The sequence below is a fragment of the Papaver somniferum genome, chromosome 2 (assembly GCF_003573695.1).
Source record: "Papaver somniferum cultivar HN1 chromosome 2, ASM357369v1, whole genome shotgun sequence".
Taxonomy (NCBI): Eukaryota; Viridiplantae; Streptophyta; class Magnoliopsida; order Ranunculales; family Papaveraceae; genus Papaver; species Papaver somniferum.
In genome coordinates, this window is record NC_039359.1 from 62,325,629 (window position 1) to 62,397,717 (window position 72,089).

General features: G+C 37.9%; 3 protein-coding genes and 2 long non-coding RNA genes across 19 annotated transcripts; 4 read left to right on the plus strand and 1 right to left on the minus strand.

Annotated features, from left to right (window-relative positions):
• Positions 1-22,030: 22,030 nt before the first annotated feature.
• Positions 22,031-27,753, plus strand: LOC113347827. 6 transcript variants are annotated; one of them, XM_026591498.1, is made up of 8 exons: positions 22,031-22,142; positions 22,406-22,524; positions 22,600-22,682; positions 22,872-22,987; positions 25,788-25,952; positions 26,440-26,533; positions 26,697-26,874; positions 27,445-27,753. In XM_026591498.1, the coding sequence occupies exons 1-8, from the start codon at positions 22,112-22,114 to the stop codon at positions 27,535-27,537; spliced, it is 879 nt and encodes a 292-aa protein (XP_026447283.1). In that variant the 5' UTR covers positions 22,031-22,111; the 3' UTR covers positions 27,538-27,753. The 6 variants fall into 6 exon arrangements, with proteins under 6 accessions (XP_026447283.1, XP_026447284.1, XP_026447286.1 ...); XM_026591499.1 differs by having other exon boundaries at positions 22,646-22,682; positions 22,877-22,987; XM_026591501.1 differs by having other exon boundaries at positions 27,075-27,517.
• Positions 25,970-26,417, plus strand: LOC113347830. Its single transcript, XR_003359280.1, has 3 exons — positions 25,970-26,177; positions 26,268-26,313; positions 26,401-26,417. It is a non-coding gene; the product is annotated as an uncharacterized LOC113347830 (long non-coding RNA).
• A 146-nt stretch (positions 27,754-27,899) lies between the features above and the next one.
• Positions 27,900-33,360, minus strand: LOC113347829. Of its 9 annotated transcripts, none has more exons than XM_026591506.1 (5): positions 33,237-33,360; positions 32,634-32,713; positions 29,824-29,896; positions 28,808-28,883; positions 27,900-28,323 (listed from the first exon to the last, which is right to left on the minus strand). In XM_026591506.1, the coding sequence occupies exon 5, from the start codon at positions 28,307-28,309 to the stop codon at positions 28,112-28,114; it is 198 nt and encodes a 65-aa protein (XP_026447291.1). In that variant the 5' UTR covers positions 28,310-28,323; positions 28,808-28,883; positions 29,824-29,896; positions 32,634-32,713; positions 33,237-33,360; the 3' UTR covers positions 27,900-28,111. The 9 variants fall into 9 exon arrangements, 7 of the variants coding, with proteins under 7 accessions (XP_026447291.1, XP_026447290.1, XP_026447293.1 ...); XM_026591505.1 differs by having other exon boundaries at positions 29,824-29,900; XM_026591508.1 differs by having other exon boundaries at positions 28,808-28,886; positions 29,824-29,900.
• A 14,971-nt stretch (positions 33,361-48,331) lies between these two features.
• On the plus strand, positions 48,332-50,104 carry LOC113353411. Its single transcript, XR_003361274.1, has 5 exons — positions 48,332-48,460; positions 48,691-48,938; positions 49,247-49,328; positions 49,795-49,930; positions 50,040-50,104. It is a non-coding gene; the product is annotated as an uncharacterized LOC113353411 (long non-coding RNA).
• Positions 50,105-50,234: 130 nt separating this feature from the next.
• On the plus strand, positions 50,235-52,719 carry LOC113353410 (cyclin-B2-4-like). Of its 2 annotated transcripts, XM_026597015.1 has the most exons (7): positions 50,235-50,379; positions 50,485-50,661; positions 50,753-50,881; positions 51,209-51,298; positions 51,388-51,609; positions 51,969-52,209; positions 52,412-52,719. In XM_026597015.1, the coding sequence occupies exons 2-5, from the start codon at positions 50,521-50,523 to the stop codon at positions 51,475-51,477; spliced, it is 450 nt and encodes a 149-aa protein (XP_026452800.1). In that variant the 5' UTR covers positions 50,235-50,379; positions 50,485-50,520; the 3' UTR covers positions 51,478-51,609; positions 51,969-52,209; positions 52,412-52,719. The 2 variants fall into 2 exon arrangements, 1 of the variants encoding a protein (XP_026452800.1); XR_003361273.1 differs by lacking the exons at positions 50,235-50,379; positions 50,485-50,661; positions 50,753-50,881; positions 51,209-51,298; positions 51,388-51,609 and adding an exon at positions 51,797-51,867.
• The last annotated feature ends 19,370 nt before the right edge of the window (positions 52,720-72,089 follow it).

Below are 72,089 nucleotides of genomic sequence, written 5' to 3' on the forward strand. Positions count from 1 at the left end.
AAAACTTATAAGTTTATCCTTCTATTTGAATCTTTATAAGGTTGAAAGTTTTCAATCCATAAAATGTAATATCTATTTATTTCCCTTCTAATACTTTAGGGTTTTAATATTTTCAAAAAATTAAAAGTTTAAACTTTTAGGTGAAAGATGTTTGGACTGTTGAAGAAATTCAACCCTCTAGATTTGTTGCAACAAAGGTTTGCTCTATTCGTCCTTGCAGGTATATAATATCCTTGAAGAGTTGTAAAATATCTCAAATTTATTTTAACTAAATGAAATTTGGCAAAAAGTTGAAGGATCCTTTGATTTGAACTTCAACATAATCAGATAGACTAAGTTTTAAGCATATAAAATTAGTAGGACTTTCCCCCACCTGCTTATATATAGTTTAATGCTGATAGGTGTCTAATCCTTATGGTTTTGCAAGCATTGGGGAGTCTTTTGAGATGAAAAAGTTAAGAAGGATCCTTGTTTATTATAAAAAGTGACAATTTAAGTATATCATATATATAGGTCCATGTAATAGAGAAGTAGTGCATCCTATACATGGTTATAGAGTTTACATGGTTATATATATGGATCTAGTATTTATAGAGTTTACATGGTTAGTGGTGAAGTAATATGATCACACTGAAGTGGGCATTTTTAGGATAAACATAAGTTTTTAAGACTAAAACTATTAATAATTTTTTATTTTTTTTAAAAAGGTTCAAACTCCAACTATCAAACACAACACTAAACTCTCTAGATACAAAAAAAAATTCTCATCAATTGAGATGGCTGCGAACCCTGTTGACAGGTTGAAGCAAGAACATAACGTGGCATCATGAACTTTCGAAAATATATACCTATATCAAAAGCAATACACAACCAACTGCCATTCTTCAATATAAGTTCCAATGCTTGGTTGATTTCCTTAAGAAGATAACTCGTGATTTTGATTTGACCATCGTAGGGGCCAATGTTGGTGCATTTTTTGCGTTGTTCAAGGAAGCATCAGAATTTCCCTCTGTGAAAAGCAACACGTCAAAACAAATGTTTAAAGAGTTTTCAGAGCTATTTGACATATATGACAAGGCAATGTTTAGAAAGTGACGCGTGCTTGGTGATAAACATGGTGCTGGACCACGTGTCGGAAGGCGTGTTGCACGTCGTTAGTTAGCTACAACAACTGTGTTATTGTTAGCTTGAATGTTACCTTGAATATCTTCAAGATTGTTATCTCTTCATTGCTAATTTGTTTTATCCACATAGTTTTCATTTTCAACTTCTAGTTTTTCTTGCAGTAATTTGACTGATATGCTTTAAATCAAACACAACACTTATAGAAGGTGAGAAAAAATAATAATTCATACACTAAGTATTTAAATCGAATATGCAACAATGAAATCGAGAAGGATTATGAGATGATCGAAAAAATCTACTTGTACAATAATACTTCTTTCAATAAATTTTTCTTCTATAACTTTATAGTATGCTATCTTGAACTGAAGGGTTTTAATTACCTCGAAAGAGTTGGTAATTGCCTTCAGATGTGGCGTAAAATTATTGTACAAAAAAATTCTTTTTCTTTTTTTAATGTGAACAATAGTACAAACAAATAATCAAATATCTATGGAGGAAAAAAAATACTTGGGAAAAATAAGAGATGATAATTTCATGCAAATCGATAGTAATTAGTTGATACATTGAAATTATAACTTTCCAAATCACACAAAACAAAAACTAGCAAACCGTCGTGCCAACTTACTTCTTTGATTTTCAAATTTTTATTATATAATTTAAGATCCTTCCTACTATTCTTTCGTTGACCATCAATAAATAAATTGGTTTACATGTAAAAGATGCACACATTTAACCATCCCACCAAATGGGATGCCATTCAACATGAGAATGATTTTGATGTGAATTCAAGCTACAGGAGAAAAAAAATGATAGAAATAAACGAAACTAAAATGATACAGGAAGGAAAAAAATTGGTTGAGTTGGAAGTTTATGACCCAACTAGTAGAAAAAGTATTAGGGCTTGGTATATTTCAGATAACACTACACACCTTATTGTTACTCTTATTCCATGGGTCACACGGAGAGAGTCAATTTAAATTATATTCATTTAATTATCATTCATTTTTGATTGATCATCATATTTGATCTAGATGTGTTAGATGAATGTGGTTAAGACTAAAGTATTCATATGACTAACTTCGGTTAGCTATTATTGAGCCAACTCAATATACACGTTTAGGTACGGTTACCCATATCTAAACGAAGGTATATTTCATTTGTGTGTAACAAGCTAAGACCATATAACGGTGGAGAAATATTGCTTTAGTTTCTTATCTTGAATATTAAATCAGGTTTTCATCTAACGGTGAATATTGATTGCTTGCTTCTAAACAATCAACCCCTGATTTGAAGACTATATAAGGGAGAACTCTAAAAACTAGAAAACCTAATCCCCACACTTCTTTGTGATACTAGTTGTGACTAGAGTCGATTCTACTTTAACGTAGGTTTTCCCAAAACCATTATACATTAATGACTTGAAGACTTCATTGGGATTCGTGAAGCCAGACCCAAGTATTTTCTCTATAGTTGCGTGTTCTGATCTTACTTGTTTTATCGTATTGAGTACTATCTTCTCTAAGATTTTGTCGATATTTATCTCCGATAGGTACGATATAAAAAGTAATCACAAAGCTCTTTGTCTCATTCTTTGTGATTCCACAATAATTTCTGAAAAGGCGAGGGTACCCAAATATACCTCAAGCTAAAACTTTTCTTACCTATAAGTCCTTTCTCCGAAAATGATTGTCTATGGACTGAGTCGAGACAATTCAACTAATCGGTTCACACTTCGTGTGATCGTCTATGGATATGAGATCGAGACAATATAACAACGAAGTATGTTTACTTGATACAAAGGTTCATACTTAACCAAACACAATAGGATTGCTTATCAAGTAAATAGGAATTAACATTTGTGTAATTTACTTTAATTATAATAAAATAATTATAATGCGGAACAACAAGATTTTGTTAATGAGGAAACCGCAAATGCAGAAAAACCCCGGGACCTAGTCTAGAATTGAATACTCTCGGGATTAAGCCGCTACAAAAAATTACACTAACTTCGTATAGTTGAGACCAAGTAACTAAACATATAGTTCACCTAGTTCCTTCTGTATTATCATGCCTCCAACTTATAAATAAGTCACGTACTTGGAACAATTCCTTTGGTTCGTATTCCAAACAGTAAACGAACAACAAATCTGTTTGGTATCAACTCTATTCAACCAAGTGATATGAGTCGGACAAAGGCTTTTTTCCCTTTATCTCAGCACAAACTCCTTCGTCAGGTCCTTAGATCTAACTTGTATTCAATCACCCAAAGGTAATCGATTAAGATTAAGACAACAACGCCTTTAATCCGAAGAATCGTGTTGATGCCGATCTACTCAATTAATCAATCCAATCTACCACAAGGATAAACCGATTATTAATTGGATCCTATTTTACCGAAACAAGTATTGTGCACACCAAAGATTATAAAACCCAAGTCAGATCTTCAATATCTTCTTTTCTTCAAATCTTCTTAAATCTTCAATAAAAACCTGCACACAATCACTTGAATCTCTTGTGATCAATCACGCACAGAACGGAGTCTATTAAAAATGGATTATCACAAGATCGTCTTTAGAACTAACAACAGTCTAAAGATTCCCGTCGAAACTCTGAACTAGTTTGAGTGAATCTTATATCATAAGAGAAGATTCTCGAGAATAAACAAACTAGGTGCAATCATATTTCAACCACCATTAGTCAATCAAATCAATCGAAAACAAAAGATAAACCGCAATTATCTAGTTTCCCACTAAAGGGTCGCGCTAGAGCTTCTCAATCCCAAAGAAGACTTTAAACTGAGCGGCAGTAAGAGATTTCGCCTAATTAGGTTACTCTCCTATCCGAATAGGCGGCTACAGCAGTAACAACAACAAAAGAGTAAATTTGTTGTTACGAAGGATTAGTTTGCTAGAAAGGAAAACTTCGAGTATTTATAGACAATGAAGTCTGGACACCAAGGAATTTCCAAAACCGAAAATATTCTCAAGATATTCATAAAAGCACAGTTTCGGTTTTCATAATTCCTGGAAATGCTTTGTCCAAAAATAACGATCGAAATCTCTCGGAAAATCTAATTAGTAAATGCACATTACTAATTATGTAATTTCCCTATAAAATGAAATTAATAATCTTAATTAATAGATTTTTAACTTACTTACGTTTCGATCCTGGGATTCTCTTCCCTTAGCCGTTAAGGAATATCTTTGAACAATTAAAGAAATAAACATTCACAACACGTGTTCAAAGTTTGTCGATATCTTAAATTTGTAATTTCTCTTTCATACTTACAACCTTGAAACCGATTTGCCACACTTCCAAACAAGTTTAGAATTGGTTCATCTGACTTTCAAGAACTATGTGATTGATCAAACCAACATTCAATCACAATCATGGGTTTACGGTTCTACCAAAACAAGTTTCGGTTATACCTCCATGTGAGTATTGTGCATAGTCACACTATCTTTCCAAAAATTCGGTTGACTAGGTACTAGGATCGGTTCCCCACATATATATGGTATCTAACTCATATGTGTTGCACATGTCCATAGGATCGTTTCCCCTTTTCCTAAAAACGTGTTGCACATGTCCATAGGATCGGTTCCCCTTTCTGCTATAAACCTTGTTGCACCCCATACAAGGATCGGTTCCCTTTGATGTACTGCACCCCTTACAAGGATCGGTTTCCCTTTGTTTTTAATTGGTCAGACATACAAAATCCTATCATACCACAGGTGATTACTTAAGATCGGTTTTACTAATAAAAGTTATACCAAGACATAAGTCAGGCCTTTGTGAATAATTCTACCAAGAACACAACAAGTTGTGAGCGGTTATACTCTATCACACATATTGGTTGTTCATAAGATATGCAATGAATAACAAAACCAATAACACCTGGCAATTTCCTTTTCGGTCCACAAACAAGTTTATGAACTTACTTCCTTAGAACACATGTAAACATTGTTCCCTAGGATGAAATCCTCACCTCATACCCATACATAATCACAATAGCATTATTCAAATGATTATGGCGATGTCTTATCTACAAAGTTTAATGGTTAAGCAATAAACCTCTTATTGTATTCTTTAATACTATGTCTATCTAGAGTTCAAATACGCTTCGCAGTTATGTTTTCAATATGCATGACTTGAAAGATACGTTAGGGAATGAAACAGTTCAAGTCAAATATCACTAACCTCAAGTGGAAGGACGATTGTTGTCGTTGTAGCTCCTTGTTTCTTCACATCTTCAAGACTTCTCAATACTTGTAATGTCTCATATCCTAATACTTTCAAGCTAACCTATACGAAGTTGAATCTATTACATAATCAAGCGACTCTTAACATGAGTTTTGATTCACTAAAATATGACAACCAAACTTGACATACCAACACTTGGTGGGTTCGGCCGGGCAATTCTCTAACAACTTCTTCTACTACCATATAGTTAAGTTATTGTGAGGTGATTGACATTTCTAGGATGTTTTTCGGGAATATAAGACCAGATTATCGATTGGTATATGTGCACCTTGATTTATCAAAAGACGGGAGACAGATTCATCTATCAGAATAGACTTTTCCGTGGGAAACATATTTGTTTATAAGTCTTCGACTTTGGGTCGTAACAACTTTTAGTTATGGGTGAGGTCATCTAAGAGAATCAAGTGCTTAGAGTCCTGCTAGGATTCAGAGGCGTAAGGAACGCGAATGTACCTTAATCGGTGTGAGACTTGGTTAGGGATCAACTACATTCCAGTCCAAAGTTATCTTGTAGTAGGCTAGTGTATGTAGCGGCTTAATACAGTGTGGTGTTCAAAACTGGACTAGGTCCCGGAGTTTTCATGCATTTGTGGTTTCCTCTTTAACAAAACTTCTGGTGTCTGTGTTATTTCTTTTCCGCATTATATTTGTTTATATAATTGAAATATCACAGGTTGTGCGTAGTTCAATCGATTGGTAAATCGACCTCGTTTGTGGGATAGAAATTGATTGACACTTGAACATTGGTTTTTGATACCATTCAAGTTATTCTTTTAACAATCAGTTCACGGATTCCATCCTGTTGATTTGATGATTGATTTGAGAAAGAGATATAACTCTTGGATATCTTTCCTTGATTGAGTCTTACTGTCTAGTTGATTCTCTTGGAATTATATTGGAGTTAGTCCATACCGATTGTCGAACGAAATATTGGGTGTGGCTGTTAGACCCCCGCTTTTTCAATCTTTATATCTTGTAATGATGAATTCATGTTATCTTGTTGAGATGTTTCAAAAGTTTCCACCCTTTTAGGAGGTAAATAGGAATTCTTTCGAATCCATATTTGAGATGGTGTTACCATGTTCTTCTTAAAACGATTTTGAATAGTACCCTTTTTACTTGTTAGAATATTCGTGGACCATGAAGTAATGCCATTTGTAGAAGCATATTTCAATCAATGTGATTTCACCTCAAGAGGTTTAGACATTTGAATATCAATTACACCCTTCAGAATTAAATCCAAGGTGTCTTGAAGACGGTCAAACTGAAAGTTTTTTAACCTCAATTTACACTTTCTTTAAAAATGTCCTTTAGTGTTGCAGTAATAGCACACTTTCCGAGTTTAAATGAAATCAGAATATGTAGTTTTATCATACTCATCTTGTAAGGAACTTTCTTCCTTGGAGACAGTTTAGTCTTGGTCAGAAAATTCTAACTGTTCATCTTTTATCAAAGTAATAGTACTTTGTTTATCAGTTTCTGACTGTGATTTTGTTAGTATGTCATAAACAACGGGTGTTCTTACTTTTTCCAACTCATCACTTAATTTGCACATAAACTGTATTCACGATAGTTTCTTTAGATTCACTATCGCTGTGTGGAGTAGTGTTCTTACTCGAAAAACATTCAATCTCCAAGGCATTATCTTTAAGTTCAGTTTCAAGTGAAAGAATTTTCAATTTCACTTTGGCATGATCTTCAAGAAACATCCTTGCTTTGGAATCATGTTCAGAAATAATAAAGATAAGAGTATTGACTTTATATTTCAGCCGAATGACCTTAGAAGCCTGAAATACGTTTGAAAATCTCAAAACTTTCTCTAGATGATTCCTGTTCTACCTCTGAGGCAGAATCATCAGTACGAATATAGGAACAAGCAATATCTAATTGTTTTATGGAGTCACACTATTCGTCTCTAAGAGAGTTTGAAAAATCAGACTCATCTACAGAATCCATAAAAACAGTTTCTTTAAAACTGGTGCAACTTTTATCAGAGATTTCACTCATGTCTATATAATCAGACTACTTTAAACACAAACTTATTAGGCCTTAGCGTGTTTTCCTTCTGTAATACAAATTGAGAATGCAGGGGTACCAAAATACACCACCACTTTTTTCTTAGGAAATCTGTATGGACAAACTCAATACAACTCTGGGAGTTAAACTTGATTAAGGAATAGTATCTAAAGTTATATATCTCCCAATATCTTGCGATTAGAACGTCTATAGAAACAATTTCATGAACCTAATCACAAAGAGATTACTTGGACGGTACCAAAGACCAATTTCCAAGAATCAATCTAGTCGTATCCAACAAACTAGGTCGGATATATCTACAAATATCGATCAAAGTACAACCTGTGATATTTCAATTATGAAGATAAACAATATAATGCGTAAAAAGAAATAACACAAACACCAGAAATTTTGTTAATGAGGAAACCGCAAATGTAGAAAATCCCCGTGACCTAGTCCAGATTGAACACCAAACTGTATTAAGCCGCTACAGAGACTAGACCACTACAAATTAACTTCGGACTGGAATATAGTTGATCCCTAAAAGGTATGTATACTACCGATTAAGGTACAGTCGCGCTCCTTAAGACTCTTGAATCCCAGCAGGCGTCCACACAATTGATTCCCTTAGATGACGTCACACCAACTAAGAGTTGCTTCAACTCAATTGAACACTTTAAACCCAAATATTGCTCCCAAAGATTAAGCGCACCTATATGTGATTTCCTTTTACAATCAAATAACTTGATCAAAGGTGTGGAAATCAATATTAATAGAAAAAGTCTAGCTAACATCAAAATCTGGACTTATGCAACCCGAAGTGCAGTCTAGATTATTATTCACCTCATAAGTATAAAACCTGTGGAATCAACAAAGTTTGAGACGAAAAGAACTTTGATGATTTCTATCTATCTTGATTGATGGAGCAAGCTCATTAAACAATAAAGATCAGGATACTCTAGTTATCAAGGAAAGAAAATTGGACCTAGATTCACGAATCCCTATGAAAACATTGTAGTCGTTAAATCCTAAAAGGATTGGGTAGAGGTTGACTCTAGATACAACTAGGACATACCAAAAAGTAGTGTCGAGATTCAAAGATCCCAGTTGTTTGAAGTTTTCCTTTTATAGGCATTCAAAGCATAGGTTTCTTTAGGTTTAAGCTAAGATAGCTTTGGAACCAAGCAAACAATATCCAACGTTAAATGAATCTTTGAATATGATTTACTTAAGAAAGATATACACCCTGGTTAGGTGAGACCGTAACCGAACAGTGTATAAAGACTATGTTCAATATGGTTATCCGAAACTAGACGGTTTGAACTTAAAAGCTTAATCTTCATTTTCATGAACACATAATACATTAACTCTAAGTCATAAACATAAGATAAAATGAGTATAATATTTTTAGAAAATTAATCAAATGCTAATTACCTCGTAGAAATAATTTAAACGCACTTGAAAATATAATCGACGTGGTTAGTAGGTGTACAAGGTACAAATACCATTGCCAATCGTGAGTCGGTTGATTCACAGTATGCGTACCGGTTTGTGAAATTTTAACCAAACCAAGTTCCGGAGTTAACAGAACTTTTTAGATTTCCGTACCAGTTTGGAAACCTTAATACTGTCCCGGTTCCGGGGTTCACAAAACTAAATCAGTTTGCATACCGGTTTGGATACACTGCCGAGTTCAGGAACACATAACTGTTTTAGTTTGCTTATCGGTTTGGAAACTAATCCCAGTTCTGTAACTACAACTCAAAAATTGTTTGCATACAAGTATGCACACCAATCTGGTTCACTAGTTAAACATATTTTCACAGGATGTGCATAAGAATATGCGTATCACAAATCTGTAAGTCGATATATAGCTACTCCGCTACTTGTACGAGCACATGTAATTCAGGTTTTGACATATAACAGTTTTCTCAGTTTGTAAGACTGATATCACTATCTTGTATCCGAATCTATAATATTTCTATATTTCTCTCTACATAGATTCAAAACATTCTCGAATAACATCAATGACACATGTCACTGTTCCAGGCTATTTCCGAATGATAAAACTTGAATCATGATTTTGATTCCGAACAATAAATTTTCCTTAACCGAAATTCATCAAACATGAAAAAATGTTCATTAAACTTAGTCATTATATTTCGAGAAGTCCGCTAACTCGCTAATTAATTCTCGGGAAATTCTTGTCTATGCATAATAGTCTAATTAGTTATGCGACATCGTTTCAAATGATAGAAAAGTGAATATAACTTGACATATAGGTGGTTTAGTCTTCACTTAAATTTTGTTGATGAAGTTATGCAAAAGTTTTGGTTGATCTTCGTCTTCAAATAGTAGAACGCAATGATCACTATTGTGATCCACTGTTTCTCAACTACATTTATATCCTAGTCTGAGACTTACCTAATTGTAGACTAGGAATCAAGATATAGTTTTGAAAACTAAATTTGACAACAAGCTTGAGATAGAAACACTTGTGAGTTCGACCGAGCAATGCTCTAACAGGGTACATCCTTCTATTGCAAGCAATATATGGAAATTAGTAAAGTGGTCTGTGCTACCGATAAGAGGTTTTGGAGTTGCATCTAAATGCTATCTTTATGGACATAATGAAGATTCATTGCAACACATACTATAGTTCTGTAACTTCAGCCAAATTCTTTGGCATTGGCTTGGAGGTATTTTTCATTTCTGAATCCATCTTCTTATCTTGAAGTATTAGCTCTAAGTAAGAGTAAAAGTACCATTATTAAAAAGTGTGGAGAGTCGCAGCATGTAGTACAATGGTTGAAATCTAGTTTTCCAAGAACTAGCTCCTTATATTGTTAAATTATAACTAAGAGTCATCGAATTAATACATGAGGGAGTCTAAGAATGAACAGTTGTTGTTGGAATGCATCTTATGAGCTACATGTATTGAGGTGTTTCGATATTGAATACAAAATAGTGAAAGTTATAAGAGTTGTGGAATGTATGTTCCAATTGTCTGACCCCTCTATACTTTTGATTTGCTGTGATGGAGCTTCAAGGGGAAACCTTGGTCTTGCAGGATATGGGTCCCTTATCAGAGATATTCATGGAGAATTTATATTTGCTTAATCTGATTGGGTTAGGCATTGCCTCTAATTCATTGCTGAAGTGATAATTATTGTTGAAGAAATTGAATGGGCAGTGGAAAATGAACAATTATCCAGTCAGATTCTTAGGCTGAATTCAGTATTTTAGTTCCAACTTTCTGGGATAGGCTAAGTCCTACGGTTTTTTAATCTAGCGTCTAGATTGACAGCTAGAATACTCATCTAAGTCTTATGGTCATTCCAATCTAGCATCTAGATGCGCGGAATGGAACATCAACAAGTAGATGCACTGAATGGAACATCAAAAAGAAGAATTAGGTTGCGCTGAATGGAACGTCGCAACACTCTTAGTCGTTGGATCAAAAAATAAATCAATTTGCGCTGAACAAAACAACGAAAAGTTGATTTTCTCTGCGCTGAACCATTCAACAAAACTATCTCGGTACTAGTTGGAATGCGAGATATATCTGTAAAGAGAAGTAGTTTTAAACAAATATGCAACACTTCTTGGGTAATCTGCAATGCCTTTTGACTAATGTAGCAGTCAAATCTAACCCATAGAACTTAGTCTAAGATGTATTGGATTGCTAGGTATAGTTCACCTACTAAAGTTCAGACACCTTTACAGGGAGAGATGAATTATTCTGATGATGCCTTGGCAAAAAGAAGGTGTCACGTTTTTAGAGTGGGCAAATGTTGCAATTTTGGTCAAGGCCTACTTTTCCAACTATACTGGGATGGCCGTATCAGAAGTACTTCGGATTTTGTTAGTGTTTGTACAGGTTAGCATGTATGGCTCTGTTTGTCGTTTTGACTTGTCATTTTGAGTGGGCAAATGTTTCGATTTTGGTCTACCCAAGTCCGGCACTGTATTATCCTCACAGTCACGTCCAATACTTGCTGGTTGTTTGTTGTTTTCTTTTTCGGACTCAATCTACTAGTCTGGATACATTTTATATAAATCTAACTCGCAAATTATACTTCCTCCATTTAAAAAAAAAAAAAAAATACTATCAATTTTTTATTTTTAGCCTAAAAATAGGTCACGTTAAAATTAAAAAAAAATGAAGTTTCTCTTAAAAACAGAGAGAGTAAAATGATAAAGTTAGAATTATATTTTTATTCCAGTCATGCACATGCCCAATCCGGTATAAAATGATACTTAATTGCTTCAAAAAAATAAAATAAAAAGAATGATACTTAATCTATCGGGTTATTTGGTTTTTGGTACCTACATTTTGTCCAATGTTAGTATTTGGTCTAACATTTGACCTACTTAGAGTTTGGTACTTAAAAACCACGTTGACTCTCGTTGACTGTTTATGACCTGTCTATAATTAATTTTGTGTAATTTATTAATGGAGTTTACAAGTGTACCCTTAATGTGGGCCTAGGATCTAACGTTCTAAAAAACTCAAACATTACCTACGGTCCAGATGGAAGAGTTCCTGAATAATTTTATATTACCAACCAGCCCCATTTCACGCATCATAATAATTTTTAGTTTTTTTCGTCCACTGGTTTCCTTTGCGTCCTTTACTTCCGTTTCCATTAATACCAAAACCCAAGCTTGATCGTGTAAAGTGGCAAATGCCCTTTAAATTCTCAATTAACCCATTTCTGTTCTTTCTCACAATCATCAAAAGCACCCATATGTTGTCTTTCTTCCCATATTAATTCCCTAATCACTCAGCAACAAGATCGGTTTACTCAGCCAACTAAAATTAGAAAATCACCTCTGCAAATTAGAAGAAATACAAAAGAGATTAATCTCGAAGATCAAAAACCTATCACCACAACTCAGTAAAGATGTATAAACAAGTTGATGGTTAATTAATTTGGGGATCTGAAAACCCTAACAAAGAAATTGAAGGCAATTTTGGGATCTGAAAATCCCCAATAGTTTGACAACGGAAAAAGTAATAAGAACAATATTTTATAGAGATCTTTGTTGGTTTTTATTGAAATTTTAATTGCAGGGGCGCTGGTGTTGGTAATTTAGGGTTCGTGGATGGTGGTGAATTTTTTTGATTTTGGCGTTTGTATCGTTTGTTAGAAACAGGTGTAGCAATGGGATTCTGAAACGGTTTGAACAATGGTCAGAAGATTAGGGACAAAAATGGTGGTGGCAGCGGTGATGGGTCTGGATATTGCTACTGAAACAGTTGAAGAATGGTGAGAAGATTAGAGACAGAAAGTGGTGGTGACGGCGGTGATAGGTTTGGAGAAGACGAGGAGAGGGGTTTTGAAAATTATGGGAGGAAAGCGGAGGTTATAATGGTCAATTCGTCTAAAGTTTTTAATTTATTTTCTATTTTACTGTATTATTTTCTTTTTTTAATAGGAATTTAGCATTTAACTGATTCAACTACGTATTAAAGCCTAAGTTGGATAAATGTTAGACAAAATGTAAGTACCAAAAACCAATTAACCCTAATCTATCTATAACTATTATAAAGGAAGACCCTTTAATCGTTCATGAACAGTTTTTTGAAGCTTCAAATTTCGGATTTCCAAAACAGCCCTTTTTTCATGCCCACATAACTCATGCTATAAATAAAGAGAGGGTATATTAGTATTTTTATTTTTGTAATTAGCATTACTTATCGGGTTCAAGGCACTATTAAAAGGGAACTGAATTCCCGCACTCTCCATTCCACTTTCTTCTTCTTTACTTTAAGATAATAATAACTGTGAGCATTAATTAATTAGTTAACCTTATACCTACATCAAAATGTTGGTGTACCTATTAAAACAGATGAGTACATATATATAGATGAGGTACTAAACTGGATAACCATTATTTACTGGATAAGCATCCGTATACATGCGACACATCAACCGTGTATGTGTCTTGGTGTTGTGATTTTGTGCGGGTCCCACAAGAAACGTGGAAACCGGTGGGTCATCCACTTAGCACAATGTTCACATAGCACTCCCCCTTGGATGATCCACCGTTTTAGGATTGTAGCATCGTTGTCGGTAAAATTTCATGGGACAAAAACCGAACAAAAATTCATTGCCTCATCAGAACCTGAGTTTGGAGTGAGATTGATGACTGCCATGAGATACTTTTTTTGGCAAGATTGCGATAGAAAAACCACTTGGGATGAAACCTACGCGCGCACCAGGAAAATCACTTGGGACAAAACCTGAGCATCTGAAATTCATATAATGCTGACGGTGATGGGCATTCTTCTTCGCCAAAATCTTTTTAGGAAAAAATGTGTAGTAAAAACCTGAACAAGATTATCAGATACCGCTTCTCAAGAATCTCTATGGATATACATCTCTTTAGATGGTGATCACTGTTCTAAGATTGTTATCTCATTAAAAACCTCGCCAGGAAAACCCAGAGGGAAAAACCTGAATATAGGAAAACATGAGTTCTCAGAACAATGATAAACCCGCAGATATTGCCTCGTTAAAACCTTGGCTGGGAAAACCCAAAGGGACAAAAACCAGACAAAGGAAAAAGATTACAACATGTTGAACTGCGGATATCACTGGACTCGCATGCCTCGTTAAAACCTTGACAAGGAAAACCCAGTGGGACAAAACCTTGACTAAGGAAAAAGAGTACACGACGTAATGTCCAATATTCCCATATCCATATCTTCAAAGGCTTTACTCCCCCTGATGAGTAGCCTTCTCAGTTGACCATTGTGTCTGATGATATTGCATAGAGACCACGAACCGTCCTTGAATGTCTTCAACAACTTCCTTTACTTGAGAAACTTGATCCGATTTTACTCTGTGCAATTTCTTAATGATCATCTGATAGTTTCAGCCTTTTATTTTCAACTAGCTTCTTCTGAACAATCATAATTGATCGGAGGATAAACAAGTATCTTCTTCTATTAGCTAGGAAAATGTTTAGCTGCTCTAACAAACCTTCCAAAAATGAAAACTTAAACAGTCTGATTAGTTTTGCTATGTGGGAGACATCTAACGATATTTCATGCAAAAGATCAAGCTTAATGGTACCACGAAGATGAAGGAGCTTTCTTCGGACCAATGTCTCGATATTGGTGCTGGTTAGAACTAGACTTAGATTTGTACTACAAACCCAATATCATCTATACATAGCATATTTCGGCTAATGTACCATTTACACATTTCTCGCATAATACAAACCACAGAGTGATACATCTCCTTTGTTGAGATGCAAATCGATCAATCTTGTAAGTAAGAGATCGAATGACTGCAATTATGCAAGCTCGTCCATTTAAACATGTCTAAACCTTTAAGGTTGACGAAATTAATGGACTTCCAGTTACAATACTAAATACACAAATTGAGACCTTGTTTTACCTAGATTCTCATCTCGAACTCCTGATTTAAGCATTTTTGTGCTTTGGAGAAATCTTCAGGAGTTCCAATAAAGTAGATGTTGCATAAACAAATCTAGTAAATGCACAATTTATGAGCATATAAGATGGTTTACATATCCCTGGATAACATAAACATTCACTTAGACGATTGATTACTTTCGTACTTGTTGAGTAAATGTACATGACATGGTGATTCAACTGATAGTTAAAAACTTCAGGAATTTATATGCAGTTTTCTGTATCTAGTCTTTCATACAGATCCGCAGTAACCACATCCACTAGATGCACATCGAGTCCTTAAAAGACTACCAGACAAATACCAAAAAGGTAGTTGCATCCATAACAGGGAATATAAAGCAATCCATCTCAGGTTCCTTTAAAAGACTTTGTGCCATTAGTTGAATTTACTTTTCTCACTATGCACATACACACACCTGTAGCCACTAGGGGTTACATTATCGGATGTCGGAACTGCAAACACCCGTTTGTGGCCAAGAGTAGCTCACATTATCGAGTGTTCAGGTTGCAATACCAAATTTATGCATTTTTGTTATTCTGCTTTGGTCTCTCCTGGTTTAACCAATCATACCTTTGATGACATTCCCATAAAGACTGGCTTAAACCAACAACACTTACGGTAGTATCAGTGGATACTTTGACTATGTCATCAACAATCATTGGATTACGATCGCAAATTTCTCTGTTGCATTCATGCCTTATGGAAATCCTCTCATTTTGAGGTTTCATAGCCTTCGCAGAGACATTCTCTTATTAGGAGAACTATACTCAGAGAAATTAGATCTTCCACTGATAGTCTCTTTGAGAGCACTATCTTTCAATGATTGTGACTTGCTCTTCCTTTTAAGAGGTGCAGAATATTTCAAGTCAACTAGTCATCCACGCTCAAGGTGTGTTCTAAGTGACACACTTGCTACTACATTTACAGCTTCTCAAGGAAGCAATTTGATTTGCAATCTCTGAAGATGTCAAATCTTCGGCATGTCTTTCAGTGATGAAAACATCAATATGAGATACATCCTGGTTTATCTTTGTGCAAACCGGATAATTCACGCCGTTTTTCAGGCGATAGCCTTTCCTCCCCCAAACGGTGGGAAGACTTTCTCATCAAATTTGCAAATCTTATAATATTGTAGTAACAACAGTAGAATATAGCACTTCTCAAATAGAAAAACATGACAATGGTTACATGAGTAATAAGTTCAAAGTGCACAAGAACATCAAATGTGCTCACCATCAATTCCCAAAGCATTACTAGGATGATACAACATCAACGGATGACTAACAAGAGTTTCATTTAAAATCTATATGAGTATAGATACACAGTTACCACCAAGTGAGATATTGAGTCATTTATGACTACCAGACCATACTTCCATCAACCTAGTTAGTGTCTGTGGAAACTCACTTTCAAGGGGTGGCGCTGCATAACAAGCGACCTCAATTAGTTTTCTCACTACGCTTTCACATAAGCATCAAATTTGTGACTGATGCTAAGACTAAGTTTCAAGAGCGTACACAAGGGAGAAAACACTTCAATATGAACTAAGGTCCATGTCTGCCAATCATATAAACTTTGTCGACAATTCCTTTGCAAAGGTGGGATATCCTTCCACATCGATTTCAGTAGCTACTCAGAATATTATCGACGACCAGTTAATAATCAGTTAATAACGATCTTACATCATTCTCTAGAGTGCGAGGATATCCTAATCCATTGGTACCAAACTACAACATGCGGATATTCTTTCTCAAAAGATATCAACGCAACTGTTATGGATGTGCTCCTCGTCAGGAGAGATATCAACTCATTACTCAAAGAGAATATGGGCGTTATCTGATTAGATTGGCATACCTCATACAAGAGGCTTTATTCTATGCTTCTAAGCATATTTATAGACGAAACAATCGCTGTGATTCCATGGCAAGCCTTGAAAGGACTTTAATATATGCCGAATAAAGCAAGCGTACTCTTGCTAAACCTAGCAACAGAGTAATCTCCAATACCTCATGCATCTGTCGGTTGACAATTTAGATGAGACACAATTGGATTTAACCAGTGTCGTCGACGATTCTCCCCCTGATCCTTGTGCGGGATGTCTCATCAACAGAACATTCAGTTCTGCAAGACTCAACCTATCGAATGAGCAACTGAGTGCAGAAAAAAATAATAACACGCAACCCAGGAGAGGTAACTGATCAGGTTTCCTCTCTCGTTTACTGTCCAGCTGGTTAATTTTAATAATTTACATTGCTATGTAAAATTAACAGTAAACTGTGAACGAATTTTGTGACCATAGACACTATCTCAATATCAGTACCAGTCCTGCCAAGACGACCGATAGAGATCAAACACAATGAACAACATTTCAAATGCACATAATGTGTCTTTCATGTCACAGTGATAGCAGAGCTCTTCCAGGCTCAAATATGGCTTATTCAGACCAATCACTATGCTACCATCCCGTATTATTCCACTTTTAGTGGTACGGTGCTCATTAGGTTCTTAAACCCGAGAAATATTGTGGTTCCCATATTCAAATATGCCTACCACAATTGTATTTTTCTTCTATGCCAAAGATAGACTTATTTGCATAGGTACTACTGCAAATTTAATTCACCAAATTCATGATTTTAGGTAATACCTCAGGCAACTAGAAGACATGATATTGACTCTAAATATCATTTACAAAAATTCAACACCCATTAGGTTCGACGTTTGTATATCTACGAGGCGCGGTGAACATTTGCAGCACTCGGTGTTGTTGGCACAACATATACAAAGTGCAAATTAAGCACTAGCTCTTTAAAGCTTGTGGATGAATATAATTGGTGCATATGATGCGTGCCGTAAAGCTAGCGGGAACATATAAGGGCACAAAATATGCATCTCTCCTTATTGCTCACCACAACATTTTATACGATGCATATATCTTCTCCAGAAATTAAGCCGAACTATTTACCACAAAAATCAATGGTGAAAACAAGGAAGAAAACATTCAAAAATGTAATATACACGGTTCTCACATAACACCGACAAATCTCCAATTTCGTCTATCAGGGTCGACGAAATATTAATTTATTAAATTTGAAATATGGACATGTTCTTTGTATCTTAAAAGAAATCATCTCAATATCAATTTTAGGTCATTTCAAAGACCGCTGACAGAGATTGACTAACCATGTTAACCCTGTGTGCTTTTTTAATCGCATTCCGACCCTTTAGGTGGAACGACTTTGAATTCTGGAGATCACTATAGCAAAGGAATATTAAAATTTCGCTATCCCCCATGATGTAAAAATTCCTCGCTCTGTCGATATTAAAACCGTTAACACCATAAAAATCATGGGTGTACCGACAAAGGAATTTTTCACTCTCTAAGCCATGCAAAAGGACGCGGAAAAACCTTACGTTGGTTGGTTAAAGAGGAAAATAGAAAAACTTCTACAAAACTCAAATTTGGATAAATTCGGAAATCGAATAACATCAAATTTGGCTAAATTTGGCTAAATTCGGAAATTTTATGTGATGTTGCTAATACGTACCTATTTTTGGATATCTCTTCACATACCATATATTGCCAGTGCTCCAAATAACACATATAAAAAACGGCAAAATACCTAACTTTCCGTTTGACAAGTCCTAATCAAAATAGGAAACAACGTTAGACATTAAAATTATATGCATAAAACTACTTAGACATAGTTAAATTAAATATGCAAAGGTCGAAGAGAATTATCCTTTTCCGCATCGTCAGCCGCATGCCAATCACCACAGAGCAATTCGTGCTGATAACCTTTTGTAATTAGCATTACTTATCGGGTTCAAGGCACTAATTCAAACGTTAAGCTGCTGGTAATTTAGGTACACCAACATTTTGATGTAGGTATAAGGTTAACTAATTAATTAATGCTCACAGTTATTATTATCTTAAAGTAAAGAAGAAGAAAGTGGAATGGAGAGTGCGGGAATTCAGTTTCCTTTTCGTTTCTTATTCATTCTCTACTAAAACAGATGAGTACATATATATAGATGAGGTACTAAACTGGATAATCATTATCTACTGGATAAGCATCCGTATACATGCGACACATCAGCCGTGTATGTGTCTTGGTGTTGTGATTTTGCGCGTCTCCCACAAGACCTATGATAAAAGTGATGGAAGGTTGCACGTGCATACGCAAGTGCAGGAAAAATGTTGTTCAAATAGTTCCTAGTTAGATGAAGTAAGTAAGTCAGACGATTCGGACCTCGAATCAGGAATCAGATAAACAAATGAAAAACCAGATCGCCCTCGAGTCGGATGCCGAATCAAATGCAGATCGGGAGTCGGATCCAAACAAGCATATGCCCTTGTATGACATCACTAATCTATAGCACAGTGGCTTTTTCCACCATCAGTCGTCAGTTGTCCTTGGAACAGATGTGGTCGTTCGTTTTTGATATGGGAAGTTCCAAATTTCCAAACTATTATTTATATTCACCTATCTCCTTAAACAATACAAAACTGCTCCACGTATCTCAATAAGGCGAAGGTTTCCTACGTCCGTTTCCTTAGGTGTACACATATTCATCGTCCGTTTCCAAAATTCCATTGGCCTTTTTGCATCAGCCAATCACGCTTAATTAGGGTTTTTTGGAACCCTTTTCCCTTCAAAAAAAAAAAAATTGGGAAGCAGGCGAAGAACGACTGGGATGTATTTTAACGTCTCAACTCTCAAGTTATCTAGGTTTATCCTAAAAACTGGAATGCGGTTTCCAACTTTCTATGCAAAACCAACCCCTGAACTACATAACTGCAATCTCCACCTTCTTACAAATTCACTAACTGCTTTCTTTCATCCCCGTTGCATTATAGTTTTTGAAATAAAAACATGAAAAACATCCTTCATCTTCCCTTCGCTGGATTCATTCGCAAATTCCAATCGGTATGTTTTATGTTTTTTTTTTTTTTTAATTTTGGTTATGATTAAAAGAAACTTCAATTTTTACTTACTTTTCTTAATCAACTTTCGATGTTCTCTAATTCTGACTATTAAGGTGGTATTCCTTCGATGTAGGTTGATTTTTTTTGGGATTTTGGGTTCTTCACAAAATCAGTACGTTTTCTCCAATTCATTCAAAGTTAAATGTCAATGCAAACCGTTTTCATCTTTCCAATCTCTTCTTCCAAGTCAGTTTGCTGCTTAAAGATGGTAACATTGGTTAGTAAGGTAGGATCATCAAATCTTTGTACCGGCATTTCACTTCGTTGTGTTTACGTGTAATTTATTCTTTGGGTTTCTGTTTCTTGCCTCTCTAATTAATTCATTGTTCTCTGATATGTCAGTCAGCATCCTATCAAGCAAACCCCCGATGAAATATGCACAAACATATATGGTGTGAAGTGTTGTGTCTAAGAACCACAGAATTTGTGAGAAAGTTAATTCAAAAGAGACAAAAGGAAGAATGGAACGTAGCGGCAGAGGAGCTTCGGGTAATGAGACTATAAAAGACAGAGGACAAAACTAGAAGCTGCAGGAAAATCTTTAACTTCAACTGGTATACATCTAACAAATAATAATTTGATGTTCCTCATAATTAAGTCCCAGATTATATGAATTTTTTCTTTGATTTTGTAGATCATTTTGATAGAACGGGTTAATCGTTGCATTCTTTGTGTGGTTATATTAATTTCTAACCGATTCTTCATTTTCACTGCAGTTGATTTTTCCGATAATGTACCACTCGAACTCCTGATTATCGAAAAGGCAATGTTGTAAAAACGGTGTTTTTTGATGTGCTCATCTCTAAAAAAAGAATTTGTCAGTATGCTGCTAACTTTATGTACCTCTCCTACGGGGTTTTCGTTACTCTATACAGCCTACAAGTCATGCTGGAATGGAGATTATCACTTGGTTATGTTTATTTCCTTCGTGTCTTTTTTTCTTGGTTTTCTTATGGGTCTTATGGGTGTTAGGTTGCATGAGAGGTTTTCCTAACTACTACATATTTAAAAACACAGAGTACTCTTTCGTGGTGGACTACATATTAATCAAATGGAAAAATGTTTTCCTTAATTTTCATTGTTTTTGCATGAGAGGTTTTCCTTAATTTTCATTGATTTTCTTTGTGCGTTCATTATGGTGGAATTGGTTCTTTGAAGATCGAACAATTGCAGATTCTGTTGCATCTAAATATACGCAGACTTTGGTTCAATCGCTTGATTCGATTTTGTATGAAATGATTTTCCTTTTGGAGTATAGAAGGCTAAGGCTTTTTAGGTTCCGTTGTATTTTGACTATCAAATTTCTTTTTTTGAGTCAAGAGTCAAGACTGGAACATGGGTTTAGTTGCCGTAAAATATATGTTCAATTACATCTACCAAAGACAAGAATGCAAAGAGACGGTGTTAGAGAGTGTGCCCGACACTCGGCCATAGCATAATGAAATTTCTGATGGTGAAATACACGTAAAGCACAAAAATATGTGGTAGTGAATTGTACAGGCACTTATTTCTTTTTGGAGCGAACATACACTTATTTAATCAGTGATTAATGTAATAAATGTAACTTAATGTATTGGATAAACAAATAAATTCTTTGCATTCTCATTTGAAGTTGAGTCTAATGATGTGGATTCAGTTTAGTTGCTTGCTACAATTAACTACAAACTGGTAAGTGTATAACAGAAGTATCTTTTGTGGGTGCAATTGCATCACTTCACATGCTGATTTTGTAAGCTTTTTTAACACTTTCAAACTGTGTAGATGGCTACCTCAACTGTCATAATAACTCGAGATTGCAATTATGGGGTACCAACCAACATATAAGCAACCATGCATGCAACAAAAGATGATAATTTCTAAGCACTATGAATTATCTGTGGCGAGGAAATTATTTTTATCCTTAGCAGGGACAAAATAATTTTGATGTTGAACATTTTATTTTTCTTTTTTTTTTCCCTCTTTTTTTTTCTCTTAGCTTTGTATTTATGTTTGATTTTGATCCTATAAAGTAATAATGGCCTATTTGTGAGCTCTATGTATGCTTAACTATTGAACCCATGTGCGAAGTGGATTCAGACGCGCTGAAGGCGCGCGAGAGGTTGAGCCCATGCCGAACGCCTGGGTGATACCCTAGTTTGACCTTTATTTTAACACCGTGAACTCATTTCAACTAACCAAACACTACCTCTCTTCGACTTCAAAGCAAAAGGCCTTCATCTTCTCCCACCCTTTCTCTGCTTCACTCCCTGAAATCCCCCAGATCAAATTAAAAATGGATCAATCGATTAAACCCCAAAAATCAGGTAATCATTTGTCACTCCAAGGGCTCAGAAAATTCCTTAAAAAAGAAAGAAAAAAAAAAAAACATTAAACTTTGAATAGTTAAAATCAGTAACTATAAAAATGATTTCTTTTTCTGTTGATCATGAATTAAATTGATGAATTCATATTATATATTCAGTTTGTAATATCACCAATTAGTGGAATTTTGTAATTTAATTAAAAGAAAAGAGCTTTCTTTTTTCTTTTTTCTTTTTAATTTACAGTCTATGGTTTCTTGTTTCAGTGATTGAACAACAAAGAATTGTCATAAAAAACAAGTATGGTGAGAATCTTGTGGGTATCTTACATGAAACTGGTTCAGAGGAAGTTATAATCTTATGCCATGGATTTACTTCCAATAAGGTCTGTACTTGGAATTTCTAGTGTAATTTGATTTAGTCGCTTGTATAATCCAATAAGTTCAATTTCCATATACAGGAATGTCCCATTAATCTGAATGTTGCTGACGCTTTAACAAAAAAAGGAATCAGCGCTTTCCGCTTTGATTTTTCTGGGAATGGGTATGCATTTTATACTTGTTTTATGTTACTATGCACTGGGGCTCTAATTGCAAGTCACAAGAAACACTTGAAATTTTCTCGTTTATGAATGCTTGTTGTTTATTGTTTGTTCCGCTTATCATGTATATGGTTTCGTACATTGAGTTAAGCTAAATCTATATTACGATGGTGTCTTTCCTCTAATGAAAGTGAAGGGGCATTTGAGTTTGGAAACTACAATAAAGAGGCTGATGATTTGCATTCCATAGTCTTCTATTTCTTAGGGATGAAGCGGGTTATAGGTGGGATTCTTGGGCATAGTAAAGGTATGTATTATCCTAATATGCTTTCAAGTATCCAGTATGGTAGTTACTCTTGTATCTCCCTTGGATTAGAAGTTGAACATTGAATACATCTTTTGGTAGATTGTTATTGTATGATGAATTTTTGCTTTCTACGTCATGATGGAATACGACGTTTTAGTTCTTTTTGTCTGCTTGGTTGGATTTCTCCCTTAGAAATGATTATAAGGGGCTAGAGATCACAAAAAGATTAGGATTTGTACGTATTACTGTAGAACACTTCGTTCAATGCAGGAATAAGTGTAAGAAGTTTAACTTTACCAATTACCACTGAGTAGATCATATTCTAACATTTGACGGCCACGGAATCTTACTTGAAGTGTGGTGGTCTAGTTACATGAGTATTGTTTATCTTCATCCCATTCAACCTCTTTTTTTTTTTTCCTGGACAGAAGGTATAAATTACTGACTAAGTTGAAAAATTTCCACCTAGCATTACAAACCATAAGGACATTGTTCTCCGGCGTCATCCACTCCCACCCCTCTTCCAGCAGCCTGGGATGAGGGTGTAGCAGTTCACTGATAGATGTATCTGGCATATTATACTGCCTTAGGTTATTACATGCTATAATTAACTTAAAGCAACTGATTAAGTCTGTTACGGAGTTTAGTAATCTATTTCCAATCATCCCTTTCACATCCTGCACCTTCTGTTTTACTTGCTTTGCTACTTCCTTGTCTTCCGTTTCCAACTTGACTTCTCTAATCTTCCTTTGTTGGTCTATGCCGAGAGCTGCTATTACTCCAACGGTGTGTCCTTCTTAGAAGTTCCTTGCCCTGCATCTGACTTTGACTCTCCCTGAAATACAATTTTTTTCATCAGATATTTTCAGTTCCGTTCCTGCTGACTGAGATCTGTTTGTGTGTTCTGTGTGTATCTGGATAATCAATGACCTGCATGGTTTGGTGAGAAAGGTCATTTCTTTGGGTTATGGTAGGGTTTCTTAAGTAAATGGTAGGGTTTTGGAACCGGCTATTGATTGCTAGATGTCGGTTAATCAAAGTAATGGTGATTTGTGGATTAGGTTCTGCCCCCTGGAAACATTTTTGGCACCGAGCCTTCCATATGAACCAGCAAATGGTTGCGCACAATTCTGGAGAATCCCCACTACAGAGCTACGGGTACCTAACCTATCTTCATACCAGTGACGGAACCAGTCACTAATCTCATCATTTTCCAAATTTCTTCCTAATTAAGTTATGCCCATACCAAACAGCCCTACTAAAACTACAGTCTCTTAGCATGTCAGCAGTTACACATACAACATTCCAAGGGTATACTCTGTATCCGCCTGTTCAGGGTGTTATTTACCGGAAGTATGTCATGCATTACCTTCCACATAGAGATTTGAATTCGAGGTGCAATTTGGAGACTCCAAATTTTCCTCCACGTAGAAGGTCCAAGAGTATCCATCTCCCCAGTTGTCTGATGCCTCGCTTCAACCAGAAAGTCATAGACTTTCTTAACAGAGAGACTGTTCCTCGGGTATCTGAAGAGTTTTCATTTTGGGCAAGATCTATGGTTTTGATGTTTTCGACTACTCTAGGATGGAAAAGTCGATGTAGGTAGTCATCATTCCAATTCCCCGTGGATTGGTCTACCAGCTGATGAACATGAGTCATGGTATTCTGGATGATTGGTTTAGCAGCGTGTTTCAAAATGTTATTAGGGGCATTCATGGGGATCCATCTGTGGTTCCAGATTAAAATATTCTCCCCATTACCCACTTTCCACTCAGCATTTTCCTTTATGATAGTGAGGCCTTTCCATAATCCTTTCCATAGCCACGAACTATTAGGGCTCACCTTGTCCTTCAAAAGCGGAGAGCTATTGGGAAATATTTGGAGCCTAATATCTTCCCCGACAGACTATTAGGGCTGTGGATAAGCCTCCAGCCCACTTTAGTAATCATTGCCTTTTGAAATCATTGTGCCTTTTCCCTTATCTTTGGATCTACACACAGCAGTCCATTTTTTTGGGAAGGAACCTCTTGTGTCCCGTGTCCCCAAAAGAAAGATCTATTGAGGGCATCCATTTGCTTGGTGGTAGTTTTAGGCATGACAAAGCATGTCATGTGATACGTGGCCATTGAGTCTGCCACATGTTTTATGAAGATAGTTTTCCCGGAAGGCGTAAGATGCAGGCCTCTCCATCCAGTGAGACCACACTTTAGTTTGTCGAGAAGTGGCCCAAAACATTGATTTTAGACCTTTGGGTGAACAGAGGTACTCCTAGCCTAGGTATTTGTCCTCAAGTTTGATCCTACCAACTTTCATTAGTTCTATTATTCCTCTTGCCACTCTATTCCCCCACTCTATGTCCAAAGAAAATTCCAGATTTATTGTAGTTTATGAGCTGACCAGACCCCTTAATAAAAGATTCTAGGATTTGTAACAAATTTTTACTCTCATTCAGTAGCTCTAGCAAAGATTAGCAGATCATCCGCAAACAACAAATGTGCTATGGGGAGAGCATTTGTGGCAAATTTAATTCCATGAACCTTGTTTTCTGCATCTTTCAGGACATGTGAGAGGCCTTCCATTCAGAGCATGAATAGGTGAGGAGAAAGAGGATCTCCTTGCCTCGACTCCTTTTTCAACATGCTAAAATACCTCATCTGTAGTTTTACATTATCTACTTCAGTCGTCCTTAGTTACTCTTGTGTCTCTCTTGGATTAGAACTTAAATGTTGAATACATCTTTCAGTAGATTATTTTGTAGATCGTCAATTGTTGTTATATTACTGAAAAAGTTTCCTCACAGGAGGAGATACGGTGCTCGTATATGCTTCCAAGCATCATGATGTGCCCATGGTGATAAATGTTTCTGGATGCTACAACATGGAAGAAGGAATTAAAGAACGTTTGGGTGAACGTTTCATGGAAAGAATAAAGGAAAATGGATGTATAGATGTTATGGATGGAGAAGGTAATTTGTCTTTCTATCTCATATAGTGTTTCATTTGTGTTCTTTATGTAGCACGACTGTTTAATTGGTAATTTAGAATGTTGTTCCGTTCATCACGAATTCAGATCCCATTAAACTGTATCTCGTGTCTGAATTCTCGAAAAAGAATTTTTGTGGTACATAAGCTTTACTCTTTCTTTCCTCTCCCTGCAATATGGATTCCACAAACGAAGCACTAAGTGCCTGGTCAGTATCCAGCAAAAATAGGTTAAATTTGACTTAGCATGCTCATCGTTATGTGGGGTTGATCATGGTAAGGAAAATTTTGTGTTGCAGTTGGCTTAGGACATGGGATGGGCTAATTGATGAGGGTGCCTACACTGTTAGTAGCATTTTGAATTGAATAAACTCACTCTCATCTATAGTATGCTAGTGTCCTAACAAAGACTCTTTGCGTTTAATGTAACAGTAAATGTCATGTAAGATGGAGGTTTTTATGGAAATGTAGGAAATTTCTGGTGTCGCGTGACAGAAGAGAGTTTACTGGAACGGCTTGCTACTGATATGCGTGCACTATGCCTTTCAATTCCAAAGGATTGCAGGTTTGTCTTTCTAGCATCTACGCATCTATGGATTTCGAACTCAAATCATGGTGATTTGGAATTCCTAAATCACTGGACTTCAACATATTAGATCTCGAAAGTTTTGGAGTTTCAATTTTCAATTTTGCTTTGACAACAACTTAATCACTGGATTTACTTGCAGGGTCTTCACTGTTCATGGGTCTGAGGATGAGTGTATACCTGTCGAAGATGCTTTCAAGTTTTCCAAAATCATACATAATCACAAATTGCACATTGTGGAAGGCGCTGATCATTGTTACAACAATCATCAGTCTGAGTTAGTTGAGGTGGTGGTGAACTTCATCAAAGAATCTCTTAAGGTGAACAATATCATTCTTCATTAGGTACCGCCTTGTAGTTACTGCTTAGTCATTGTTAAAATTACACAATACCGTAATTAAATTTTTAAAGCGGTTGGGTAGCTGTTTAGTCATAGCTAAAATGTAGTATTGGCGGAAGTCATAAAAATTGATGAGCCTTTGGGTTAGTTCTGTCTTTTGATTGGCTGTACTCTTTTCAGGTACTTCGCGTATGATTTTTAATCTACTTATCTTTGCCATTCAAATAAAAATTAGCTTAGATATCATTTCGAATCTAATTTGACCTCCTGCTGCAAAACGACGGTAAGCTTTCTGTTGGAATGCCGTCACTCATATATACCCGTCTATTTGGATGAGTCACAGCAGGAAAGCATCCTGGTAGGTGTATTTTCTGAACATCCCATTTTCTGCATTTGATCTGTGACTAGGAAACCTGTTGAAACATGTTATGAAAGGTCACTTATCTTTTATCTCCTACACCAGTTTATTCTTAGAGCTTCTTCCAGTTCACTCTAATTCGTCTCCGCCTCAGAGAGAATGAATTCGACAGTGTTTATGTTGTTCCAACAGGAAAGGTTGAGAAGAATCAAGCTTTCTGCACTGTCTGATCCTACTAAAAAGACGTACCAAAAAAACATACTACCAATGCATTGTAATTTGTAACTTCCAGTCTTGTCAGAGAAAGTAACTTCCTGGTCTAGATTAAACTGGACTAAAATGAAAAGAATCGTCCAACTCAGTATTATCTTCACATCCAGTTACTAGTACTCCTGAATATGTTATGTTCCTCCTATTTGGATTTGATTTCTGTAATCCTGCTGAAATGGAATGATGTTCATCGATTTCGTTCCAATAATACTATGCAATGATTAATTCCCTAATACACATCCTTTTGTGGATGCTGCCACTCTATCTCAAAGAATGTGGTGGTCAGCAGCCAACAGAATGGTTGGGCTTGAGACATGGGCATGTTCATGATCAAAATATGCACTCAGGCAAAAATCTCAAAATAAAGGGAGTCACAGTTTTCATATAAAGGTGTAAAAATTGTGGTACAGGCGATTATAGTATTCATATGTAAGTTCAGATTTCGGAATGAAGTACAAAATTTTGTTGTTATTTCTTATCTTCCAGATAAATGTTGTAATACAAATGTGGTTCCGTATTTTAGCACGCTTATGCTACACATCCTTATTTTCTAACTAAAGATCTCCTACGATTGATACATCATAAAAGCTCACTTTGAAGGTTGCTTGGAAACATCATCTGTTTCCTTTTTTGTTGAAACTGCTGCAGTTGCTGCTGCTGTCATAGCAGCAGCTGCAGCTCCTAACTTCACACCACCTGCTGCCTTCATTGCACCAGCCACCTTCGCAAATACAGCTATTCCACCTACTAGCATAGCTCTTAGAGCAACTGTTGGCTTTACCTCCATATTCTCGATTACCACTGCAATAACAAATAGGCAACACAGAAAAACTATGAGCAACAGTATTTGATTATAGGGATCTTGGGCTGACAAGATTTTAACAACTTTCTTATAAAAATAACCCGAAATTATGAACTTTGGATTTCAATCGTTCAACTCATTTTGACTTAGAGAACCATGTAGTAAAAGTGATTTTACAACGATCTGACCGCCAAACAGAAGGAAATCCTGCATTAACAATCTTTTCAAAGTTATCGGGCACTCGCCCATATCCAATTAGCACAAGAAGACAGGAAATATTGGTGTCGTTAGCTAATGCTTCGCTTATAAAAGGTAAACAAGCCCAAAGCAAAGCAGGTCTAGCATATGTTTAGTGCTTCACCAGATTCGCAAACATAAACGAGAGTCATGCAAATGCATATATGGCTGAAGCCTGAAGGATGTCCGAATCACATTTAATAAACCTTTGAAGCATAACAGACTTGGAATAGCAATAGAACTTACCGAACAGTAGTTATCTACAGTGAGAATTAGCTCAAGAGACAACAAATTCCACTGGTTTTTCTTTCCACAATGCTTCCTGCTACAAACGTTTGCACCGGAAATCAGCAAAAGATAAAAACTTCACATAAAAAACTATTTGTCAATCAAGATATAAAGAGTTCAAAGAAGTCGCAGTGTGCACACAAATTCAGATGTTGTCTGGAAGTCCTCTTAGATAACATCTTAGCAGCATCCATATTCAAAAGGGCTCGAAAGAGTAGATACTAATATCAATAAGAGAAATTCATAATGACTAAGGTCCTAAAATCTCAATTCTATATGATTCCTGGAATTGACAATAGCTGAATTCCTCCTACTCATTAGGTCATGAATCTCCGAACATTGAGCAAGTACAAGCAACGGTAGTTGATTATAAATCATTCAGATGTAAAGCAAAGAATATTCTCCTACTAAATAAACCCAAGTGAATCAAGTATAAGGAATCTTGAACTGAGAAGATTTTAACTTTCTGACAGAAAAAAAGAAGAGAGCAAAACCTGAACTCTAGATTTCAATCATCTGATTAATTTTCAGTCATAATTGCCATGGCCTTTTCCTTAACGAATCACATAGCAGTATGATTTACAACGATCTGACGGCTAAAGGAAACTCAGAAGGGAATCCTGTGTTAACAATCTTTTCAAAGTTGCAGGCCATATCTAATCAGCACAAGAAAACAGGAAATTTTGGCATTCTGTGATATGTTTAGTGCTTCTTTAATAAAACCGTAAAGAGTCCACAGCTAAGCAGGTCTAACATATGTCTGAGACCCCGAAATCCCAGCATTTAGACACCATATTTGTTTCAACACTATTAAACAATCACTTCCAAACTTTTCCTATACTTTTTTGGTTTCAATGTCCTTACATGGCGAAAATTAAAAGTTTCACCAGATTCGCAAACATAAACAGGTAAGAGACTCATGAAAATGCATATATCTCTGAGCATAACAGACTTGGAATAGCAACAGAACTTACTGAACAATAAGTATCTAGTCAGAATTAGCTCAAGAGACGACAACAAATTCCACTGGTATTTCTTTCCACAATGCTTCCTACAACAAATGTTTACAACAGAAATCAGCAAACGTTAAACTCCACCAAACAATTTTATCAATCAAGATATAAAGAGTTACAAGAAGTAAAATGCAGTATGCACACAAATACAGATGTTGTCTGAAGGTCCTCTTAGATCAACACCTTTGCAGTATCCATAATCAAAGGTGTTCTAAAAAGGATAATACTAATGGTGGAAGAATTCACAAAAACAGGAGATACTGATACTAATCAGAAAAATTCATAATGACTAAGGTCCTAAAATTTCAATTTTATATGATTCCTGGTATTGACAATAGTTGAAATCCTTCTATTCATTAGGTCATGAATCTCCAAACTTTGACCAAATTAACCCATTCCAGATTAAAATTTTATTTAAATGAAGAACAATGGATCAAATTATGATATTCAAAAACTTGAGTTGCTACAAGAAAATTAGGGATAAATATGATAAGCTTTTTCTTCTAGCTTGCTACTAGATCTACAAAAAAACAGTTATCTAAAAGCAAAAGTATTGCAGTTCATCGTTCAGTTTTTATTAAATTTTAACTGGACGGAAATTTCTTACTACCTCCAAGAACACCCTTATATGTTAGAGCCTGTATAAAGTCATTGTACTGCTTCCCTATTAATTGTATCTTTCCTCTATTTTCACAGAAAATGAGACTCTAATAGTTGGTAAGGATGATTAAGATTTAAGAAGTCCAACTACTAGACTCTATACTCCAGTATCTCATATTAATCAACAAAATATACGACCTATCATGCCACAATCCGTTCGATCATGAGTTTAAGACTATAAGATAACGTAGCATCTAATTTTCTAATTTGCGTAGAATCACCAACTTTTATTAGCTAAATAACACAAACAAGAATACACGAGGGTGCAAAGGAAATACATGTATTCATGATTATCATAAAACCAATCTGATGTCATCACTAATGTATTGGGAACCTTTTGCTTTTCATGTCATCAAATTGGTTTTATCATAAGAAATGAGAATCTCATTTTTAAAAGAAACAACATTAACGTGGCCTAAGCTGAAAAGGAAATGAGGCCATGAAAACTTGCATCAGAGTAGCCAACACAACCAACTAGTAAGGAGCCTTGGGCGATTGGTGCAATTATCAGAGCCAGTGATGTCGCGGCTAGGAAAATATATATTTTTAGTTTACATATGAAAAAGACCCATAACTGTTTGTTTTACAAGAAATTTATATTCGATAATGCAGGTTTTCTATTCAACTGTTAAAAAAAAATGAAGTTACTGGCACCCCAAACTATTATAATTTCATTAAAGGAAACAACATCAAACTTACTGAGTACTAGTCAATTTTATCTTATTTTATTATTTTTATAACACGAAAGAAAAAAAAAAAGAGATAAATAACAAACAAAACTCAAAAATTATTCGGTTCCCCCTTGTGTGTTAAACTAAAACTTGTATAAACTAATTATTCGACATACCAGCGTAACGGAACCATCTTATTAAGTAAACCAACTTTCGGTTATTTTACGGGCAGCAAATTGGTTTAAGAAGTTCAACTATTTTCTTAGTTTACTCCAATATCTTTTATTAATCAACAAAATATATAACTAATCAGCCTACAACCTGTCTGGTTGTAAGTTTAAACCGCAAACAACGTAACAAATAATTTGCCTAGAAAACACCATCTTTTATTAGCAAATTAGCACACACAAGAATGCACGAGGGAGCAAAGGAAAAAAATATATATACATCCAGTTCTTGTCCACAATGTCACTAATATATCATGAACCTTTTTCTGTTCATATCATCAAAATGGTCTTATGACTCTTATCATAAGTAAGAAATGAATTGAATCATAAGTAAGAAATGAATCGAATCATGACAGTCCTCATAGATAACACCTTAGCAGTATCCATATTCAAAGGGGTTCGAAAGAGGACATTATTAGTGATGGGGGAATTTATTAAGACAGTAGATACATATCAATAAGAGAAATTCATAATAACTAAGGTCCTACAATTTCAATTCCATATGAAATCTGGACTTGGCAATAGCTGAAATTTCTCCTATTCATTGGGTCATGAAACTCCGAACATTCAGCAAGTACGAGCGATGGTAGTTGATTATAAATCATTCAGACGTAAAACAAATAATATTCTCCAACTAAATAAACCCGGGTGAATCACGTATAGGGACCTTGTACTGCGAAGATTTTAACTTTCTGACAAAAAGAAAAGGAAAGCTATGAACTCTAGATTTCAATAATCTGATTCATTTTCAGTCATGATTGCCATGGCCTTTTCCTTAAGAATCACGTAGCACAGAGATTTATAAGGGTATGACGGCTAAAGGGAATCCTGTGTTAACAATTTTTTCAAAGTTGCCAGCAATATCTAATCAGCACAAGAAAACAGGAAATTCTGGTATTCTCAGATATGTGTAGTGTTTCGTTAATAAAACCGTAAAGAGTCCACAGCTAAGAACGGCTAGCATATGTCTGAGATCCCAAAATACCAGCACTTAGACACCGTATTTGTTTCAACACTCTATTAAATAATTCCGAACTTTTCATTAACTTTTATGGTTTCAAGTCCTTGCATGGCGAAAGTTGAAAGTTTCACCAGATTCGCAAACATAAACAGGTATGCGACTCATGGAAATGCATATATGGCTGAAGGATGTCCAAATCACATTCAATAAACTTTCAAAGCATAACAGACTTGAAATAGCAATAGAACTTACCGAACAATAAATTTCTACAGTCAGAATTAGCTCAAGAGACAGACAACAGATTCCACTGGTTTTTCTTTCCACAATGCTTCCTGTAGCAAACATTTGCAACCAGAAATCAGCAAATGATAACACCACAAATAAACAAAAAAAAATTATCAATCAAGATACAAAGAGTTAAAAGAAGCAAAATGCAGTATGCACACAAATACAGATGTTGTATGAAAGTCCTCTTAGATTAACACCTTTGCAGTATCCATATTCAAAGGGGTTCAAAAGAGCGTAATACCAACAGGGGATACTGATACTAATAAGGGAAACCCATAATGACTAAGGTCCCAAAATTTCAATTTTATATGATTCCTATGGTATTGACAATTGCTAAAATCCTCTTATTCATTAGGTCATGAATCCTAAACATTGACCAAATATAACAAAATGCAATTCCAGATTAAAATTTTATTGAAATGAAGAACAATGGATCATTTTTATGCTACTAAGGAAATTAAATTGCAACAAAAAAAAAATAGGGATAAATAATTTGAAAAAAATAACCTGAACTGGAAATGAAAGATGACAGAACCATCTACAGAGAGAGGGAGAGAAAGAAATTACCAATATTTTATCTCCGGAGAAATTAGGGTTTGGATTGCGGAGGACCGTTGGTTTAATTTTGTGGGCTTACGAAATTGGAGGATTCACAAACAAAGAAGAAGAAGTTGAAATGAAATGGTTTGGTTTGGTTGGTTCGGTTCTTAAATCCGATTTAGATCGTGATTCGTATATTCGGATGTTGGAGTTTGGGCCTTCCGATTGGTTGGATATGCACATCCAAACTTTCACTCCCTGCCCGGAAACAAAAGGGAACATTATTTAAATACTTCTCAAAATTCGCCTCGTAAATTATATCTTTATTTAATTTTTAAAAATATCCTTATTTTCTGAAAATCGAAACAAGTAGCACAAATTATTTTAAGAATTAGACGCAACTTTATACAAGTTGCTTCCGAAAAGTGGAAGCAACTTTCTCATGTTGACTCCAAAACAATGTTATTTTTTCACTTTTTCAATTTAACCTAACAATAAGCCAAATTGAAAAAAATGAAAATAACACTTTTTCAGAAACGGGACAGTGTTTTTTAACCCTCGGGGATTTTTGTACAAGGTCAACAAAAATGAAAGATATTTATAACATTCCCGCAATTCAAAGTAACATTTGTGATTGCATATACTACCTCTGTTTTTGCACAAAGAAATACTATCATTTTTTTTGGCATACTAAAATGTAAAAGTCTGGGAGCCGAACAGGGAGGCAGATAACCCCATTCTTTACAATGATAAAGTTGACATCCTAACTGTTTTTTTTTTTTTGATGGGAACATCCTAACTGACTGAGATTACTATGAAGGATTCCTAACTGACTGAGATTACTATGAAGGATTGTTTACATACCATAAACCTTTTTTTCCGAGTTGCTACCGATTTACAAAGAAAATTTTAGAGTACAAGTATTGTAGCTTGTCGTTTTGATTTTTTTCATATTTTATTAACTAGATGGAAATTTTTTGCTTCCTCCGAGATTACCCTTGCATCCTAAACTAGAGCTTGTATATAGTGATTACAATACTTCTATAGGAATTTTATCTTTCCTCTACAAGACTGTGGGCACGCACGATGCGCGTGTAAAAATATAAAAATGGGTGGCTAATCGGAATCATCGGAAGAGACGAAAATATTAAAATCAAACTCATTTTTTTGGTATACTAGTTTCTCATCCGTGTGATGCACGGGTCTGTTTATTGTTTATGGAATATTTAATGCTCTTTTTAAATAGAGAATATATTACAAAATCAAATTGTGCAAGAAAATAAAATAAACAAAATTTCATAAGTTCTGATCAGAGTTATCTTTATTATAAGCTATTGTTAAACAAAAACAAATTTTAAAGCACAATTCAAAATTCTTGATAGTAATAAAAATTTATTATTTTTTTAGCTCTACAAATAACAAAGAATTGATTGAAAATAGAAATCAAGGTAAATTTAAACTATTTGGTCGGGATTAAACTTCTTTTGGCTGGTTGAATAAAACCATACCATTCGTATCAAATCGAAGATTCACACTCCTTTTGCTTATGGTTTATTTGTTGTCTTTGTATGTCTCTTCTTCTTTTTTTTGTCGATGTGAAGTTCTTCAAGGTAGAGATAAGTTTACTTTGTCTTTTCATACTGTTCCGCAAGTCTTCTCTGTTCTTTTTTTTGTGAGTTTGTTGTTTTCTGCCATTTTTGTTGTTCTTTTTGATTACCGCGTGTAGGTAGTGATACTCGTACTTATAAATTACGAAGCTCTTCTAGCTTTATCGTTGTTTTTTTTTTTTTTTGCTAAAGATCGCTTACACTTGGTTTTTATATAAGAAAATAATTCGGGTTTAATATATTTTTTTTCTCTATATATTTTGTTTCCATATTTTATCTAATTTTTGGTTAAATTCTAAAGATATTTTTCGTGTTTATTTAGGGTTTCTAAATGGACATGGTTTATTTAGGGTAAGAAAGATATCGTTTTACACGTGGTTTATTTTACCCTAATCTAGAGTGTAGCTATTGAAATTAATTTACTACTTGATTTACTATTTAAAATTTACGGCAGTAAAGATCTAAATTCATATGGTAATTATCCCACACCATATAAAGGATCATGGGAAGATTGATTACCCTACGATCAGTTTGTAAATATTCTGAACAAAACTAATAAATTAAGGGTCAATGCGCTGGGAGGACTTCTGAGAAGCGTCATTGTTTGGAAATTCAGTCCATAAATAACAGAGAATATCTTTTATTACACGAAAAACTACTTCACAATAACGTTTCAGGTAAAATAATTTATTCTCTTTTCTAAAAATGGTAGCATAAGAGAAAAACTATAAGAACTATAACATTTACAAAAAGGGAAACCATAACAAAGTTGGAATTGTTTGTGATTTCTAAAAATCCCATTTAAAAAAATCTATTCCAAAGAAAAATAAAAGCAAAACTCATTCCTAAGAAAAAATAAAAGAAAATCTCTAATTAAGTACCTAAATCACTTTAACCCTTTATTCATGATTCTCATTCCTATAGGTCACTGCTTGGAGAATAATACGGTTTATAGACCGGTATTTTCACGAATGTGTTGATGGACAATAGTTTTGGTATATCCATCTTATAAATCATTCTTTCCATGCCACCAACGAAGCAAAGTTTTCTTCTATTTGCATTCTACAAAACAGTGCAAAATTCTTGAATTGATTTGCAATAGATTTCAGAAAAATAAACGTACAGTGGAATGAGAAAAACCAAAAAGCTTAAGAATCAACAGAATCAAGATATTTCTAATAGATTACATACCCGATAGCAGCAACGGGCAAAAAAGAAGCAACACCAGCTGGACACAAAAAAAAAAAGAAGCAATCGAATACATTTTTGAATGATACTTGCTAAAAAAATAGTAACAAACATCAGATGACAAAAAAAAATTGCTTCAGAAATAAAAATAAGATGACAAAATCCTAAAAGAAAATACAAAAAAAAGTAAAGCGAGAACCGGCACAAAACAGAAAGAGTACCGTGCGTGAAAATATATTAGGAATTCCATTAGAATGACATTTGCAGCGCCAAGGTTTCAAGGATACCTGTAAATTACCAGATGGCGGATTAAACAACAAAATAACATATTGGAAAAGAAAAAAACAAAAAACAAAGCCGTCATACAATCCCGCTTGGCTTATGTTCTAATAATTTATATAAAGACACTTCCCATAAATAAAAGGATTTTGTTTTGAAATGAATACTAATCAATATCTAAATATATTTGGGATTTTTTATTTATTTTTGGCTAACTGTTCTTTTTCCCATATTGTGTACTTTTGATTACATTTGGCAAGTTCAGACTATAAAAATCAGAATTTACCTAATTTATGTAATATTTTATTTCCACCACTAAGTAAGTAAATATTATTTTTGGATAATTATATCTTGGTTGAGTATTTATTTTCCAATTTTGAGTATCTTCTAGACGTCCAAAAAGTATATACCTATCAGATTCCATCTTAGACAAAAAATGCAACTTCCTAAATTTCATTTTTCCTGATAAAGTTGACGAAACAGCTTTCCTAATTTGTGGGGTTGAGAATCCTTTCGCCGTCTGTTTTTTTTATCCTCTCTGCAAATTTTATTTTCTGGTGATTTTTACTCCTAATGATGTTGTATTATTTTATCTATATAGGATTAAAAGATCCCTCGAAAGAATATTTCTTGACTCATGTGTGACATCCACAAATCAAATATTTTCTTTTAATCATCGATATAAATTTTGTATTTTCTTTTAATACTAACTGAAAGTGTAATTGCAGTTAGTACGTTAAAAACTATAAATATTCTTATAAGGTTTCTTCTGCAGGCCTAATGGAATCTCTCTCTGCAATGAGAATAGTTCCCTCTTCAAAGGAAGAGGGTCAAGATATTTTTAATAATCTTGCAGATAATCACAAGGAGATTAACATTGTGGAAATCTAATGTGATTCTTTTTCTCATGTCTAGCGTTAATTTGTGGACTTGCATTTTGTTTTTGTATTTGGTTGTGGTGTCTCAAGTTTTTGTTTCTCTTGAGATACCCTGTCCTGCAAGTTAGATTTTTTTTTTTTTTTGTTTGTGTGTGGTGGGGTGGGGGGATTTAGATGCAACCGCTTGCATGGTCTTTTTTTTTTCAATCTAATTATATGTAAAGAAAAAAAATACAGCTACAAATTCTTATTTTCAAAAGAAAATGATGGATTTTCTTATGAGTGGAAGTGAAGAACAAAAACACCACGCACACTGCGTCCCTCCAAAAGTCAATCACGAGTATGCAAATGCGTCACTCTACAAACTCAAATACATGCCCCTCTACAAACTCAACCAATACTATAGTTCCATTTTTGTCATTATTAATTAAATTTCCAACAAACATAGATGATACAAAACATTAAACAAATAACTAATTAAGCATATACCAGGGAAAGAAAAAACAGCCCGACTAACCGCCATAGCCGTAGATGATCCGGTTAACATACAAAAACTTAGCACCAAATGGAATCCAACTTAAATTATACCCTTGGTCCTCCACACGCTGAAAATATCATCAAGAATTGCAAAAAAAAAAAAAAAGAGGATGACTTCATATTTTTATCATCGTAAAATTATTAAAACATAACAAAATAATAGATGAGAAGAATATGTATTTATGTATATATATTACCAGCCATTATCGCACGGAGATAATGTATATGCTAGATATATAACTATAAAAGGGAAAACTAAATTTTGCAACCATAATAGATGAGTCTTCTTCACTGCTACTTCTTTCTTTCTTACATCAACCAAGATCTATTTAGTTACCTGTAATAACATAAAAATGGAAAATAAACAAACAACAATCATATATACACGATCCATAATAAAATTTATCAAAAAACCTTAATTTCCTGATGATTTAGAAATATGTGAATAAATAACAACCTAAATAAACAATCACAAGAGCAAAACACGTTTTACGCCCAAAACATATGGTGTTTGGTTTGATATCGCAAAAATATTTGCAAGAATTAATAAGGGTATACCTTGATGTTGCTTCTTTTGGAACAACTGCAACAGGTGCATGATCGAGGATACCTACAAAACAAAATGACAAATATCACAAAAAATCCTAAATCGCAGGAAAAAGAAAAGAAATAACAACAAAATTTTAAAAAGCAATGTGGAAACAAAAGGGTTTGGCTAAAAATGGAGTTTGAGTTTGTTTGATTGCTTTATATAGAGACACCGGACCCAAAAATAAAATGATTTTATTTTTGATATAATATTAATTAATATCTAAAATTATCTGGAATTTCCTTTTTATTTTGAACATAATATTAAGAAATATCTGCATTTTTCCCGATTATATCCATCTATTGTAATATTTTTGGCAACCTCAAGCAAAGAAAACCACAAATTTACCTATTGAAGTATATTTTTTGCCAATTGTAATTGAAAGTATCTTTATTAGTGCATTTAATTTAATATTTTTTTGAATAAGCAATAATAAAAAGTATAATAATAAAATCAGGATATTCGGAAGAAAAAATATTATTTCCGCACTTATGTGCAATTTCTTTTTTTGTAGTTTTATACTTCGGATAGCCACTATTTTTGGATACTTGCATGTACTTGTTGCAATTTTTGTGTCTAAAAGATAGTATTTGGCATATTCTACATCTCATAGTGGAATTATTTTTGGTTTGTATTTACGGAATGAATAAAATTAATGTTAAAATCATTATTATTATCGCATTTTTCTACTAAAGCTTTTGTTTTTCTATTCTAAACTTTTTGTTTGATATCATGTATTGATCATCACGATTTTCTATTAATTATTTTGTATCTTTAATATTCTACAGGACCAACAATTAAATGTTTTAGCAAAGGGGAGGAAAATTCGAATTATTGGTATGTATCCACGACTCTAATTAAACATTTTTATTGTTAATTTGGGATATTGACTCATATTTGGTTCAATCATGATTTAGCTTCATTGTTGAATTGTTTTTGTAATTTCATTTGGAGTTGTAATTGTAAATTGCAATTAGAATTAGAATTTATTTAATTATGAGTAGTTTAGAACTATAATTAAAATTAGTTTCATTGAAATAAATGTAATTGAACAATGGACATTGGATTTTCTTTTTTGTATGATTGATTTAATTTGTGATGAAATCATGATTAATAATTCATATTTTTATGTGATTTTATTTTAATTTGTTTGCTAGACTAAATTAAAATAAAATTATTATGATTAATTTTTCAATATATTTTTGGTAATTTTATACGACTTTCTCAAGATTTAGCTGTTTTCGGAAATAATTTTTATTAAATATGATTGTCTATAAAATACGTTGTGGGAAAAAATATACCTTCTTGAATTTTATTTCCAGAATTTTTTACAATTGCCATAAAAATAAAAAATGGTGGGGCCAGAATCAACCAGAAGCTCCGATTAACCACGTCGATCAAAAAAACTGTATTGTTATACAGAGAACTCTAGTGCACCGTAAAACCAACACCTAGCAATATAGATGTGATGTGAAGGATGCCTAGGATAGTAGGACGGTCAAATGGTTGATGGGTATTATGGTACTTTCTATTTATTTATTTTTTCTCCACAAAATCTCTAAATCCAATGCTTACCCAACAACCTCATTTCTACTCTCCTTTGCCTCCATGGCCGCACCACCACATGAACTACTTCTCTCTCATTTACTCTTTGACCAACTCTCTGTCACCACCATTTTCCTCTATTAGTCCGAAGTTATTACCAAACATTACACTGATTTGATACCGTTGTAATTTTCATCAAATTTTTCTATTTCTAAGGCTTCTTTATTCTTTTACTTAACTCATCGTTCTTCTGTCTCTTTACTGATGGATAAATCTCCTTCATCGGCCGTTTTGTCATGTAATTTATGATTTCATTTCTGGAGTTACAGAATCAATTCTTTTTTTATTGGATTGCATTTGAGTTAAAAATGGTGAAAACTTGATCTGATTCGATCTTTTTCAATTTTCAGCATTATAGTCACCGTTTCACCCCCGGATAATATTGTTACGTATGTTTCTAAATTCAAAAATGAGAAAAATATTTTTTTAGCTTTACAGTTACAATTTTGCCCTTAAGTAATATTTCCATTTTTGACCGGAGCAAATAAAAGTAGGGGCAAAATGGGAATAAAAAATTGCAGCTTCAGCTAAGGGTAGTTCCCTTTACATAATAGAATAGATTTTTTAAACAAATAAGATTCCACGATGATTAAGATTCAAAAAATCCAACTACTTGCTTAGTTTACCCCTATATCTCATATTAATTAACAAATATGTGGTCTATCATGCCACAACCCTTTCGATCATAAGTTTAAAACTACCCAAAATTGGTTAAAAAGACTAAAATAAATAATTTTTGGGTGAAAAAGACATCTAAGTTTTTATACTGTTTTAATGGACAAAAATGTTAAAGTAGCCAGGATGTAAACAGTTTCATCCTACCCATTTTCAAATACTTTCTCTTATTTTTAATTTATATCAGGATGCATCCAGTTTCATCCTCGCTATTTTTTTAGTTTAAGCCAGGATGAATCCAGTTTTATCATTGCTATTTTTTTTGTCCATTTCACCCATAATAATTTTTACTCGTCCATTAGAACCATGTTTTAAAAATATTTGAACAAATGACTAATTTTTCGTTAAAACTAAGATAACGTAGCAGCTAATTTATCTAGAATCACCAACTTTTATTAGTTAAAGAACACAAACAAGAATACACGCGGCGCAAATTTAGGAAATTAATGTATATACCTCGGTCCTTGACCACAATATCACTAAAGTATCATCATATGAACCTTTTTCTCTTCATTTCATCAACTTCCTCTTATCATAAGAAAAGAGAGTCTCATTTAAAAAAAAAAAACAACATTAACGTGGCCTAAGATGAAACGGAAATGAGGCATGAAAACTTGCATTTAACCAAACATAACGAGCCCCTATCGCAATATCAATCCTCTATCTTTGTAGCCATACCAATCAACGGGTAAGGAGTCTTGGGTTATTGGTGCAGTTATCAAAGCCAATAGTATCGGAGCTAGGAAAATAAAAATAAAAAATTTATAATATACATAAATGCATACACATAACATCTGTAAATGTTTATTCTACAAGAAATTTATACTCAAGAATGCAGGTTTTTTATTTAAGTGGTAAACAAAAATGAAGTTACTAGCACCCCAACCTATTGTAATTTCCCTAAATAAAACAACATCCGAAATTTTTCTAAGTTGCTGAAAACTTGATTATAATGTATTAACGTGAGTGAGGATGGAGGAAAAACAAAGGTTAAGGCATAGAATTAACTTTTTTTTCGGTCTTCCAGTCACTTATATTTTGTTTGTATTTTTCGGATGAAGTCCTGCGATACATCTTTCCATCTTTTATTCAAATTTATTGAGTACTATATAGTTTTATTTTATTCTTTTCTATTTTTATAACACGAAAGAAGAAAAAGAGACAAATGAACGAACAAACAAAAGAAAATTCAAAAATTACATTAAATAATTTCATATTCGGATCGTCCTTGTGCGTTAAATTAGATCTTGTATAAACTCATTATTCGACATACCAGCGTGACGGAATAAAAAGATTAAGTAAACCAACTTTCCATTACTTTGCGATCATGATAACTCTCTGATTTTTAAGAATGATTATAGTTTAAGAAATTCAATTGTTTGCTTAGTTTACTCCAATATCTCTAATTAGTCAACAAAATATATAACTAATCAGCCTACAACCTGTCCGTTTATAAATTTGAACCTTAGATACAATGCAGCAGGTAATATGCCTAAAATCACCACCATTTATTAGCTAATTAGCACACACAAGAATACATCGGAGAACTTATATACTTCTGGTTCTTATCTACAAAGTCACTAATATGTCATTAACCATTTTCTATTAATATCATCAAATTGGTCTTATGACTCGTATTATAAGTAAGAAATGAGTCGAATAATAAGTAAGAAGTGAATCAAATCTCGTATTTGAAAGAAACAACACTAACATAGGAATACTCGTATATTCGGATGTAAGGGTTTGGTCTTTAAAATTTATTAAATATTTATATCCAACTTTCATCTTGTACCCTGTAACAAAAAAGACATTAACAAAAGACTGGGGGAGGGGAAGATGACCCATTGATACAATTCTAACAACAAATTCTTGATAATCATTTTTCTTATAATCAACATCATCCTTTTCAATGATAAACTTGAAAACCTTACGACTGAGACTCCTAGGAAGGATTACAGATGATAAACTTTTTCCTTTCATCTTGCTACTAGGTATATGGTCTTGTGACAGTTAGGTTATGAAGACAACCTACAACTGTTCCCTATACTGTAGCATTGTCTAACAAAGTACATCGTGCGTAGAAGCTCTAGCATTTTTAGCAACATGAGCGTTACATGGTTTATAATCAAGCATATTAGTTTTTGTCAACAATTCTAATGTTTAATTCTTCTATGTCAATAAGATAAAATCTGAATCCCTTACCACTTCTACACCCAAGAAATAACTCGGATCACTAACTCTTTCGTAGAAAACTCAGCACTCGGCTCTTGAACTAATTTATTTATAAGTAAATATGAATTAACATTAATAATGATATCATCAACATATAAAAGAAGAACCAAAACGTATCAAAATCAGTTATGCGATGAATATTGAATAGTCACAAATTGGCCTGATAAAGCAATATTTCAACAAAAAATTACCAAATTTACCAACCCAAGCCCCTGGGGCCTGTGTCAACCCATCTAAATTTTTCTTCACATGACTGACATAATCATAATAATCTGGATTGATAAATCCCGAGGTTGAATCATATATATACCTTCATCTAAATAACCATGTAAAACGACATTAAACACATCTAACTGCTTTATACTCTAAGAATTATAGATAAAATTAAAACTACCCTCACTGTTGTCGAAATAACCACATAATTTAATGTTTCAATATAATCGACCTCGTCTTGATGATTACACCCTTTAGCCGCCAGTTTAAAGTTGTCTATCAATAGTTACATCTGATTTTAACTTGATTCTATATATCAATTTACATTTGAAATCTAACAACAAAAGTATTATTATAGTTTATTGAACGTATTTTACTCAAACTTTAACTAACCGAAACTTTCTTGTTTCCTCTAGGGTCCTTTTATCTTAAATTAGAACTTGTATAAATTCATTACGTTGCTTCTCGATTAATCTCAATATTTCCTCTATTTAGGCAACAAATAAGACTCTAAAAGTAGATAAGGATGATTAAGGTTTAAAATATCCAACTATTTGCTTAGTTTATCCCAATATCTCATATTAATCAACGAAATATACAATCTAATCATGCCACGAACCAGATCGATCATAAGTTTAAAACTAATCCCCAACTTATTTCCATTTCTTGTCTTATCTCTAGTTCTTGTCCATAATATCACTATTGTATCATGAACCTTTTTATCATAAGAAATGAGAATCTCATTTATAAAAAAAACAACATTAACTTGGGCCAAGGACAAAACGGAAATGAGGCCATGCAAATTTGTATTTAACAAACCATGATGAGCCCCAATCACAATACCAGTCTTCGATCTGTGTAGCCAATCCAACTGACGAGTAAAGAGTAAGGAGCCTTGGGAAATTGGCGCTGTTATCAGATCCAGTGATGTCGGATTTTTATTTTTTTTAAACATACGAAAACGAATAAATGTTGTGTCAGATTAAATCGAAATAAAATTGGCAAACTCAAAATACTTGTGATCAAGATTCAAAATTGAAAATTATCAGCAGTTTTATTAAATCACAAACTTCTGATTGAGGTGGAAACCTCATAAGACAATATTATTCAATGATTTTATACAAATGAACTGATTTACAACTCTTTAAATAAAATATACCTCAAGATTTATTTTGAATCGGAACTCAAGATTTATAATGGGAATATTTTTTATTGTTAATGAAGAAGGTACACATGATCCATTTTTAAAGAAATTTAATAGCTCTTTCACATGGAACTCAAGATCCATTTTTGATAACTTTTTGATATGGAAGTATCGAGTTCAGGATCCATTCCATTCTTATAAAAAGAAAAAAAATCAAGATTTGTTTTTAAACAAAAATATTTTCAGTGATCATTAGTATTTCGATATTAATGAAGAAGATTCATGGGAGATTGAGAAAACTGAAAATTATAGAAGATAGAAGAAGAAGAGAGAGAGAAATTAATCCCGAAACCTGTGTATCTTTTTTAATTTTCTAACCAAAATTATAAAAGAAATAGAGTTCATTATCTCAGATAAGTCCCTCCAATGAGGATGGGAGGAATGTGCACCCTAGGATGCACAAAGTCACACTCCTCAATGATTAATTTAAATAATTAAATAGTGCGACTGTCCTTGAGTTTTAAATTAAGTAGAGCATATATAAACTAATTAGAAATGACGGAAACATGAGATTAAGTTAACCAACTTTCCACCGTCTTACTAGCAACAAAATTTTACTGTTGTTGAAGATGACTATAATTTAAGAAGTTCAACTATTTGTTTAGTTTACTCAAATATCTCACACTAATCAACAAAATATATAGTCTAATCAGGTGTTTGAGGGTGAAAACGGTTTCTGTTTCGATAATTTCGGGTGTGTGGGTGAGAAACGAATCTAAACCCTAAACAATGTACTGCAAGGGAGTACTTTAGATTCAAGAGATCAATCTGTACAAATCCGTCCTAAACCAAGAAATGGTCGTTCCAGACTTGCTTCGGTCACAAAGAGGAGGAGAAGGGTTGGTTTTGGGGAGGGAAGCGAAGAGAGTGTTGAGACCAGAATAGTTGATCCTGGAAGAGTAGTTGTTTCGTGAATTGCATCAGAAAGTGGGAAGCTAACAGATGGGAAAGTTAGCAAAAGTTTTCTGAGTGTTGTATGATCCTGACCAGAACTTGTTGTTTGGTGGATATAGGTAAGATCTATTTATACAAGTCGAAGTGAAACGTACTCTGGTCTCGTAAAAAATGTAAAACGGATGAGTAATGGGAGGAGGTGGTAACCGGTAACGCCTGGAATTGATGTTCCATAAAAGAAAACGTTTTACCATTACTCCCTGTTACTAACCGCCTCATCCTTATGACACTGTCTTGTAACGGGCGTAGTGTACGCCGCACGCTGTAAACCGCCAAACCAATACCCAATGAGCATCCCCCAGTTTGTGACATGTGTTGATGTCTCGAGTGTTTTCGTGGAAAACATGTAGCATGTTGCTGTTATTTGGAAAGTTGAGCTTGGGAGACTTGCCGGCTTGGTGGTGACCTTCGACGGTCGAGATTATGCATCTTGAGAGGAAGGGTATTGATTATTGCGACCCTTAATTTGGTAGCCAGTGGCATGAAAGCATGGACGGCCTGGCTTTAATATGGCCTAGTTTAGGCGTGGCCAAAAGCTAGGGTTTTGGCATTGTTTGGGCGCGACAAAAACTAGGGTTGTCGAGCCAAAAGGTTGCTCTGCGTTAGCTGGTAACCTTGGGAGGCTAATATCTGCGTCTTAGATGGAAATGTGGCCGTCGATTGTTGCAAGCCTTCGTTTTGGAAGCCGTGAAGAGAAGGCCGACATGGTATGGTTTAGGCGCAGCAAGGTGGCTGGCACGGCATGCCGTTGGCACATGTGGCATGGTCGGCATGCCTTGGCGCGGTTTAAGCGTGGCCAAAGGTTACCATGCGTTGGTTGGTTACCTTGGACGGCTAAGATTTGCATCTAAGATGGAAGGGTGGCCGTTGATTGTCCCACACCTTCGTTTTGGAAGCCGTGAGGGGAATGCCGGCATGGTATGGTTTAGGCGCGGTAAGGTGGATGGCACGGCATGCCATTGGCACATGTGGCATGGTCGGCATGCCTTGACGCGGTTTAGGAGTGGCCAAAACAAGGGTTTTGGTGTTGGGCCAAAGGTTACCATGCTTTGGTTGGTGACCTTGGACGGTTAAGATTTGCATCTAAGATGGAAGGGTGGCCATTGATTGTCGCACGCCTTCATTTTGGAAGCCACGAGGGGAAGTCCCGCATGGTATGGTTTAGGCGCGACAAGGTGGCTGGCACAGCATGCCATTGGCACATGTGGCATGGTCGGCATGCCTTGGCGCGGTTTAGGCGTGGCCAAAACTAGGGTTTTGGCGTTGGGCCAAAGGTTACCATGCGTTGGTTGGTGACCTTGGACGGCTAAGATTTGCATCTAAGATGGAAGGGTGGCCGTTGATTGTCGCACGCCTACGTTTTCGCATCCGTAAAGGGAAGGCTGACATGGTATGGTTTAGGCGCGACAAGGTGGCTGACACGGCATGCCATTGGCACATGTGACATGGTCGGCATGCCTTGGCGCGGTTTAGGCGTGGCGAAAACTAGGGTTTTGGCGTTGGGACAAAGGTTACCATGCGTTGTCTAGCGACCTTGGATGGCTAAGATTTGCATCTAAGATGGAAGGGTAGCCGTTGATTGTCGCACGCCTTCGTTTTGGCAGCCGTAAAGGGAAGGCCGGCATGGTATGGTTTAGGCGCGGCATGGTGGCTGGCACGGCATGCCATTGGCACATGTAGCATGGTCGGCATGCCTTGGCGCGGTTTAGGTGTGACCAAAACTAGGGTTTTGGCGTTGGGCCAAAGGTTACCATGCGTTGGCTGGCGACCTTGGACGACTAATATCTGCATCTCAGATGGAAGGGTGGACGTTGATTGTTGTAACCCTTCGTTTTGGCAGCCAACGACATGTAGCGGGGCCGGCATGGAATCTTGGTTGGCACCGTGGCGCGGCTGGCATGGTTGGCATGCCTTGGCGCGGAGGTGTGGCTGGCATGGCATGTCGTTGGCACATGTGGTGCGACTGGCATGGTTGGCATGCCTTGGCGCAGAGACGTGGCTGGCATGGTTGGCATGCTTTGGCGCGGCTGGCATGGTTGGCATGCTTTGGGGCGGAGACGTGGATGGCATGGTTTGCCATTGGCACGGTGGTGCGGATGGCATGGTTGGCATGCCTTGGCGCGGAGACGTGGCTGGCATGGTTTTCCATTGGCACGGTGGTGCGGCTGGCATGGTTGACATGCCTTGGCGCGGAGATGTGGCTGGCACGGCTTGCCATTGGCACGGTGGCGCGGCTGGCATGGTTGGCATGCTTTGGTGCGGAGACGTGGCTGGCATGGTTTTCCATTGGCACGGTGGTGCGTCTGACATGGTTGGCATGACTTGGCGCGGAGATGTGGCTGGCACGGCGGCGCGGCTAGCATGGTTGGCATGCTTTGGCGCGGAGACGTGGCTGGCATGGTTTGCCATTGGCACGGTGGTGCGGCTGGCATGGTTGGCATGCCTTGGCGCGGAGATGTGGCTGGCACGACATGCAACTGGCATATGCGGCTGGCATGGTTGGCATGCCTTGGCGCGGAGATGTGGCTGGCACGGCGGCGCGGCTAGCATGGTTGTCATGCTTTGGCGCGGAGACGTGGCTGACATGGTTTGCCATTGGCACGATGGTGCGTCTGGTATGGTTGTCATGCCTTGGCGTAGAGACGTGGATGGCATGGTTTTCCATTGGCATGGTGGTGTAAGAATTTAGGGTTTGGTGTATGAAGGTGATGTCGGTCAATACTAAGGGTTCTACCGTGGAACATGACACATATATATGTAAAAAAAAAGGTACCCTGGTAATTCTTACGTAGGCGTGTTGAATGATTCAATAAATGCGCTAGTGGCACTAGTGAAAAATGGATTTTTAACCACTTCCTCGGTTTTACAGAAACTACTGTTGCTGGGCTGTAGTTATGTACGGTGCCGTGACTCCCAGTAGTTTTTCTAGGAAAAAAATGGAAAACTTAAACCTGTTTCTCACACAGTTGTTCTTTAGAGGGGTATTTTTGTAAAAATTCTGAATTCAAGAACTACTGTGAGGGCTGGATTATTCTGTGGAAAGAGAAAAAGAAATCAAACCTTATCTCTTTTATCTCATCTGCATCTATCCTCTTCCATCAATTATCTCTGTCTGTTTCGCTTCATTTTTTTCTTTATCAAAACTTTAGTATTAGGTTTTGCGTCCTCTTCGTCTCTATCATAACAACATTAGATCTTGAGGATTTATTCTGAATCGGTGAAAAAGAGGTGATGATGCTTATCAACACCAACTGAAAACCAAGATTCATCTAAGCAAACTGAATTGAAAGGTAAGTATCATCTTTATTTATCGTTTCAGTTCAATCGATTAACTTATCCATCTCCAAATTGAAATTTCAGAAGAAAAAGAAATCGATCTCAGTAAACCTAAAAGCTTGATTACATCTCAGTTCTCTTTTCTGATTCGTTATCAGTTTGTGCATTTTTTCATACTTTTAATCCATTGGTTTCTTTTTCTTAGTTTTGTTTTATTGATGGTGTGTATTCTCTTTGTATTCAGGCACTAAAGAAGTAGAAAACTCCACCACCATCTTCAAATCCAACTAAAACTAATGGAGGCAAACAAAAGAAGAAGATCATAATTGGTTCTTCTTTTATGTTGGATTTAGGTCTTTTACTGTACTTTTTATTGATTTGTTTTTGTTTTGTGTGATTTTTACAGAAGTGGAGCTAATGAAAGAAAAATGAGAAGGTTAACCAACATGCTCATGTTTGATAAAGATAGGATTTAACCTGTGGTTTTGCTTTGTAAGATCATTACTTCAGCTAGTTTATGAAATATTATGCATATTATACCATTTGAAAAATATGGGTTTTCTTATGTTTTTAAATTAGGATCCTTGTGCTGGGAATTTGTGTTGTTACATCTTTGATTAAAATGGTTTCTGTGGTGCATCAGTTATCGCAATACTTAGTTCACCGCTTTCCAATTGTTTCGTGGTTGACATATTCACCATTGTGAGTCTCGTATCAAATCAAAAAAAAGTATAAAGTTTGCTTTTGATGCGTTTTTTGTTATAGTTTTGAAAATTTGTGTAATGGGATTCTTGATACAGGACATCAATATGATAAAGTGTGCATTAGCATTAATGAGTCATTCAAATTGGCGAAAACGCCTTGCTTTTGATCATTTCATGGGTAAGCAAAGCCTTTATAATCCTATTTCAGTTTGCTAGCTTGATTTTTGGGTGTATAATATTAGGAATTCTTTATATGTAGTTTCTTTATAATTTCTTATTAGGATGGACGTTAATTGCATCTGTGTTTGTCATCACAATGCTAATATCTCATTTTGTGGAACTGTAGATGCTTTTAAAGCTTTTATTATTATTATTATGTTGTTTGTCTGGTGTACCGATGGGTTAGCAGGTGCTTTCTGCATGACTGAATGACAGACAAAATATAAATCTTGCTCTAAATTGCAGTATGCAGGGGTTTTAGAAGCGCACACTTCGTGCAGTAGGACTGAAGCTTTCTTGGCATATTTATCTGTTATGTTTGAAGTTTGCATCCTATTCACCAGAGGGGTGGTGGCAGTGTGGTGCATATACTGTAATTTGCATACTTCTCATTTGAGGGAGATGCCTCTCTTGATGTGCTGCAGGTGGTCCATTAGCCTGATAAAGCAATTAACTATTTGACATCATCCCTGTTGGAACTAGAGAAGAACACCTCACCCTGTTGTCTTGTTATCCAAATATCAGTTGGCCCCGTTGTGTACATAGATGGAGTAGATGCTGGTAATCACGTGGGAGCACTCAATTTCTTTAGATTTATAGTTTTGAAGAGGTTTCATGGCATAATTTAGTCATTTCTGATGTATTATGTACTTTTTTAAAAAAAAATCAGGACATGGTGGAAGTGATGGCGTCCATGGATACATGTATTCCCTTGATGTTGCAGTCAATGACTTGGTATGTTTCACATGAACGCTGAAAATAAACGAGAATTTTATCTTGCTCCTTGTGATTCATTTAAAGAAAATTGCTTGAGAAAGTAATAATTGATTTGTGTTTTCTGTTGTCTGTTAAATAACAGAAAGCCTTCATTAAGAAGATGTTAGCAGAAAATTGTTTTTTTGTATAGAAATCATGGGATCTGTGACAAAAATACTTCCGTTGCTGTGCATAGACCAATTACAAGAAAGATTGTTACTCAAATTTCTAACCAAAACCAACCTTGTCAAGTGGTAATTCGTTTCTCTTAGAACCAAAATGTTGCCCAATAATCTCTTTGTTTAGATGTGATATACGAAATAGATTGGTTTTCCTTAGGTTTATTCAAATGTTTGCAGGAAACTAAGAAGCCAGTACAGAATTCATCAACGATTATGATTGAAAAAGTATCAAATAAGGTCATTATAGATGTAGATGAATATAGAGCAGATAGTTCCTTCTCCGATCCAATGTTTGTGAAGCACACTGAAACAATTATTGATGAAGTCGAAATCTTCGAGGATATTGACTTAATGGTATGATGACTTTGTGTTTTGTGTTAAGGGTTTGTTCCTTATTTTCTTGTAGTGGCAACAGTGTTAACAGTTCTATAATGTAATGTTGTAGGAAGAGGAAGTTGAGATGGAGGATATTGTTGAAGAACTCATTCTGGATATTGATAGTTGCGACTCAAAGAACACACTTGCAGTTTTAGATTATATCGATGATATATATGCTCACTACAAGAAAACTGAGGTTAGTCTCACTGTTTTCAACTCTTACTTGTTTCAATTTTGGTGTTGCATTGTCTGATTTTCCTACACCATTTACTCAAAGTGCACATACTCCATTTACTCAAAGTGCACATTTGAGAATCAAGTGCTAGTCTTACTTGCTTTAGTGACATTCTTCAATCTAAATACATTCAAATGCTTTGCCTAACTGTTCCAATTGAGAGTGTACTTTACCTTTACTTTCTTTATTGCTGAAATCCCCAAAACTTCAAAAGTAAGAATGCAAAAGTAAGATAGGGTAGACTTGTAGAGCCTGAGGTAACTTGACTGAACCTTGCCTGTTTTGCAGAATTCTAGCTGTGTATCTCCCAACTATATGGTTCAACAATCCGACATCAATGAGAAGATGAGGGTCATCCTAGTTGATTGCTTAATCGAGGTATACGAAATTTTGACATGATTTTCTATCTCCTAGAAAGGGTAAACAAAAAATATGCTAAGCATCCTTCTTGGTTTGAATCTTGACAGGTGCATTATAAATTTGAGCTCATGGATGAGACATCATTCCTTATGGTTAACATTATAGCCAGATTCTTATCCCACCAAACTGTGGAATGAAAGAAACTTCAGTTGGTCGGAATTATAGCCATGCTTTTAGCATGCAAGTATGAGGAAGTTTCAGTACCGGTTGTAGATGATCTTATTCTAATTTCTGACAAGGCTTATACAAGGAAGCAAGTTCTTTCTATGGTAAATGTTTCACTTCTAAGTCATATATCTCTTATCAAGTGTGTTTATTTTTTCCCAGTTTCGACATTGTGATTCTAACACTGCAGAAACATGTTTAGCATCCTTAGTTTTACCCAGTTTCGACATTGTGATTCCAACACTGCATAAACATGTTTGCAAGATAAATCGATAGTAAATACATTGAAATTCAATATGTCAGTTCCAACTTCATATGTATTTATGAAAAGATTCCTTAAAACGGCTCAGTCTGATAAGAAGGTTTATATAGTTAGTCTTCCATCAGATTAAACTGTTGATCCATAGTATTTTATGAATTTTTATAGCTTGGATACTAACATATTTTCTGCATTTTGAACCAGCTTGAGCTTCTCTCCTTTTTCTTGATCGAGCTATCCTTGGTTGATCATGACATGCTTAGGTTACCACCATCTCTGTTAGCTGCTGCAGCCATCTACACTGCTCAGTTTACTCTTAACAGGACTAGACATTGGAGTAAGACCACAGAGTGGCATTCATATTACTCAGAAGATCAATTACAATAAGTGATAACTTCTTCCTGAACACACCGAATTCCTTGTTTTTTCTTTGGAAATTCGACAGGTAGTGCCATTGTTATGAATGTACACATTTAGACGACATTTATGATTGTTTTTTTACGAGAAGCTAGTTAGATTTTCTTAATTTTAATATATTGGGGTTTATCTCATGGTAGACATCGTCAAGATATCAGATTCGTATTTTTTCTCCTAATTGAGAAACCATTTGTACTCCCCACTAAATATATACATTTTTTTTATCAAAGGATGGTTGCAGGTGGTTCTGGACTCGGAACAGTGATGGAGTGGAACACAAAGACTCCCTTGTAGTGGTATTGAGAGAATTTAGTCATGTTCAGTGGGAAAGTAAATGAAATTCCTAAGGCTTCGCAGCAACCTACTGACTGGGGTGTTGAAGGAGACGACGGAGGGAATTGATAATGGGTATTTCTGTTCTCCGCCTGGTGGTGGGAGAGATGGTGCTAGTGGTGGTGGTCATTCTGGGTCTGATTTGGGAAATAGGTCTTCGTCTAAAAGTTCTATATCAGCAACTATTGATTCTTCAGGGAAAGTAGGAAGTAGTAAATCCAAGTTTAACTTTGACACAGTTGAAGATTTGAGATAGTTGAAATTATAAATTGAATTCACTATTCAATAAATTCACTATTCCATACAAAATGAGTTTAAAGTCGCTATTATATTCAGTCTCGAAGTCATTATTAATTAATTCCCGTTTTTAGTTTTTGATTCAGTTGAATCAGCTTTGGATTCAGCTGAATCAATATCAATTTTTTTTTATGAAATATCATTAAAAAAACTACTGTTTCTGTCAGTTTTTGTCGATCTACTGTTAAAGAAAGTAGTTTTTTTTAAAGAATTCAACTTTTGCCAGACACAGTCGTTTTGGAAAAAACCACTTCTAGAATGCAGCTGATGGACACAGTCGTTTTTAGTGATATTACTTCATGTCCTGACAGTAGTTTAACTTCCATTTCCACTAGTGTGGTCCTAGTGACGTCATGTCAGATGTAAGGTTTTACGATTTTAACCCTAAGCTAAAAACCACCATTAACATTAAGTCCCCTGCTTAGCTCGGAACATGAGCATTGTTGCGAGGTAAGCATAAGATGGTGACAGGCGAGGACAAAATCGAAATGACAAGTCGTGAAAAGATGGTCAAGAAGACCCGACTAACCTTTTTCGAGAGGTAAGGATAGTTCGTGATTCTCGTGTTGGCGGCCTTGCATAGATTCTACTTGTGGTGTTGCTGGCTAGACCGTGAAGTGGTGAGATGTAGATTGTCGGCTTGGAATAGGAGCCGCAGGCGTTGTTCGACTTGGAATGGAGGAAACTGGCTTCGATCAGCGGAATGGTGGAAACTGTCTTCAGTCCGCAGAATGGTGTAAACTGGTTTCAGAACTTTGGCTACCAAACGATGGTGATGACGTTAGAACTTCGGTTATCAAATGGTAGTGATGGCGCTTGGAAACTTTTTCGAAATCAGGGTTTGGGATTCCGAAACCCTAATTAGCTCTCCTTACTAAAATCGTTGTTGAATTCTCGTACGAACTCGGATTTTGAGGGTCCGCCCCTCCATCTGACCGGAAAAGAATTTCCTATCTCCTTACGAGGAAATATTTAGATTTTGAGCTTGTTTAGGAAGTGTAAACGGACCGACAGTGAAACTCAGGAAGAATTCAGGAGGGATATTGCGCGCCCGTGGTAGCATAGTCGCGCCGAGTCATCGGTTCCCGTTCATGGAGAAAGAAGGGAACTTTATTCTGTGCAAAACTTTAGAAACTTCGTCCATATGAAAAGAGGTATTGACCTTCTTCTGTTTTCTGTTTCTCGTTTGTATCCGCGCTTTCCCCTGCAATGTCTCTCTAGTGGATTCAAACTCCATTGCATTCTTGGGACGGATGGAATATATTCTCGGCAACGATCATGTCAGGGTTAATCTTTGAGATTGTGGTTGCGGTGTCGGTCCATCCTCGGCTTTAGGTTGTTCTCTGCCTGGACCTTCTGATCGTGATGATGATGTGATGTGAATGCTTGTATGGTCGAAAACTTCTTGCGCCCCCGGATGAAATAGGGAGATGTTCCGTTGCCGATGTGTTTCTATCAAATCTTCCAGGACTTTGTTCCAAGCGACATCCTTCGAACCATTTTTTGAATCTTGGACTATCGTATGGAATGAGATGTGGTAAGAAGTCCCCAGTTATACTTCGGTTTGATCCGATGGCATGGATGAATATGTGAATGTATCTTTGTGGCGTGCTCTTGAAGTCTTTGTGTACATGTACGGCTTCGTGTTGAGAAATTCTTGTGGATCGTGAAACTTTGACAGTGATGATGTTGAAATCAGAAATAACCTGGTTGAGGGGAGTGAAAGCGTCTCATGCTGGTAGTCCTCATGTGTATCCTATTTTCATTGCATCTCCTTGAATCCACGTCCACGTGATTTGATACAATCTTATCGTACTCTTCTGGATGTGATGATGGGATGCTCAGGATATCGCAAAGACGAAATATTCTGGATAGCGAAGATGTATAAATGAGAGAGTTATGTTGTTTATCATGGCTCCCTATGTTTCTTCAAGAAAATGCTTCAGCCGCGTCTCTGGAGTTATCTCATGAGTCTTTGATGGTCGTATGGACTGCGAAGAGAAGTCCCCAATCATATTTTTCTTCATTTTCTGAAATTATTTTCCTTTGAGCAGGCTTGGGATCCTCCACGGCCTCGTAAAGTGTTGAAGGCGTCTTCTAGACAGAGAGGTGATGATATTCTTGCACCGCACCCTTGAAGAGTCGATGACCTTGTTGCGGTTATGGCCTTTTGGTTGACTGTGTCTTCCGAGCTTTGACAGTGAAGGGATTCAGTGTATATCCTCAGTCCTCAAGTATAGTTTACATGTTTCCATCTTTGTAGTGATTGCTGCTGTGGTGAAGCTCTGGCTGGTATCAACAAATGAGCGACGACAATTCTTGGTAGCAGATGTAATCAGAAGAGACTACATTGTCGTGGTAACAAAGTAGGTTGGCTGGAATTGTATGGGCATCCGTGGAAGTAAAAGGATCGGCTGGAGTTGTACGGGAATCCGTGGAAGTAAAAGGATTGGATGGATGCGTAAGCGAGCAAACTGTCCATGACTACGAAGATTGGTTGGCTGTGATCATGATCCTTGACATGGGGAGCATGGTGGTACGACCCTTTGCGGGATGAAGCATTGTTGAAGCATCTTCGGCTCTTGGAGAAGATGTTGAAACTTAAGAATCCAAACGCTGAAGCCTCGTCTTTTGATCCTGGAGAAGCTTATAGAGAGAACGCTGAAACGGAGCGGTTGCTGGAGCGAGCGTTGAAGCGGAGAAGCTGTCGGAGTGATCGTTGAAGCGGATTCGCTGCTGGAGGATGTTGAAGCGGAGCGGGTGCGTTAATCAGTGTGTTGTCAAACTAGACACCCTTCAAGCGAACAATGGTTAGGAGTCCCCAGTTCCATCTATCAATCGTGCTTTCCAGGAGAGGTTGGGGTTTGTGAACTACTTATCTGGTTGGAAACAGTTGCTTCCCTGATGCAGTGCGGTTGAGGGATGCAAATATGCCTTGACGTTGCGCCTTGGGGAAATATAGAATCTCACATAAATGTTTCACCATAGACTGCACGATTTTGCGGGCGAAGTCCCCAGAAATCATGCATCTCTTGACAGGGAAAAGAGTCTTTGTGAACTCAGGGGGGTTGCTGATTTTTCTTTGCTTCGATTTTGGAGAAGTCGTTCCTGATCTTTTAGTGTAATGAAATTAGATTGCTGATTCCCTTCTACTGGGTGTTCAAGAGCAACGCTTGAAGGATGCAAGCTGCTGGCGCAGGAAAGATGCAAGTTGTTAGCGCTGGATCGGCTTGAAATGGGCGCTGGATTGGCGTGGACGCTGGCTTGGATTTGGTATGGCGCGGACTGTTGGCTGGGAATGGCGCGGACTGTTGGCTTGGAGTGGCGCGGACTTGTTCTTGCGGTCCCAGTTGCCTCTTTCCATACGTAGCTTAAATAGGAAATCATTTCCTTATTCAAATTCCAAAAGTGTTATGCGTATGACAGGGGTTGGCTCTACTTTTTATCTCGTATCTTTGTTCTCACGTCCTGGTGTTAGTGGTAGCGCGGTAGCAATAAAGTGGGCAATCATATTCCAGCTATGTACTCCAGCGTTTCTCTTTCAATTTGTTTTCTTGTTTTCTTGTGTTGGTGCAAACCTTAGCCATAGGTATGCCTTCCATAAGTCTGTAGAAATATTGTTCTTCTGAACTGGTTTAAACCCTAGCCGTAGGTATGCCTTTCATAAACTTATAGAAACACTTCGTCATAAACAATTCCTCTTCGAATATCACCGTAGTAACGTCGGCTACCTCATGAATAGTGACGGGTAATCATTATTATGCAAAGTAGGCACGTACGGGTAGGTGACTGTTTTTTTTTTTGAAAGGAAAACAAAGCGCTTGGTTAATGGTTTTGATTTTCTGGATTTTTGGGTTGATAGACAAGTATTACCCCTGAGGGTTTTGGATTAGTATTTGGAATGAACTGTTTTAGAATATTGATGTTTTTGGTTATGAATATAAGTGACATGAGTACCCCAGGGAAGTCATGGAATTGTGAATGTTGTACGATAGTAGATAGCATGAAACACGGGAAAAATATGGCTATCGGTTTTTTATCTCCCCTGTGAAGATTTGAAGTAGTAGACCATGTATTTTGTCTAGCAAGACTTACTCGGTTTTTCGGATCTCCTGATGAAAATGAATCTCCCGGGTGTAAGACCGAGTTTTGTGGGAAGCACCGCCGTGACTTTGGAAAGTCCCCAGTCATCCCTTGTCGTGTCATGACTGGTAAACGGGCCGTCTGTAACTGAGCCGTCGATCCCTGGGCGGGTCGTTTGGATTCTACCGTCCTGATGTCTGGGTCGAAATATGAGATCGAGGATTGAAAGTTGACATTGTAACTGGAATATCAATCTCCCACTGTGGTCGCCAATTTTTTGAGGGTGAAAACGATTTTTGCTGATTTCGGTAATTTCAGGTGTGTGCTGAGAAACGAGTCTAAACCCTAAAAATGTACTGCAAGGGAGTACTTTAGATTCAAGAGATCAATCTGTACAAATCTGGCCTAAACCAAGAAATGGTAGTTCCAGACTTGCTTCGGCCACAAAGAGGAGGAGAAGGGTTGGTTTTGGGGAGGGACGCGAAGAAAGTGTTGAGACCAGAATAGTTGATCTTGGAAGAGTAGTTGTTTTGTGACTTGCATCAGAAAGTGGGAAGCTAAAAGATGGGAAAGCGAGAAAACGTTTTCTGAGTGTTGTATGCTCCTGACCAGAATTTGTTGTTCGGTAGAAATAGGTAAGACCTATTTATACAAGTCGAAGTGAAACGTACTCTGGTCTCGTAAGAAATGGAAAACGGATGAGAAAATGGGAGGAGGTGGTAACCGGTAACGCCTGGAATTGATGTTCCATAAAAGAAAGGTTTTTTCCATTACACCCTGTGTTTACTAACCGCCTCATCCTTATGACACTGTCTTGTAACGGGCGTAGTGTACACCGCATACTGTAAACCGCCAAACCAATACCCAATGAGCATCCCCAGTTTGTGACATGTGTTGATGTCTCGAGTGTTTTCGTGGAAAACATGTAGCATGTTGTTGTTGTTTGGAAAGTGGAGCTTGGGAGACATGCCGACTCGGTGGTTACCTTCGACGGTGATGTCTCGAGATTTTGCCTCTTGAGAGGAAGAGTAGTCGTTGATTATTGCAACCCTTCGTTTGGTAGCCAGTGGAATGAAAGCATGGCCGGCATGGATTTAATATGTCCTAGTTTAGGCGTGGCCAAAAACTAGGGTTTTGGCATTGTTTGGGATCGACCAAAACTAGGGCTTGGCGTCGAGCCAAAAGGTTTCCCTGCGTTAGCTGGTAACCTTGGACGGCTAAGATCTGCGTCTTAGATGGAAATGTGGACGTCGATTGTTGTAAGCCTTCGATTTGGAAGCAGTGAACGGAAGTCCGACATGGTATGGTTTAGGCGCAGCAAGGTGGCTGACACGGCATGCCATTGGCACATGTGGCATGGTCGACATGCATTGGCGCAGTTTAGACGTGGCCAAAACTAAGGTTTTGGCGTTGGGCCAAAGGTTACCATGCGTTGGTTGGTGACCTTGGACGAATAAGATTTGCATCTAAGATGGAAGAGTGGACGTTCATTGTTGCACGCCTTCGTTTTGGCAGCCGTGAGGGGAAGGCCGACATGGTATGGTTTAGGCGCGACAAGATGGCTATCACGACATGCCATTGGCACATGTGGCATGGTCGGCATGCCTTGGGGCGTTTTAGGCGTGACAAAACTAGGGTTTTTGCGTTGGGCCAAAGGTTACCATGCGTTGGTTGGTGACCTTGGACGGTTAAGATTTGCATCTAAGATGGAAGGGTGGCCATTGATTGTCGTACGCCTTCGTTTTGGAAGCCATGAGGGGAAGGCCCGCATAGTATGGTTTAGGCGCGACAAGCTGGTTGGCACGGCATGCCATTGGCACATTTGGCATGGTCGACATGCCTTGGTACGGTTTTGGCGTTGGGCCAAAGGTTACCATGCGTTGGTTGGTGACCTTGGACGGCTAAGATTTGTATCTAAGATGGAAGGGTGGTCGTTGATTGTCTCACGCCTTCGTTTTTTCAGCCGTGAGGGGAAGGCCGGCATGGTATGGTTTAGGCGCGGCAAGGTGGCTGGCACGACATGCCATTGGCACATGTGGCATGGTCGGCATGTCTTGGCACGGTTTAGGCGTGGCTAAAACTAGGGTTTTGGCGTGGCTAAAACTAGGGTTTTGACTTTGGGCCAAAGGTTACCATGCGTTGGTTGGTGACCTTGGACGGTTATGATTTGCATCTAAGATGGAATGGTGGTCGTTGATTGTCGCACTTCTTCGTTTTGGCAGCCGTGAGGGGAAGGGCGGCATGGTATGGTTTAGGCGCGGCAAGGGTGCTGGCAAGGCATGCCATTGGTACATGTGGCATGGTCGGCATGCCTTGGCGCGGTTTAGGCGTGAACAAAACTAGGGTTTTGGCGTTGGGCCAAAGGTTACCATGCGTTAGTTGGTGACCTTGGACGGCTAAGATTTGCATCTAAGATGGAAGGGTAGTTGTTGATTGTCGCACGCCTTCGTTTTGGCAGCCGTGAGGGGAAGGCCGACATGGTATGGTTTAGGCACAGCAAGGTGGCTGGCACGGCACGCCGTTGGCACATGTGGCATGGTCGGCATGCCTTGGCGCGGTTTAAGCGTGGCCAAAACTAGGGTTTTGGCGTTGGGCCAAAGGTTACCATGCGTTGGTTGGTTACCTTGGACGGCTAAGATTTGCATCTAAGATGGAAGGGTGGCCGTTGATTGTCCCACACCTTCGTTTTGGAAGCCGTGAGGGGAAGGACGGCAGGGTATGGTTTAGGCGCGGTAAGGTGGATGGCACGGCATGCCATTGGAACATGTGGCATGGTCGTCATGCCTTGACGCGGTTTAGGAGTGGCCAAAACTAGGGTTTTGGTGTTGGGCCAAAGGTTACCATGCTTTGGTTGGTGACCTTGGACGGTTAAGATTTACATCTAAGATAGAAGGGTGGCCATTGATTGTCGCACGCCTTCATTTTGGAAGCCACGAGGGGAAGTCCCGCATGGTATGGTTTAGGCGCGACAAGGTGGCTGGCACAGCATGCCATTGGCACATGTGGCATGGTCGGCATGCCTTGGCGCGGTTTAGGCGTGGCCAAAACTAGGGTTTTGGCGTTGGGCCAAAGGTTACCATGCGTTGGTTGGTGACCTTGGACGGCTAAGATTTGCATCTAAGATGGAAGGGTGGCCGTTGATTGTCGCACGCCTACGTTTTCACATCCGTAAAGGGAAGGCTGACATGGTATGGTTTAGGCGCGACAAGGTGGCTGGCACGGCATGCCATTGGCACATGTGACATGGTCGGCATGCCTTGGCGCGGTTTAGGCGTGGCCAAAACTAGGGTTTTGGCGTTGGGACAAAGGTTACCATGCGTTGTCTAGCGACCTTGGACGGATAAGATTTGCATCTAAGATGGAAGGGTGGTTTTTGATTGTCGCACGCCTTCGTTTTGGCAGCCGTGAGGGGAAGGCCGGCATGGCATGGTTCAGGCGTGACAAGGTGGCTGGCACGGCATGCCATTGGCACATGTGGCATGGTCGGCATGCCTTGGCGCGGTTTAGGCGTGCCAAAACTAGGGTTTTTGCGTTGGGACAAAGGTTACCATGCTTTGGTTGGTGACCTTGGATGGCTAAGATTTGCATCTAAGATGGAAGGGTGGTCGTTGATTGTCGCACGCCTTCGTTTTGGCAGCCAACGACATGTAGCGGTGTCGGCATGGCTTTGACATGGAATCGTGGCTGGCATGGTGGCGCTGCTGGCATGGTTGGCATTCCTTGGCGCGGAGGTGTGGCTGGCACGGCATTCCATTGGCACATGTGGTGCGGCTGGCATGGTTGGCATGCCTTGGCGCGGAGACGTGGCTGACATGGTTTACCATTGGCACGGTGGCGCGGCTGGCATGGTTTGCATGCTTTGGCGCGGAGACGTGAGTGGCATGGTTTTCCATTGGGACGGTGGTGCGGCTGGCATGGTTAGCATGCCTTGGCGCAGAGACGTGGCTGGCAAGGCTTGCCATTGGCATGGTGGCGCGACTGACATGCTTTGGCGCGGAGGAGTCGCTGGCATGGTTTGCCATTGGCACGGTGGTGTAAGAATTTAGGGTTTGGTGTACGAAGGTGATGTCCGTCAATATTAAGGGTTCTACCGTGGAACATGACACATATATATGTAAAAAAAAAGGGACCCTGGTAACTCTTACGTAGGCGTGTTGAATGATTCAATAAATGCACTAGTGGTCCTAGTGACGTCATGTCAGATGTAAGGTTTTACGATTTTAACCGTAAGCTAAAAACCACCATCAACAGTGGCGTTGCGACATGGATGGCATAGTTTGTGCATGCCAGCGGCACGATGGTGCAAGTGGTGCCTGGTGTAGCCATGGACGCTGGATTTTGGGCACGGTTGTGTTAGATTCAAACGTGGTGTGGCGATATCAGTTTTAATGGGCACATTGATCCCCATGTTCTGTGGAATATTGTTTGGCTCGGTTAGCGCGGCAACTTTGCCTAAATTAGGGTTTGGCATGTCGAAACCCTAATTAGCGTATATGGCATGTAGTATGCAGTAGGTGTCACCTTTGGCATGTTCACTTGGCATGCCTGTTTGGCGTGTGCGATTAACATGCTTTTGGCATGTTCGGCATGCCGTTTGGCATGTGTGCCTGACATGCGCGTTTGGCATGTTTCACATTCCGTTTTGCATGTGCTTCTGGCATGTTTGTTTTTGGCATGTTTGACATGCCGTTAGCATGTTGGCATGGTTTTGGGAAGCCAACTTGGTAGGGTAACCCTTTGACACAATTTCCACCCTTTTTAAAGATGTGGCAAGTTTAGAGCAACCTGATTGGTCAATGAAAGCAGGGAGCCGACCAAGTATGGGCGTGGCCACCCTTTTGGTGCGCGTGGCAGGTTTAGTGAGACCTGATTGGTCGATGGGAAATAGGGCTCGCAAGTATGGGCCCAACCACCACTTATGTGCGTGTGGTGAGTTTAAGGTGACCTGATTGGTCGAGGGAAATAGGGACGGTTTAGGATGGTGCGTGGCCAATGGAGAATGGCGCCGGTTGGCCTAAGGCATGGCAACTCCTCTCTTTGTTTCTTCTCCTATCCTGCGGATCCTTGTTTTCTGATTCTGGGAAAGATTTTGCATCTGTTAATCCATGGAGTATTAATTACCTAGTTTGACTAGGCTTAATTTCGACAAGCAAGGTCTGATATACTGCGCAAGGCGTAAAACCCCAACTTTTTCAAATTAGTCGGGATAATTGATTGAATTCTATGTGTTGACACAAAGTTCTTTTAATTTCGTTTCCAGAGAGCAGCATGCTTTCTGATTGAATACCTTATGCAAAGACCATATCCTTGATAATTGGAAATTCGTGCTACTCTGCTGCGAGTAAACACAAATTGTCATGCCATATTAACATTAAGGGTTCAGCCAGGGAACATAGCACAGAAAGCATTCAAAGAAACTTATATTAATTGAATGTAGGTAAGGTGCCAAAATTTACAGAATACCTGGGATTGTTGCTACATGCACCATTCTAGGTAAATTTTATGAGAGAATATTGAGTTGATCATTAAGTGTGCCAGTGAAGATGTTAAAAACCCATCACCTTTACACGGATCTGTCTCTTTACAGAGTGTCGGCCTATTAGATGCAGGGTTTTAGAATTTTATCCCTGAACTAAGAGCCACCATCAACATTAAGTCCCCTGTTTAGCACGTAACAGTGGCATTGTTGCGGGGTAAGCATGATATGGTGACAGACAAGAGTAAAATCGAAAGGGAAAGACATGAAGAGATTGCCAGGGAAATCCTACTAACCTTTGGCAGGAGGCACAAGTAGTCTATGATCCTTGTGTCAGCGGCTTGGCATATTTCTGGCTTGGCCACAGGATGCTGGCGAGCTTTGCTTCCAGGAATGTTGGTGCCAACTTGGGCCATGAGGCTGATGCTGACGCCGTGGCTTCGGCCGTGAAGCGGTAAAAATGGCGTTGCTGGCTTGGGACACGAATCGGTGGATGACGCTAGCTGGCTAGGTCACAGAACGTATGGAGATGGCACTTTGCTTCAGTATGTGGATTGATGGGAACTGGATTCAGTTCGCATAATGGTGGAAACTGGACTTGGAACTTTGGCTATCCAAACAGTGACGATGGGGCCGACTAGGTCACAGGATGGGTGGAGATAACACGGCTTTAATCACGGAGTGCTGGAGTCATGGTGCTGCTTGCTAGGTTGTGGAGCGGGAAGATGGCACTGCTTTGGCTGGCTGCAGAGCGGGAAGATGATGCTGTCTAGGTCATGAAATGGTAGGGATGACTGCTGACCTGGATTCCAAACCCTAACTATCCGTACATTCAAGTATCTAATCCAGCTGGTATCCCGCGTTCGGAGCCTTGATACACGGCTGGTAAAAGGGTTTTCTTTCTCAGGCTTCATCAATCCGCCCAATATAAGAGGCGATCTTGAACCTTTCTTTCAAATAGATCACTATAGAATTGCATCCATCCTCTTCGCATGTACCGTCTCGTGTCTCTTCTCCTAGTTCTCTATTTTGTCTTCTTCATCATGTACATTGCCGATGCAGACATAATGTCATTTTTATTTTTATTTTTTTGTAGTGCACAATGGGATCTTCCGGTGATGATCATACCTTTGACTCCTCGGAGAATTTTTTTGAAGTTGAAAAACCCAGGTTTTCTTCACATGAGGAGATACTAAACCAAATCAACCCTTTGTTTCATGCAGTCAGCCGGATTATACAAGGCATGTCTCTCACCCATCTACGCATCGTGCGGGTGCGTGCTCAGGCTTTCATGGCTTTGATGGACATGGAGGAGAAATAAAGACATGATGAATCGTCCCATCAAGTCGTAAAATCTCAAAGTGATGAAGCTTCTCTACATCCCAATGCCAGGGATAATCGATTCGCTTATCAATTGAAACACCGAAGTACTGAGCGCAAGAAACTTCTGGGCGAGATCCAGTTTGATTACCCCGTCCATAATGGCATCATAATCCTTGATTCTGACGTGGAAGAACTGGATCATCCTCAAGGGGTTGTTGGAAAAGTTCCGGAGAAAGATGTTGACGCGATTTATGAGACTGAGGCAGCTTCCGAAGTGGACGCCGTAACTGCTGCTGGGGTAGTTGAAGAGATCGTTGAGGATGCTGTCAAGGTAGATGATGAGGAAGCGGAAGCATATGTTGGAGTTGTTGTCTAAACGGATCCTGGACGGGATGCTGAGGCTTCTAGATGGTATGTTGAAGCTGCTGCTGAAACGTCTTCTGGATGGAATATTGAAGCTGCTGCTGAAACGACTTCTAGATGGGATGTTGAAGCTGCTACTGAAGCGGCTTCGGGATGGAATGTTTGCTGTCGGAGAGGGTGCTGGGGAAAGTGCTTGAAAAAGCTCTGATGGAGGCGTCATTAACCAAGGTGTCTTTTCATTGACAACTGGTTTTCCATTTTATGATTTCCTTCCGCAGAGAAAACAGTCTTTTCGTAGATCGTAGATGTTTTTGATACTTCAGTTTTTATTTTTGTTCGAGCGACTGAAACCACGTTTCACCAAGTAATATTCTTTCATTTATGATGCTTTGATAATTTCACATCCTTGATTGAATAAATAAAATCTCCCGGAAGAGACCTAAAACCCTTTTTACGAAAAACAAGTTCTTCCATCCTTCCAAAGAGATTCAGCGGATGGGAATCCAAGTCACATAAATGACGCATCAATAATGTTAGTAGTCATGTTACATTATATCCGTTTAGCAACTCCCATGGGAATGCCTCGCATGTCGTTGGCAACAGTAACTTTAAACAGGGAAAAACAGTAGCAATAATTAGGGATTTTGACCAACCTTTTATTGGATTTTCCTTCACAAATTACACAGGACGTCCGTGACATGCCGCCTGGGTATGTAGAAGTGTGAGCCGTCACAAGCTAGGAAGCGCATCGTGAGAAGTAGAGAATCCTCGTAGGGAAAAAGTTGAAGCCAGATGTTCTTGAAGGAAGGCGTCCGTGCCGCCACTCGATGATCTTCTTCCTTGCACACTCCCTTCTTCAGTATTTTTTTTTATTATTCGAATAAGATATTTCTTGTATGGTTTGATTTTTTCTGGTTTTTATTGACGTGTAATGACTTTGTGGGTTTGCTGGATACTTTTCCCTTGAGATGATTTAGGAAACTTATTTTGAAATAAAAATTCTTTTAATTAAAATCGAAACCCTAATTATGAATGCAAGCAGTGCAATCATTTTGAAGGGATTACAAATATTAAAGGTAAAATGTAGCACAGCGTTTTAGGTATTGAAGGGATTGAGCCATCGCGAGTGAATTATCACGCCTTCCAGTTCGTCGGCATTGATGAGTTTGCAGTAACCTCCAAGATAACATCTTCCACCAAGTATGGCTCGTCTTCCCTTTCTTTAGGCGAATCAGGTTGAGCGGCTAGCTTCACTGTTACATCTCCAACTTGAAACGCGATCACCTTGACTACCATATCTCCAATTTGAAACGGGTTTGGGCATTGCGGAACCACTTGATTTTTGAGCTCGTTATCTTTGACTGAGGCAACTTCTAAATTTTTGACAAATCATTTGAAAGGACCAGCATCCCATTCACATCTGTTAATGACGCCCGAGTTGATAACTGTACCGAGTTCCCATGCCTGACCGAGAGGAGAAGTGACTGGGTGCAGAAATGGTTGTTCAATAAGACTTACTTGTGTTAGGAATCTTCGGATGAACGTCGACGGGCTTTCTCCAGGTAATTGAGTTACCTTAGTAAGTTGTTGATACGACAACATGTGATCTTCAGGGTTGGATGGCTTGTTGGAAATTCTTTCGGGTATCGACACCGGCAGAGGGGATACTCCTAATTTCGCTTTATTTCCATGTACCCATGAGCGACCCAGAATCATGTCGTAATTTGATAGTTCTTTGACAATGTGGAATTTTCCATGTTTTATAGCATCTCCCACCTTAATTTCAAGGTTGATGTAGCCATATGCATTTATTGCTTCTCCTTCCAAGTTTTTGACCACAATTGGGGAAAGAGTAGCCTCTTGCTTCGAAATTCTCGCAGCTCTCAGAGTCTTGATGGTAACGATGTTGAAGTCAGAGGTCGCGTCGATCAACGTGCTATCAATCTCGACGTCCTTCAGATAAACTATGGTCAGCAGTCCCCAGTTGCATTTCCCAACACCGCTTCCTGGGAGAGCTTGGGATTCTGTTGTGGTTTCTTCAATAAGAAAAAGTCGCTTGTACAACACAACGTGATTAAGGGATGTGAACATATATTGACGCTGCGCCTTGGAGAAATAGAGAATTTCTTATACATGCTGCATCATGGATTGCACGGTTTTGTGAACAGAATCTTCAGAGAGTCTACAACTCCTGACTGGAAGAGGATCTATATGAACTCCCTCATTGCCCAGTTCAAGTTCCCTGCCTCCACCTTTTATTTGAAGATACGCTTTAATCTATTCCAGTTACTGGTCGGGTGATGGACAAACCTGTGGTAGCGGGAATACTTAGGGTTTTCCATTTTCTCTTTAGTTGATGGGCGCCTGATAGGAGGAAGCTTGATGGCGCCATCTTGGATCCATGCTTCCAAGAGTTCAATTACTTCTTCGATTGGGAACGGGAAATATAAGGCCTTTTCTCCGGCTTCTTGATGCTGCGCAGGAGCCTTAGCTGCGGTCTTTCGCGGTGGAGCCGCCTGATGTACTGGCATTGCGCTCTTGGATTCTGTTCTGTCGCTGGAGCCTTCCCTTTTCCCCTTTCACTTACCACGCTCATAGAACGGCCAGTGTTATATTTCTTTTTGATGAGACGTCTATTTCCTCGAGTTTCGCGTGCGTATTCAACCTTGGTTGGCCTGGTTCTTTCCAACAATGCTGGTACTGTTGTTGCCGACCGTTTAGCAGCCTCATGAAGTTCAAAAAAATCTGGAGTCGCAGATTCTCCAGTAAGGCACGGCAGGTGGGAACCATGCCATTGATGCAAGAATCCACTAATTGTTGTTCGGTCACATTTGGGTCGTGACAATCCACCGCTTGAATTCTGAATATTTTGACATAATCATTTGAATGTTCAGTGTTTCGTTGAAACATCCTTTCTAAATTTGAGAAGGTAATTTGCTCAGACACAAAGAAGTACTTTTTGTAGAAAGCCATGACCATGTCACCCCAGGTGGATATGATTTCGGTGCAATGCTGTTGTACCAAGTGTATTCTCTTCCGGTAAATGAGTTCGAAAAACCTTTCAAACGGAGAACATGATTGTATTCATGCTCGCCCAAGGATTCCAAAAATCGAGAAACATGTTCACGCGCATTACCGGTGCCGTCATACAGGGAGAATTGAGGAGAAGAGTATCCTCTCGGAAGAAGAATTCTTTGTACTTCAGGAGGATACGGGGGTTGATGCTGATGCATGTCCGCAGAATCGCTTTTTTCTCGGTTTCGAAGAAGTCGTTCCAAATCTTCTCGTGTGACAAAATTGGGTGGTTGATTCCTCTTCGCTGGAGCTCCTGAACGAGTATCTTCATCTAAGCACTTCTTTCTAAGTCGAAGCCATGTCCGTCTAAGCTCTAGCGATAACCTCTTGTCTTTCCATCAAATAATCAATTGTGATATGGGATCGCCTTCCTCTGGATCCCCCAGTTTCTCATCCTGAGGGTGGAGTAGCAGCGGCTTTGGTGACAGTTGGAGTTGTCACACTTGAAGAAACGTTTGGGGTGGCGGCATCGTCCCTGGCTATGGTGACCGGAGGTGTAGCGCCTGAAGGAACATTTTTCGCTCCGCTGGTGGTGATAGGTGGTGTATTAATGCCACTGGAAGGAACGTTAATACCGAGTGTATTTTCAGCGCTAGTATTTTCAGGGTTTGTTGCTGATCCGGACCTGAGTTCTACCATCTTGAGATCGGGATTGAAAAATGGACTTGGAAATTGGAAATTGATATTGCAACCGAGAGATTAATCTCCCACTGTGGTCTCTAATTGTTTGAGGGTGAAAACAATTTCTGCTGGTTGTGGTAAATTCGTGTGTATGGATGAGAAACGAAACAATGTACTGCACGGGAGATCAATCTGTACAACCCTGGCCTAAACCAAGAAATGGTCGTTCCAGGCTTGCTTCGGTCACAAAGTGAAGGAGAAAGGTTGGTCTTAGGGAAGGAAGCGAAGAGAGTGTTGAGACCAGAATAGTTGATTCTGAAGGTGTGGTTGTTTACGACTTGTATCGGAAAGTAGAACTGGCTAGCTGAAAGCTATTAGGTGATTTCTGGATACTGTGTTGCTCTCTTGACCAAAACTTGTTGTTTGGTGGAAATAGGTAAACCCTATTTACACAAGTCGTAGTAAAACGTACCCTGGTCTCGTAGGAAGTAGAAACGATTGAGTAGTGGAAGAGTGGAGTAACGTGTAACGTCATAATTTATGCTTCCATGATGAAGGAAACGTTTATACCATTACTTATTGTCATTACTAACCGCCCTTCTTCATGACACTTTCTTGTAACGGGCGTGTTGTACGCCACACGCTATAAACCGCCAGACCAATACCCTGATGAGTATCCCCCAGTTTGTGACATGTTTGATGTCTCGAGTGTTTCGTGGAAAATATGTAGCACTTTGCTACGTGTGGAAATTTAAAATCAAGAGGCTTGCCGCAGGAAAATAACATGCGATGTTATTAGGCTTGTCTTGGTTGGTCGCTTGAAACTTGCCACAAGCCTGCCGGCTCGGTGACGAACTTTGATGGCTGAGATTATATCTCATGATGAAGTTCAAGTGGCGCAATGGCACCTCTGGTGCATGCCATAGACATTGCAGCATGGCTCGTGCATGTCAGTGGAACGGTGGTGCAAGTGGCGCCTGGCATAGCCATGGCCACTAGATTTAGGCGGCGGGTCTCCTAAAGGTTGCCACAAGTCTTCCAATTTGGTGGTAAACTTGGATGACTGAGATCAAATCTCATGAGGAAGGGTAGTCGTTGATTATGGCTACCTTCCGTTGGCTCTTGGTAATGGCGCAATGGCACCTTTGATGCGTGGCTGGCATGGATCGTGCATGTCAGTGACACGGTGGTGCAAGTGGCACCTGGCGTAGCCATGGACACTAGATTTAGGCGGCGGGTCGCCCTAAAAGCTGCCACAAGTCTGGCGATTTGGTGGCAAACTTGGATGGCTGAGATTGCATATCATGGGGAATGGTAGCCGTTGATTGTGGCTACATTCCGTTGGCGCCTGGCAATTGCACAGTGGTGCCTTTAGTGCATGCTTATGGCGTTGTGGCATTGCTGGCATAGTTTGTGCATGCCAGCGGCAGATGGTGCAAGTGGTCCCAGGTGTAGTCATGGCCGCTGGATTTTGGGCACGTTGGTGTTAGATTCAAACTTGGTGTGGCGACATCAGTTTTAATGGCTACATTGATCCCCATGTTCTGTGTAACATTGTTTGGCTCGGTTGGCGCGGCAACTTTTCCTAAGTTAGGGTTTGGCATGTCTAAACCCTAATTAGCGTATATGGCATGTAATATGAAGTAGGTGGCACGTTTGGCATGTGCACTTGGCATGCCTGTTTGGCGTGTGCGATTAGCATGCTTTTGGCATGTTCGGCATGTCGTTTGGCATGTGCGCCTGGCATGCGCATTTGGCATGTTTGGTATGCCGTCTGGCATGTGCGTCTGACATGTTTGTTTTTGGCATGTTTGACATTCCGTTAGCATGTTGGTATGGTTTTGGGAAGCCAACTTGGTAGGGTAACCTTTTGAAAAAATTTCCACCCTTTTTAAAGCTGTGGTCAGTTTAGAGCAACCTGATTGGTCAATGAAAGCATGAATCCGGAAAAGTATGGGCGTGGCCACCCTTTTGGTGCACGTGGCAGGTTTAGTGCGACCTGATTGATCGATGGGAAATAGGGACGACAAGTATGGGCCAGCCACAACTTATGTGCGTGTGGCAAGTTTAAGGCGACCTAATTGGTCAAGGGAAATATGGCTGGTTTAGGATGGGGCGTGGCCAGTGGCGCCGGTTGGCATAAGGCATGGCCACGCCTCTCTTTTTTGCTGCTCCTATCCTGCGGCTCCTTGTTTTCTGATTCTGGGCAAGATTTTGCATTTGCTAATCCATGGAGGATTAATTACCTAGTTTGACTAGGCTTAATTTCGACAAGCAAGGTCTGATATACTGCGCAAGGCGCAAAACCCCAACATTTGCAAATTAGTCAGGATGGTTGATTGAATTCTATGTGTTGACACAGAGTTCTTTTAAGTTCGTTGCCAGAGAGCAGCATGCTTTCTGATTGAATACCTTATGCAAAGAACTTATCCTTGATACTTGGAAATTCGTGCTACTCTCTTGCGAGTGAACACAAATTTTCATGCCACATCAACATTAAGGGTTCAACCGGGGAACATAGCACAGAAAGCATTCAAAGAAACTTATATTAATTGAATGTAGGCAAGGTGCCAAAATTTACAGAATACTTGGGATTGTAGCTACATGCACCTTTCTAGGTAAATTTTATGAGAGAATATTGAGTTGCTCAATAAGTATGCTAGTGAAGAGGTTAAACACCCATCACCTTTACACGGCTCTGTCTCTTTAAAGAGTGTCGGCCTATTAGATGCAGGGTTTAACAATTTTAACCCTGAACTAAGAGCCACCATCAGCAGTCTCAATTTCTCGATTCAATACTTACTCAAGCAAATAGAAATCTGCGAGTCTAATTGAGTACAAGATAAATCACTTGAACGGTACCAAAGACCAATATTCAAGGATCAATCAATTTGAATCAACAACCAAAGGTTGGATTTCCCAATTTATCGATTCAACGCACAACCTATGATATTTCAATTATATAACAAAATATAATGCAGAAAAGAAATAACACAGACACCAGAAGTTTTGTTAACGAGGAAACCGCAAATGCAGAAAACCCCCGTGCCTAGTACAGATTGAACACACACTGTATTAATCCTCTATAGACACTAGCCTTCTACAAACTAATTTCGGTCTGGACTGTAGTTGAACCCCAATCAATCTCACACTGATCCAAGGTACAGTTGTGATCCCTACGTCTCTGATCCCAGAAGGATACTACGCACTTGATTCCCTTAGATGATATCACCCACAACTAAGAGTTGCTACGACCCAAAGTCAAACACTTTAATAAACAAATATGTATCACACAGAAAAGTCTACAGGAATAGATAAATATGTCTCCCACAGAAATACCTACGAGTTTTGTTCCGTCTTATGATAAATGAAGGTTAACAGAAACCAATTGATATACCAGACTTATATTCCCGAAGAACAGCCTAGAAATATCAATCACCTCACAATAATCTTAATCGACTAGCGAAACAACATATTGTGGAATCACAAACGATGAGACGAAGATGTTTGTGACTACTTTTCTATCTTTCTTATCGGAGAAATTATTCTCAATCCAATCCATACGATTGTACTCAAATACGATAGAAACAACAAGATCAGATCACACAACTATATAGAAGATAGTTGGGTATGGCTTCACAATCCCAATGAAGTCTTCAAATCGTTAACCTACAGGGTCTCGATAGAAACATAAAGTTAAAGGATAATCAACTCTAGTATACAACTAGTATCACACAGGAGGTATGGGGATTAGGTTTCCCAGTTGTTAGAGTTCTCCTTTAGATAGTCTTCAAATCAGGGTTTGCAATCTAAGTTACCTTGGTAACAAAGCATTCAATATTCACCGTTAGATGAAAAACCTGATTAGATTCAAGCTAATATCTTTCAACCGTTAGATCGAACTTAGCTTGTTATACACACATGAAATGCACGTTCATTTAGGTTTGTGTAATCGTACCTAAACGTGTACAAGCCGTTGGTTCAACAGTAGTTAACCATAGGTTAGCCATATGAGCACTTTCATATCAACCTTATTCTTCTGTACCACAACTAATTCAAATGACTCAAAGGAACTAGTTAGAGAGTTGTTAAATTGCGTAGATCTCGTAGAAGTATACAAGACACAATTGAAACAAAAACAATTTTGATTCACTCGAATCGATTCATGAACATTATAGCCACGGTTTGCAAAGATTGCATTCCTTAATATATAAATGTCTTAGTTCACGAATTAAACTGTTTTTAGAAAATAACCCACTTAAGTATGCATACAGGTACGCATACTTAAGTACCCAAATAAGTTTGTTTTCAGTTCACAAACTCCAGCAGAAATTCAT

Bases quoted from the DNA above. Each gene is read 5' to 3' on its own strand.
- LOC113347827 (XM_026591498.1), top strand. From the start codon at position 22,112: ATGGATCAATCGATTAAACCCCAAAAATCAG. The intron at 22,525-22,599 runs GTCTGTACTTGG...TTCCATATACAG, and splicing joins ATGGATTTACTTCCAATAAG to GAATGTCCCATTAATCTGAA. The intron at 22,683-22,871 runs GTATGCATTTTA...CTCTAATGAAAG, and splicing joins TTTGATTTTTCTGGGAATGG to TGAAGGGGCATTTGAGTTTG.
- LOC113347829 (XM_026591509.1), bottom strand. From the start codon at position 28,309: ATGGAGGTAAAGCCAACAGTTGCTCTAAGAGCTATGCTAGTAGGTGGA.
- LOC113353410 (XM_026597015.1), top strand. From the start codon at position 50,521: ATGATTGAAAAAGTATCAAATAAGGTCATTATAGATGTAGATGAATAT. The intron at 50,662-50,752 runs GTATGATGACTT...GTAATGTTGTAG, and splicing joins TCGAGGATATTGACTTAATG to GAAGAGGAAGTTGAGATGGA. The intron at 50,882-51,208 runs GTTAGTCTCACT...CCTGTTTTGCAG, and splicing joins CTCACTACAAGAAAACTGAG to AATTCTAGCTGTGTATCTCC.